Source organism: Nicotiana sylvestris, chromosome 2 (assembly GCF_000393655.2).
Source record: "Nicotiana sylvestris chromosome 2, ASM39365v2, whole genome shotgun sequence".
Classification (NCBI taxonomy): Eukaryota; Viridiplantae; Streptophyta; class Magnoliopsida; order Solanales; family Solanaceae; genus Nicotiana; species Nicotiana sylvestris.
In genome coordinates, this window is record NC_091058.1 from 101981411 (window position 1) to 102053499 (window position 72089).

Here is a 72089-nt window from a genome sequence, read left to right on the forward strand (position 1 = left end):
TGTGGACCATACGACAATTGTGCTGCCGTAGTAGCTCATTGTGTGGACTGCGCCAGAATTATACGGGCGCACAACCTTCGCAGGGGTAATTTTGTCAGATATTTTCAACTTAGTACAAATAGAACTTTTTATCATTTTTAGGTTAAGTTTAGTTTGCAGAGGTGCACCTAAGCAGTGTTCTTTACTTCTTTGATTAATTTTGTACTAGATTGACTTCTTAACATTAGATTTTCTTTGTTTAATCAATGATTATGCATTCTATCTTAATTTTTTCTTCTATTTCTTTCTTTTTCATGAGTAGCTAAATCTTTAGCTAGGATTGTGGCTCAACCCAAGTGTGGGTACTTAATGGGTATTTACTTTTAGGGCTTGTTTGTGATTGGGTTAGTGATATTTAGCCTTGTTTATGCTTAAATTCTAGAATTAATGGCTGCAAACATTGATTCATGCCTATTTGACCTAGTCTTTGCTTGAGAAAGAGATACTGGGTTCAGGAAAACTTGGCTAACAAGGAATTAGGGTGAACTCAAGAAATTTATAGCCCCATATAAAGGGTCAAATCTAGAGATAGCAAGACCCAAATTGAGCATAAATCACTTGATTGTGCAATACCAATTTGGGCATGAGAAAGCCAAATTGGGCAAAATTACTTAAACTACTGAGAGGTACAAAGTGAGAAATTGCGTGTGATTGCTATACCACGATCCTGATTAATCAAACTAGTACTATAGTTTACAACCCGTTAGGTAGCCACCTAGGTGGAAGTCACAACCCTAGATTCCTTTATCATTTGAAAAACAACCAAAACCAAAAACATTGTCTTCTAGTTTATTATTTGCAATTATTAGCTAAAAGTAGAAATAGAAACAACCAATCAATAAGTGGAATTCCAAATTGAGTCACATCATACAACTACTCTAGTTATATACCTAATCCAAATTCTAACTCCCTATGGATTCGACCTCGACTTGTGTTGGGTTTATTATTGCTTCGACCGCCTCACTACCTAATTGTGGTGTGAATTTGGGCGAGATCACATGTAAGCAACAATATTCAAGTCAGTGCAAGGTCGGGTCTCACGGTTGCTATCATTGCGGAGACATTGGTCATATAAAGGCCAACTGCCCAAAGTTGAGGCGTAATTTCAATGGGGGATCAACTCGTCCTTCTAGTTCCTCAGCTACTACAGTTGTACCACCTCAGGCTCGTAGTTCTCGTAATTAGACCGGGCATAGGGTAGGTAGAGGTGCATATTGCGTTACTCAAGGAGGGGGACAAACTTGTTTGTTTGCTACACTTGATCGCAAGAGTGCAGAGGCATCCGCAGAAGTTATTATAGGTATACTTCTAGTCTGCTCACATAATGCTTATTCCATAATTGATCCAGGTTCAACGTTTTCGTACGTGACTCCATAATTTGCAATTAACCTCGGGCTAGAACCTGAACAACTTAGTAAGCCATTCCTAGTATCTACTCTAGTTGGCGAGTCAATGGAAGCCACAAGAGTCTGTAGAGGTTGTATAGTTTCAGTCTAAGGTCGCAGCACCGAGGCCGATCTCATAGAGTTAGAAATGGTGGATTTCGATGTGATCATGGGTATGGATTGGTTGTTTTCTTGCTATGCCATGTTATATTGTCGTGCCATGATAGTCATGTTCAATTTCCAAATGAAAAAGTCTTAGAGTGGAAGGGTAGTTCAGCATCACTTGTAGGTAAGTTTATTCTTACCTTAAGGCACAACAAATGATCAGTATAGGGTGTCTCGCCTATTTGGCTCACATTATTAATCCAGAATTGGAACCACCAGATCTTCAGTCTGTGCCGGTTGTTAGATAATTTCCAGAAGTTTTCCCAGATGGCCTTCCCGAACTTCCTCCTGAAAGAATCATAGACTTTGGCATTGATCTCATGCCAGGCGCTCAGCCCATATCTATACCTCCTTAGAGAATGGCTCCAATATAAGTTAATGAGTTGAGGGAACAATTGAAAGACCTTATTAACAAGGGCTTCAACAGGCTGAGTGTTTCACCGTGGGGTGCCCCGGTCCTGTTTGTCAAGAAGAAAGATGGGTCTCTCAGAATGTGCATCGACTATCGGTAGTTGAATAAAGTTATCATTAACAACAAGTGCCCACTGCCAAGAATTGATGATTTATTTGATCAACTTCAGGGTGCAAAGTACTTTTCAAAGATAGACTTGAGGCCAGGGTACCATCAGTTGAGAATCAGAGAAGAGGATACATCTAAAACAACCTTTAGAACTCACTACGGGCATTATGAATTTCTAATAATGTCCTTCGGGTTGACAAATGCTCCACCTGCATTCATGAACCTCATGAACAGAGTTTTAAAGCCATCCCTTGATACCTTTATTGTCATGTTTATAGACGATATTTTGATATACTCTAAGAGCAAGGATGAGCATGCAGAACACCTCAGGATAACCTTGCAGACCTTGAAGGAGAATGAGCTTTATGCTAAGTTTTCAAAATGTGAGCTCTGGTTGCAGTCAGTGGCATTCTTATGCCACATAGTATCTAGTGAAAGCATAAAAGTAGACCCTCAGAAGACAGAAGCAGTCAAGAATTGGCTAAGGCCAACAACGCCAACCGAAATCAGAAGTTTCTTGGGATTAGTTGGCTACTATAGAAGGTTTGTAGATGGATTTTCCTCACTTGCAGCTCCATTAACTAAGTTGACTCAGAAAGCAGTTAAATTCCAGTGGTCAGATGCTTGTGAGTAGAGTTTTCAACAGTTAAAGAAGAGGTTGACCACTGCACCTGTGTTAACCTTGCCGACAGGTTCGGGTGGGTTCACATTATATTGTAATGCCTCCAGAGTGGGTCTTGGTTGTGTTTATATGGAAGATGGAAAAGTTATTGCTTATGCTTCCAGGCAGTTAAAGAATCATGAGAAGAACTACCGCTCACACGACTTGGAGCTTGTTGCAGTGGTGTTTGCGTTAAAGATATGGCGACAGTACCTTTAAGGCGAGCATTTTGAAGTGTTTACAGATCACAAAAGCCTCCAATACATTTTCAAGCAGAAAGAATTAAATTTGAGACAGAGAAGGTGGCTCAAGCTATTCAAGAATTATGTCATCAATATCCTTTACCACCCAGGCAAAGCTAATGTGGTAGCAGCTGCACTTAGTAGGAAGTCAATGGGTGTCCTGGCCCATCTTGCAGTACAAAGGCGAACTTTGGGTCGAGAAATTTAAAAACTGGAAAATGATGGAATTAGATTGGATTAGACCTAAGAAAAAGGTATAACTACTTATGCCTTAGCGAAATCCTCTCTTGTTGCGCATGTTAAGGCTAAGCAAGATGAAGATCCAGACTTAGTGAAGTTAAAAGAATGAGTCATAAGTAAAGAAATCACTACTTTTACTCTAGGAAGTGATGGAGTTTTCAAGTTGAATGATTGGTTATGTGTACCTGATGTAGATGGTCTTAGGAAGGCCATAATGGATGAAGCTCACAGCTCGAGGTACTCTATCCACCCAGGTGCTACCAAAACGTATCTGGACTTGAAAGAGTTGTACTGGTGAAAAGGCATAAAGAAGTAAGTAGCATATCATGTAGCCAAATATTTGAATTGCAGCAAGTCAATGCCGGGCATCAGAGGCCTGGTGGCCTAGCTCAAGAAATAAAGATACCATAGTGGAAATGGGAGATGATTATTGTCACGACCCCAGTTCGCCCTCCGTGAACTATCGTGACGGCACCTAGTCTCTACGACTAGGTAAGCCTAACAATTTGCTGAAAATGGAAAACAACAAATAAAAACTAGTAAAAACTGCGGATAAACATAATGAAAACGTTTAAGATGCTGCTTGGCATATACAAATACACACTCTCAACTAAAAAGAACTCCCAAAACCTGGAATCTCAAGAAATCACAAGCTATGGATACTACATAGTGCTCTAACTCTAGAATGTCTAAATCAAAAAAAATATAGAAGGGCTATAACTATAAGAGAGAAGGGAGAGGGACTCCTCGGTCTGCGGACGCGGCAGATATACCTCAAAGTCTCTAATGAATTGCCCCTGCCTCAAGGATAGTAGGGCTGAGTCGAAGAACCTGGATCTACACACAAAAAACATGTGCAGGAAAGGACATGAGTATACCACAACGGTACCCAGTAAGTTCCAAGCCTATCCTCGGTCGAGTAGTGACGAGGAAGGTCATGGCCCTACTGATCATATATATATATATATATATATATATATATATAAGGAAATGAAACAGTAAGAAGTAACACAGGATCATAAGAATAACAATGACTACAACAGAGAGAGAAATCACAGAAAGAATATAACTCCACATAGACATAGCAACCGGGGATCTCCCAGGATACCGTCCTGTAGTCCCCAAATGTAAATATCCAGTGGATCTCCCAGGTGTTGTCCCGTAGTCCAACTCATAGTGTGCGAGGATCTACCGGAATCCCAATCTGTAGTCCCAAATGTAAATACCCAGTACTGGGGGAATCTACCGGGTGCAATCCCGTAGTTCCAATATAAATGTGCAGGGGGATCTACTGGTATACAAATCCGTAGTCCCAAAGTAAACATGTAGGGGGGTCTCTTGGGATATCGTCCCGTAGTCCCAAAGTAAACACGCAGCAGCAACACGAAGAATATTCAATTCAATCCAAATTTCCTACCAAGGTAAAACAGGTATTTCTAACCTAGCATGTTGCACTTAATTCAAATAAAGCAGTTTGAGCAAGTAAAGCAATTAAGTAAATTAGACATGCTTCCCTAAGCTAACAGTAGGCTTAAATTGCAAGTAGTATAAACAAGGAAGAAAACACAATTATAGTTACTTAATGAAAACAGGATTCTCAACAATTACACATGTATGCACTCGTCACCTCACGTACAAGGCATTTCATATATCAACAATACCACATCCAAAGGGGAGTTTTCCCATACAAGGTTAGGCAAGCAACTTATCTCGAACCAGCTCAATCAACTTGATATCACGTTCTTTCCACGAGTATCCAACTCCAGGTGGCCCAAATCTAATCAAATTAATACCAATGCGTAAATACAACTACAAACAACTAATTTAGCTAAAGGAAACGAAGCTAAGACAAGAAAATAGGAACAAGCCCAAAAATCCTCTTCGGGCCCATGTCTCAATATCGGGTAAAGATCATAAATTATGAACACGCATTCACTCACGAGTCTAACCATAACAAAATCCCTCAAATCTGATACCAAAACCTCGATCAAAACCCCAAAATTAGGCCTAAGAACTTTTCTCAACTTTCCCCCAAATTTTCATCCCAAATTCAAATTTAAAGGATGAATTTAAGCATAGATTCATGGAAACTAATCAAAACCGAGTAAGAATTACTTGCCCAAAACACCCAGGTGAAAATCTATCCAAAATTGCCAATCTCCGAGCTCCCATGTCAATTTCCAAAGTTTGAGTTCAAACCCTCGATTCTGCCCTTTTTCTTACTAGTGAATCTGCTTCTGCGGCCATGGGACCGCACATGCGACTTTTCATTAAAGTCCAGCTTCCGCATCTGCGACCTCTTGTCCGCAGATGCGATGCCGCTTCTACGGTAAATGGGTCGCATCTGCGACCAAACCCCAAATCGCCTCAGACCGCACCTGCGGTCCTCCAACCGCTTCTGCGGTGCCGCACATGCGGTCCCACACACGCAGGTGCAGTTATGACAAGTTCAGCACTTAGATTTTTGCCTAAGACCAAAATCAACTTCTGCTAAGCTCCTGAAACTTACCCGAGGCCCCCGGGACCTCAACCAAACATGCAAGCCAATCCTAAAACATCATACAAACTTATTCCAACCCTCGAATCACATCAAACAACGCTAAAACCACAAATCACTATCCAATACAAGCCTAAGGATTTCCAAAACTTCCTATTTCTGCTTTCGATCAAAAAGTCTATCAAACCTCTTCCGAATTACCTGAAATTTTGCACACACGTCCCAAATGACACAACAAACCTACTCCAATTTTCAGAATTCCATTCTGACCCCAATTTCAAAATCTCACTATCGATCCAGAAACTTCAAAAATTCAACTTTCAGCATTTAAAGCCTAAATAAGCTACGGAACTCCAAAACACAATCCGAAAAAGCCCCTAAGCCCGAAATCACCCAACAGAGCTAAGGAAACCAACGGAATTCCATTCTTAGGCCGTCTTCACATTGCTCTGACTACAGTCCAAATTCTAAAGCTTAAACTCTCATTTAGGAACTAAGTGTCCCAAAACACTCTAAAACTCAAAACGAATCCTCCCGGCAACTCATAATAGGAGAAATAAGCATGGGGAACGCAGTTATTAGGGGATCGGGGCATTAATTCTAAAAATGACCGGCTGGGTCGTTACATCCTCCCCCTCTTAAAACATTCGTTCATCCTTAAATGAGCATAGAGACATACCTGAAGTAGTGAAAAGAGGAGGGTAACGGTTGCGCATATCCTGCTCGGTCTTACAAGTCACCTCCTCGACCGGCTGACCCCGCTACTAAACCTTCACGGATGCAATGTTCTTTGACCTCAGCTTCTGAAACTGCATGTCTAATATCGCCACCGACTCCTCAACATAAGATACATCCTTGTCCAACTGGACTGAACTGAAATCCAACACATGCAACGGATCACCGTGATACCTCCGGAGTATCGAAACATGAAATACCGGATGAACTCCTGCCAAGCTGGAGGTAAGGCAAGCTCATAAGTAATATCCCCAACATACCTCAATATCTCAAAAGGACCAATAAACCTCAGACTCAATTTCCCTTTCTTCTCAAATCTCATAACGCCCTTCATAGGCAAAACCCGAAGCAAGACCCGCTCTCCAACCATATAGGAAACATCACAAACCTTCCGGTCCGCGTAACTCTTCTGTCTGGACTGGGCTGTACGGAGTCTATCCTGAATTACCTTAACCTTCTCCAAAGCATCCTAAACCAAGTCTGTGCCCAATGATCTAGCCTCACCCGGCTCAAACTAACCCACTTGGGATCTACACCGCCTACCATATAAAGCCTCATACGATGCCATCTGAATGCAGGACTGATAACTATTATTGTAGGCAAACTCCGCTAATGGCAACAGTTGATCCCAAGAACCTCCAAACTCCATTACACACGCACGGAGCATATCCTGAAGAATCTGAATAGTGCACTTGGACTGTCCGTCCATCTAGGAGTGAAATGTTATGCTCAATTCCACCCGAGTACCCAACTCATGTTGTATGGCCCTCTAGATCCGTGATGTAAACTGAGTACCTCTATCTGAAATGATGGAAACTGGAATACCATGCAGACGAACAATCTCCCGGATATATCCGCCAACCGCTTTGAAGAATAGGCAGTACACACAGAAATGAAGTGTGCAGACTTGGTCAGCCGATCCACAATCACCCAAATGGCATCGAACTTCCTTAAAGTTCGTGGGAGTCCAACTACGAAGTCCATTATGATTCTCTCCCACTTCCACTCTGGAATCTCTATCTGCTGAAGCAACCCACCCGATCTCTGGTTCTCATACTTCACCTGCTGACAATTGAGGCACCGAGCTACAAACCCAACTATATCTTTCTTCATCTGCCTCCACCAAGAGTGCTTTCTCAAATCTTGGTACATCTTCACGGCACTCGGATGAATGGAATACCGCGAACTATGGGCCTCCTCTAGAATCAACTCCCGAAGCCCATCAATATTGGGTACACAAATTTGACCCTACATCCTCAATACCCCGTCATTACCAATAGTCACATCTCTGGATGGCCTCTGCCCTGCTGGGCAAGCTAGGCAAGTTGAATGAGCATGACTGAATGGACAGCCTCTGCCTTACAGGAACTGACCCCTCGAAGAAGCACTACTAAAGCTACCAGATCCCTGAGGCATCTTGGCCTCCCTCTCTTCTCGCTCTTGGGTGGTAAACCGACTCAATCTCATGGGCAATGTCAACAACCTCCTCAAAAGTAGCACCTGTCACCCTCTCCCTAGTCATGAGAACCCGAAGCTGATATGTGATACCATCAACAAACCTCATAATCCTCTCTCTATATGTCGGAACCAACCAGGCCGCATGACGAGCTAACTCAGAGAATCGTATCTCATACTGTCATGGTCATCTCTCCCTGACGCAACTGCTCGAAATGCCTGTGCAGCTCCTCTTGTCGAGACTGTGGCACATACTTCTCTAGAAAGAGAACAGAGAACGGTTGCCATGTAAGGGGCACTGCACCAACAGGCCTACGCCTCTCATACGCCTCCCACCAAGTGAAGGTAGCCCTAGAAAACTGAAAGGTGGTAAAAGCCACACCACTGGTCTCTAGAATACCCGTTGTACGAAGCATCCTCTAACACTTATCCAAGAACCCCTAGGCATCCTCGCCCTCTACACCGCTAAAAGTTGTAGTCTTGAGTCTACCAAACTTCTCTGGTCGACGTTGCTCGTCGTCCGACATAACCAGAGCTGTTGCAACCGGCTGGGCTGGAGGTGCCCCCGGTGTCTGGAGTCCCTACACAGCCTGCTCAGGTGTGCGAGCAATGGGAGTCTGGGTGCCTCAGCCTGAGAAGTAGCTGCGGCCGTAGTAACTGAAACCGCCTGAGCCAAACCGGTACACACTGATAAGATCTAAGCTAAAGCCTCCTGAAAGCTTGGAATCACAATGGGCACAGCTGGTGCCTGAGCCGGTACTGCTGTAGCGTCTACAATTAGGACTTGATCCTGAACTAGGGCAGTTGGTGGATCTGCAGGTGCTACCCTAGCTGCTCTTCCCCTACCACGGCCTCGACCGCGTCCTCGACCTCTGGTGGCCCCAGCTGGTGGTATTGGTAGTCGTCCATCCTGCCCGGTAGCACGTGTCCTCACCATCTATGAGAGAATGGAATAATAGAAGTTTAGTATTCGGATTAACAAATTTGCACGACAAGAATTTCAAGAATATGAAGTTTTTCCTAAAGGTTCTGCAACCTCTCGAGGATAAATACACACGTCTCCGTACCGATATGTGAGACTCTACTAAACCGGCTCATGACTCGTGAGACCTATGTAACCTAGGCTCTGATACCAACTTGTCATGACCCCTAATACTGGTCATGATGGCGCCTATCACATTACTAGGCAAGCCAACTCAATAATCTAATCATAACCATGTTTCCTTAAAGAAAACAATTTTCTAACATAGGTTTAAATACCAAATTTTCATAATAAGCGTTTAAAACACAATTACATATGCGGAAGTCAAATAAACATGAAAACTACACAACCCCCAAATATTTGGTGTCACTGGGTCTAGAGCCTCTACTACATAACTGACTGTCTGATATAACATAAGTCTAGAAAATGCGGAAAAGAAAAACATAAAAAGGAGAAAATAGGGCTTCGGACGCCATACAGCTACCTTGAAATCTCCGGCAACCTCTGGATCTGCTGAGGACCCTCACTCTGCCACTCGGGCACCTGGATCTGCACACAAGATGCAGGGAGTAACGTGAGTACGCCAACTCAATAAGTAACTAAAGAAAATAAGGTCTGAAAGCAGTGACGAGCAATTAAAAATCATATAACTGAATAAACAACAGGATAACAATTCCATTTCACAATTTAAAACCAGTTTCGTCGTAAAATTATCAACTTCAGTTTAAACACTCGAAATCATATACTTAGCAATTTTTTCCAGTAGAGGCTATATTTAAAAAGAAGAGTGAAATCAGTGAAAATATCATAACTGGGCCCATCGGGCAAGATATCACTCAGAATATGGCCTCTCGGGCAGCCTCTCAGTCACTCGTGACTCACTCTCATCACTCAGTACTCACTCTCAGCACTTAGGCTCATTAATATCTCATAATAAAAGAAATCAAAGTAACCGCTGCGGCGTGCAGCCCGATCCGTAATTTATAGTCGACTACGCTCACTAGGGGTGTACAGACTCCGAAGGGGCTCCTACAACCCAAACGCCATATCGCTGCGGCGCGCAGCCTGATCCAACATATATATCACTGCGGCATGCAGCCCGATCCAATATATATATCGTTGCGGCATGCATCCTGGTCCATATAAGTATCGCTGCGGCGTGCAGCCCGTTCCATAATATATACATATAATATTCTCACTATTAGGTTCTCAACCTCTCTCAGTTATTAATCTCATAGCCTCTCAGGCACAACAATAAAAAATTACGGAACTCAGCACAAACAGTCTTCACAATTAGAGTGGAGTGATAAAACAGTTTTAAACTTTTAAACAGGTAAAACATGACTAAGGATATGATTTCAACAAATAAAGTGAGGAAAAACAGTAAAAATGCCCCCAAGGGTATCAACAGGTCGGCACAAGGCCCCAAACATGGTATACAACCAATAATACAGTATAAATGACTAAAGTACGGAATTTCATAAGGTTTCAAATCAAATACGGGGCTCAATAGTCGCTACGGGACGGACCAAGTCACAATCCCTATCGGTTCACGCCCCCATGCTCGTCACCGCATCTATCAAAACAAGTCAAATACCAGGATTTGTACCATCAGTTCCAAATTTACAATGGTTACTTACCTCAAACCGGTGAAAATACTACTCTACGACACCTTTGCCCCTCGAATCATCCTCCACTCGCATTGAATCTATCCAAAATCAGAATCACGGCGTCAAAATATGCTAAGGGGACGAAGCCCAAATGAAAATAATCAAATTATACCAAAAATCCCGAAATTGGCCAAACCCGACCCCCCGGCCCACATCTCGGAACTCGGTAAAAATCATATCAACGGAATCCTTATCCTCCCACGAGTCCATACATACAAGAACACTGAAATTGGAGTCCAAGTGTCCCCTCAAATTCTTATTTTAAAGTCTCTTAATCTCAAGCCCTAATTCCTCAATTTTAGACTTAGATTCTATGATTTATTAGGTAGATTTCACAATAGAATTGAGTTTTAAGTCCAAAATACTTACCTGCAAGTGATTCCCCTTGAATCCCTCTTCAATCTCCTTCAAATAGCTCCAAAAACGACCAACAATGGAAGAAATAAACCCCACATTCGCGGACAAGATGACCTTTTAAACCTTCTGCCCATGCCTGAAATCCTTCTTCGCGAACGCGGTCAAAGCCTCGCGTTCGCAAAGCAAAAATTAACTTTGACCAATTTTCCTCTTCGCAATCGCGACATCCCCATCACGAACGCGATGCTTTGCTCAGACCAACTTTCGCAATTGTGTTCTACCTCTCGCGAATAAAATCCACAGAAGCTCAGCTGCCCTTTTTGCTCTATGCGAACGCGACAACTCCCCCGCGAACGCGATGAACAAACTCTTAGCCATTTGCAAATGCGGAGCCTCTCTCGCGAACGCGAAGGCTAAATTTCCAGCTTCCTCAACTGACTCTTCGCGAACGCGAGGGTCCACTTGCGAACGCGAAGGGTAAAATACCTGCAACAGCTAAAACAAAAATATGCAATTTTCTTCAACTTAAAATGATCTGTTCAACCCTCCGAAACTCACCCGAGGCCCCAAAACCTTATTCAAACCTGTACCAATCTTCAAAACACCTCAAACAACATCAAATCAACCTAAACACATAGGATTCAAGCCTAAGTTTCCAAAATCTTCCGAGTTCCACTTTTTATCAAAAACCCAACCAAACCACGTCCGAATGACCTGAAATTTTGCACACTCGTCCCAAATGTCACAAGGGAACTATTGCAACTCTCGGAATTCCATTCCGACCCCTATATCAAAATATCACCTATCAACCGGAAATCGCCAAAAAAACAATTTTGCCAATTTAAGCCTAAATCTACTCCGGACCTCTAAAACTCATTTCGATCATGCTCCTAAGTCCCAAATCACCTCCCGAAGCTAACCGAACCATCAGAACTCACATCCGAGCCCTCTAACACACAAGTCAATATCCAATTGACTTTTCCAACTTACAGTCACTCTAAAGAGACTGAGTGTCTCAAACCTTACCAAAGCATAAAGAAGTAGAAATAGGGGAAACAGAGCGGTAACTCATGAGACAAGGGTCGGGCCATCACATATCATGTCTACATTATGTACCTTATTTTACTGCTGATATTTTGGTTTTAAATCTTTTACTGATTTTCCGATACTTTTTCCTTCCTCATATGTGACTAATACTTTCCTTATTTACCCTGAGACTTCTTGTAAATTGATATTTTCCTTATTTCTGTTACTCGATTGATTACATGCTATTATGCCGTGTTTATTTACTGAACCCTGCATTATTTATTCTGTGATTGATTTCTTTCCTTATCCATATGTGTTTGATTACCTCCCTTATTTTTTCACTTAATTGAACACTATTTAAACCATTCTCCCCTTTCCCCTTAAACAAGACTCGAACTCTCTGATTCTCACTAAAAAAGCTTAAGCTCTTATTCTCTCTTGTTCTGATTTCAGTGCTAAGTATCTTTTGATTTTGGCCAGCTGAAAGCCAATGCCAAAATTATTTTGGAACCTCATTGATGTGGTATACTTACTTGCTTTCTCACTTAATTAGTATGCCCCAACCTTTGCAATTTCATTCTCTATGCCTTGCTTGAATAGCCTGTTTCAATTCTCAACATGATTCTGCCCTTCACATGATTATATGGTCTCATTTAGTAACATTGTTAACTTAAGACTAAGTTATTTTAAATAATATGAATCACTTTCATGATTTAGCCTGAGGTTTAACTTGTTTCATGTATTACTTGTTAATCCTCTATCTATTCTAAACTTTGCACAATAGACATGTAATCAGTTAGTTTGTTGCTTAACTCATATGTCATGTTTATTCAACGCAAATGTTTCTGCTTAATTGTTGTTGTGATTAAACAATAACTATTCTGGCTACTAGCATGAATATTTAGCTTATCTAGATTTCAACCTATTTGAACTATGTGTTTAAGCATGAATTTGTATGTTTCCTTGATGCAGTTCTGCATGTAATTCCATGTTCTAAATCCTATTTCTTCTAAAATCCAACTGTCCTTTTAAAACCTGCCCTTTATTCCTTTTTATGTACTGATTTCTAAAACCTCTACTCTTAGTCCCTTAGGTTCTCAACCACCCTAGTGTGAGCACTGTCTAGGGTCCTTGAGACTCCTTTGAACTCTAACACACTGGGGAGCTGGTTTTTTAATCTTTTATGAACTCTTTGCTGAAGGTGTGGTTCTTGTATGAGCATTGCTCGGGGTCCCTAAGGCTCTTTGAGAACTTTGACACACTGGAAGCCTGGTTTTAATGTGTTGTGGATGAATCACTACTATGTTCCAAAGCTGTCATGCGGGAAGGCCTGGTTCCCAAGTTCGTTTGGGCCGATGAAGGCTCCTTATAGTGTACTGATACCATTATGTAATTCATTCGGCTATTCTGGTATGTAATAACTGTGTCTAACAAATTTGGGGATATCTAGTAAAGCTGGGGGGCAATGGGTTCATATATCTTTTGTTAAAATTGGGTAGAAACCCTACCTATAGGATTTTGTGAGTACTATGTTGTGTTTATAAATCCTGCCTATAGGACTCTCATGATCATCTTGATTCTATATTTTATATTTGCATACTAGAGATCCTGCCTGTAGGACTTTCGCTCAATTGTATATATTAGAAATCCTGCTCATCGGGTCTATACATGTTTTCAACAAATGTGCATTAGCAATCATGCCTATAGGATCTTGTTGTTTGAATTAACTATCCTTCCTGGCAATTTGATTCATTTATGCCCGTACACAATTAATAGACATCATGCCTATAGGATTCAAATCAATGTCATACCTAGAAATCATGTCTATAGGGTTTAAAGCAATAAATATCATGCCTATAGGACTTAAGTCAATTCAGTAATTAGAAAGCATGCCTATAGGAAATAAAATCTATCTTTACGAGTTAAAATTAGTATTACACACAGAAACCAAAATCTATAGGTCTGTAATTAATAAGCTCGTAAAAATCCTGCCTATAGGATTCTGTTAATCGATTCTGAATTAAATCGCTATTGTCAATCACTTAGGCAATATATCTATAGGCCTTAACAATGATTCTAGGTCTAAGTTGTAACATATTACTGCCTAAAGTGCCCAGATTCATGCTGAATAAAATCAGTAGGCAAACAAATAGGTCTCAATGCCATCTTTAATAAACTGCCATTTATACTCTATTTTATCACGTAGATATCCTGCCTATAGGATTCCAAAGTTAACGGAGTTTGCTGATTCAATTGCGTGCTTTTGTTGCCTATGTGTGGAGATCAATATGAGCCCAAACTTGTTTTTTATCTGAAAGTCTTATTTGTTTTGTTTGTCGCCTAGATTTCATATTTTATGTAACATAGGTTGGTCTAGAACCATCCCAAATAGTGGTTCTAATACCTCCAGGGCCATAGGAAAGGGACGGGTAGTGCACGCATAGGGTACAGTTTAGAATCAACTAGTGCTTTTTCGGTAACAACTTAAAGATAGTAATTGGGTAGTAAGGAGATGATACGTGCGCTAATGCTATTAGTAACACCCCGACTTGAATGATTCTATAGGCTAAAAAACTTAGGACCACCCGCTATCCTCCTCTTTAAAATAAATTGAATATTGTATTTGTCCAAATTATTTTCTTCCCCTTTTAGACTAATTCGCTTAATTTAAGTCCGGCCGGGACCCACCGTTATGGACCTTGAGGGGTGCCTAACACCTTCCTCTCAAGGTAATTTCGAGCCCTTACCCGATATCTGGTGATGTAAACTGGTTATATGAGTTATCTACTCTAGGTGCTCTAACACACCGTAATCCGTTAGGTGGCGACTCTTTAAAATCCAATTCCATACCCTCTTAGAAAAGAGTTGTCCCAGAAATGTCGAAACCCGATTTTGCGAGAAAAAAAGGACGCGACAGCATGGCGTCTCAGCTGGGGATATCTTTAGGCTCTTACCCTAATGAACTTGTTTGTGAATTAGTCTTGAAGCATGTCTTTATCATTCAGTTAATACTTGCACACCCCTTCCCTTCTCACTCTATGTGAATTTATTTTCCTATCTTCATATATTTATGATTTCTCTTCCCTGTTTATCACTTTTTACTGTGAAAACTGAATTGTCTCCTTGTTTTTCTTTCTTAAATGTCTTTACAATTATTAAATACCGCATCTTATCATTATTCATCGTGCAAATTCTTGGAAACTTGTTATTTTCTTTTGCATAACTTCATGCTCAACATCATATTCCACTCGTGCGTACTGATACTATAGCGGCGCGTGATGAGTGTCCGCGATCTTCCTAAAATCACCCTTTAAATTTGGAAAGGCTTATTTGCGGTAAAACTAGTCGATCAGTGGTGCAGTCGACGGTTCTGTGTCTTTCCCTCTCAAGTTGTCCGCTTGGGGATACTAGTCTAGACTTCTATAGAAATCTTACTCTGATAATGACTGTACATACATCATGATCAAACCTAGCCCGGTTAATAAGTTGTCCGTATAATAACCTTCTAAGAAAGCCTTGTCCAAAGTCCATCGAGATTTCCATAATCCCAACGGGCGCAACCATGATATGTGGATTATTTGGAGAGATAAATGCCGATATGCTAATCATTAATGTGTAAGTAGTCGAACCCGGAGGAGGCAAGGGTCTAACTCTGTTTATTTTTGTAGAAAATGAGGCACGAAGTTTCCAGGTTCGGCACGGTCCGAAGTATACCACCGTTGTTGTTAGATTGGTGGGAAAACCTTTTTGCCGAACGAAAAAAATCACGTGAAAAGGGTTCTTGGAAATTTACCTTCCATATTGGACATCCAACCAAACAACATGTTGATCGAGGCTACTACTATATTCAGGGACGGAGAAAGAGCTATATTCCATTTTGGCAACATAGAAATGACTCCTCTCTTGGAGGAAATAGGAGGATTCGCTGGATTACCATGGGATAGTCCCGGAAAACCGCACTACCAGGGGGTTTCTGAAGTTGATGGGTTTGAGAAAGAATGATGACTTGGTGTACCTGAAGAAGTCCTACAAACCCTTTGACTTCCTCTATAAACGATATGGACACAACAAATCTTACCGTATCTTTCATGATGAATTCTCCATCACTTCTCTAGGCCACTCATCGTAGGGTCTTTGTATTCATCGTCTGTTTTCTAGGTATGATGGTGTTTCCAAGCCAAGGGGACAGAATTCACACCAGGTTAGCCAGGGTAACCAAAGCTTTAATGGAGGGAATCGAGGGACAAACCTATACTATTGTTCCGATGATTGTAGCAGACATATACCAGGCTCTAGATGTTGCAAGAAAGGGTTCAAACATTTTGAGGGTTGCAACTTTCTATTGCAGATTTGGTTGTTAGAACATCTTCAAAGGGGCCAATACCGCCAAGAGTTTCCACAAAGACCATGAAATGATCACATAGCTTTCCACCATCCTAAAAGAATGACCTTTATCCCAGATAGATTTGCACAACCAGAGAATGCTACATAATAGGCACAGTTTTTCAGCAATTTAACCAAGGACTAGGTTTACTGGATGTTTGAGTGGTTCCCTACTAATGAATTCATCATCAGATCCAGGGATGTTCCGCACTTGGTGTTGATTGGGTTAAGGGGAATACATCCCTATGTTCCTATCATAGTCATGAGACAAGCTGGTAGAAAGCAAGTCATACATGGAGTCTCCAAAAGGAGTCATTATAGAGCAAATTTTCAGGATGACGCCATTCCATACAAATGTAAGGCCCAGCACATGTAGCATTTGAAGATTATCGTGGAAAAGGATACCATCGAGCCAGATCGATATCAAGCCGGTCATGGTTAGAAGATAACATAGCAAGAATAGTCGAGCCAGGGATTGGTCGAGGAAATAGAGTCATAGATTAGGTTGCTGAAGCACAAGTGAAGTATGAGAGGCTGCGCAAAAGAGTCCTTTAGTCCAAAGACAGGCATTTGGAACAACACAAGTTAGACATGTAGGCAAATAACGAGTGGAAGGAAATGGCTACAAGGTCAACAGAAAGGTTGGAATATTTGGAGCAAGATCTAATGGAATTGGAAGAGGAAAAGGGTCGTAGACTGTCAGAATAGAGAGGGAAACTAAGGAGGACACCTAGCAAGGGCATACCTGCTACTGGACATGCATGACCTGGGAATCTGATTGATGGAGCCAAGAGGGCCAAATATGGGAAAGGTCCTTCCAGGACCAAGTAGATTAGGTTTATCTGTTTTGAGTCATTTTGGAATTCGAATGTAATAAAGCAAATGCCATTAGTAACTCATCTATTTATCATCATTTTTAGGTTTGTCTTATTTATTACATTAATGAAATGAGGCATTTATCAGCATTAAATCTCTCCAAATCTACCTGTCGCTAGGCCTACCTCGGGTACAACGAGGTCCCCCAAATTAGGATACGAATTTACATTCCCGCAATACGTGTTTAAATACTGCAAATACTTCTTAGAATCCTCATTGACTTGTTTATCTTTTGTTTTTTCTTTATTTTGATTATTCCCATCCCCTAGGGTTGGTTCGCACATACTGACATCGTCAGCATATCACACCAGATCCAGAGGCCCTCCACTAACTCCTCCTCCAAGTGATCCGAAAAGCAAGGGAAAGGCTAAGATGGATGATATGAGTGGTATCTGGAAAGAAAATGTTGCGCACGTGGAAAATGTTGAAACTTCAGACGGTCGGAGCACTCCGGCCCAGAATGATTTGGTCCTACGGTTGGAACAGAAAATACTGGAATTGCAGGGGGAACTTGAGCAGGTCCACAACTTGGCAAACCCTTCCCTCACCTTAAACGTCCCAGATGTTAACTAACAAAATGCTCAAAACCTAGTACCTCCTCAGAACACACCAAACCAACGTCTACAAAATCCTCCCTCACCCTATCAATACACAACTCCTCCCCAAAATCCTAATCCTCTACCAATACCCACTCCTCCTCAACACCAACATCCTCATACCCAATACCCACAAACCACTTACCATACTCCTCATAATATCCCGCAACCTATCCCTGATCTGCAAAATTCAACTAATGATCACCACTACACTCCAACCCCTGGCACCCACCAAAATAATCCCATATACGTGGAAACCTTACCTCACTCTACTTAACCAATCTCATACACTCCAGAATCCGCCGAGAAGGACCTGCTCATTAAGAATATGGCAAAGGAGCTCAAGAAGCTCACAAGCCACATATAGGGTGTTGAAGGAGGCAAAGGAATTGAGGGTCTAAACTATGTGGATCTATGCATTCAGCCAGATGTGGAACTGTCGGACGGTTACAAACCTCCTAAGTTCGAGATGTTTGACAGAATGGGTGGCCCGAAGGTACATTTGAGAACATACTGTGATAAGCTCGTAGGAGTTGGGAAAGATGAAAGGATTCGCATGAAGTTGTTCATGAGGAGTCCCACTGGAGACGCCCACATAAGACAAAATCCCAAGAAATGGGTCAATTAGGTAAGCATGGCATCGGACTTCATGCACCGATTCAGGTTTAACACAGAGAATGCGTCGGATATCTTCTACATAGAGAATCTCAAGAATAAACCAACGAAGACTTACCACGAGTATGCTACTTGATGGAGGTCAAAAGCTGAAAAAGTCAGGCTGGCACTAGAGGAAGAGCAGATGTACAAATTTTTCATCAGGGCCCAGGATCCACAATACTATAAAAGGTTAATGGTCATCGAAAAGCACAAGTTCTCTGACATCATCAAACTCAGGGAAAGGATTGAAGAAGGGATCAAGAGTGGGATGGTAACCAATTTTGAGGCATTGCAGGCCACTCACATACCAAACACCTCTACCCACATACCAACCTTTACCTCCTAGATATTCTCAACCCGCTACCACCTATCACGCTTATAACACCCAGCCAACCTATTACCATTCATCTCCAACCTGTCAAAACTATTCAAAACCCAGACCCAATTTTGGCCGCAGGATGCCCATACAATACACCCCTATTTCTGAACCCATTGACCAGCTATATGAAAGGCTGAAGTCTGCTGGATATGTCACCCTCATTCCTGTTGTAGCCATGGAAAACTCCTCCTAGTGGGTCAACCCAAACAAAACATGTGTGTACCATTCCGGCATGAAAGGGCATACCATTGATGAATGTCGCACTCTGAAAGACAAGATCCAACTCCTGATTGATACCAAAGTTATACAAGCAAAAGAAGCCGCACCAAATGTTCGCAACAATTCCCTCCCAAATCATAGGGGTGAAGGAGTAAATGTGATCGAAATTGATGAAGAATGGGATCCTGAGGGGTCGATTGGGCTTATTCAGGAAGGTGATGACCCTAAACCTACAGTCACACTCACTCCTATTGTAGTACAGATATAACCACCAGTCAAAGTTAAACTAGCCGCATCAATCCCGTTTGAAATTGAAGTAACAACACCTGCAACTACACCAGTTCCATGTGAAGTAGAAGTATCCACGCCCTTCACTGTGACGGTAGCACCCACACCTCCTTTCAAGTCCAACCCCATACCCTGGGATTATGTTGCCGAAGCTAGGAGAAAGGGAAAAGCAAATATGAAAGAATCTGGTGCCGCACAGGGGATGACCAAAACTGGAAGGATCTATACACCCAAAAATTTGGGAGGAACAAGCAAGGAAGGTTCTACCAAACAACCCGTCATTGAAACTAGTCCAGATGATCTCTAGAGGAAAGTACATGCAAGAGAATACTCTGTCGTTGATCATTTGAACAAGATTCCTACCCAGATATTCATCCTGTCGTTGCTGCAAATTTCTGAGACGCATAGGAATGCTTTGATGAAGGTGTTGAATGAAGCTTTATATGCCCAACAACATCACCAGTGGAGAGATGGCCAATATGGTAGGGCAAGTACTGGAAAGCTACAAGATCACCTTCTACAAAGATGAGCTACCACCTGAAGGATTAAGTCAAAACAGGGCACTACATATCACAATATAGTTTTGAGGACAAATTCATCACCAGAGTCTTAATAGATGGGGGTTCAAGTCTCAACATTTGTCCACTGACTACTTTGAAAAGTTTGGGCAAAGATTTCTATGAGATATGAGTAGGGAGTATGAATGTGAAGGCATTTGACGGGTCTCAAAGGGCCACAATTGGGGAGTTAACCTTTGTTTGCAGATGGGCCCAACTTGGTTTGATGTTGAGTTTCAAGAATTAGATATATCTGCTACGTACAATCTTTTACTAGGACGACCTTGGATACATGTTGCTGGAGTTGTGGCTTCTGCGCTACACCAGGCCGTGAAGTTCGAATGGAACCATTAGGAGGTAATCATTCACGAAGATGGAAGCAATCCCATTTACACCAGTCAAACTATCCCGATTGTCAAGAATAGAAGAAAGTTGGGTGAAGAAACTTATCACCGCATTGAGCGTGTCAATGTAATTGAGAAAGATAAGTGGTGGAGTAGCAAAATAGAAAGCATATTGGCATAGTTAGGGTATGAACCCGACAAAGGGTTTGGGAAGAAACTCCAGGGCGTTACCAAATCGGTACAGTTGAAACGTCATAGCACAACTTTCGGGCTTGGATATCAGTATACGTGGCAAGAATATGATGATTGATTGCCACCATGGTGTGGTACCTATTACCCTGTCAAGCAGCTGGTGCAGCATCTGAGCTAGACCTTTCACCAGGCCGACACAATATGGGGATTTGCAGAGGAAGAAGCTTTGGCTGGGCTAAGGAACTTGTTTCTAGAAGACGAGGATATGGATTGCAATGTGATAGTTGAGGAGGAAGAGGAAGAAGGCCTTACCATTCAGACCGTGGAGAAGGGACTTGTTCTCATAAATTGGACTACCGCACCATCCCGGGCACGTCAAGTTCCTGGGTAGCTTGGCAATTAGCCTGGCCTATTTTTAATAGCTATTTTAGGCATTTAATATATTTCCAGTATTTTGTTTTAAAGACGCATTTTGTTTTGAAATAATTGCTCGAGTCATCGAGTCGTACCTATTTTGGATGTTTTCAAAATTTAATTAATGCATTGTTATTTAGTATTATTATTATATTTTAAATTTTCCCTCTACAACATTACTATTTCTTACCTTGATGAACCAATGACTATGACATGTAATGAGACAACGCAACATAAGGATAGTAATATTTGAAGAAAGGGATGAAATACCCGAGGAAGTTATCAGAGAAGTTGAGAATTTTGAAAACTAACCTAAGTCCAACCTGGACGAAACCGAGACAATCAATTTGGGAGATTCTGAAACCAGCAAAGAGACTCGCATTAGCATTCACCTATCACCGTCAGAAAAGGAAGAATATACTCGTTTCCTGAGAGAATATGAGGATATTTTTGCATGGTCATATGCTGACATGACTTGCCTGAGCACATCCATAGTGGATCATAAGTTGCCCACCAACCCAATGTGTCCGCCAGTGAAGCAGAAACTCAGAAAGTCCAAACCAGACATGGGCCTAAAAATCAAGGAAGAAGTCACTAAGCATATCAAAGCCAAAGTCCTCAGGGTAGTTGAGTACCCAACCTGGTTAGCCAACATCATACAGGTTCCGAAGAAAGATAGGAAAGTAAGGGTGTGTGTTGACTATCAGAATTAAAATAGAGAAAGTCCCAAGGACGATTTTCCACTGCCAAATATACACATTCTGATCGACAAATGCGCCAAGCATGAACTCCAGTCCTTTGTAGATTGTTTCGCGGGTTATCATCAGATTTGGATGGACGAAGAAGACGTAGAGAAAACAGCCTTCATTACACCGTGGGGAGTGTACTGCTACAAAATGATGCCATTCGGTCTAAAGAATGTTGGGGCCACCTATATGAGAGCCATGACGACCATATTCCATGATATGATACACAAGGAAATAGAGGTATATGTTGACGAGGTCATCATCAAATCCAAGAGGGTCACAGATCACATGGCAGACTTGAGGAAGTTCTTTGACAGGCTACGGAGGTAAAATTTAAAACTGAATCCCGCAAAATGTGCATTCGGGGTTCGTACAAGAAATTTGTTGGGATTCATCGTCAACCGCCAAGGAATCGAGTTGGACCCATCAAAAGTTAAAGTTATCTAAGAGTTACCACCACCAAGGAGCAAAAAGGACGTAATGAGCTTCCTGGGACGCCTAAACTACATCAGCTGCTTCATAGCATAGTCCACAGTAATATGTGAACCCATCTTCAAAATGTTGAGGAATGATGCCGAAACCAGTTGGACTGAAGATTGTCAAAGGACTTTTGACAAAATTAAGGAATACCTATCCACGCCACCAGTCCTAGTCCCGCCAGAACCTGGGAAACCTTTGCTACTCTATTTGTTCGTACTAGATAGGGCTTTTGGCTATGTTTCGGGACAACATGACGAGACAGGAAGAAGGGATCAAGCCATATATTACTTGAGTAAGAAGTTCACACCTTACGAAGCATGGTGCTCTCTGCTAGAACGCACTTGTTGTACTTTGACATGGACAACTCAGAAATTGAGGCATTACTTCTGTGCCTATACCACATACCTCATATCAAAAATGGACACTCTGAAGTACATCTTTCAGAAGCCTATGCCTACCGAGAAGTTAGCTAAATGGCAGATATTGTTAAGTGAGTTCGATATCATCTATGTAACTCAGAAGGTAGTCAAAGGACAAGCGTTGGCAGACCATCTTGCTGAATATCCTTTAGGAGGAGAATATAAACCGCTAAAAATGTATTTTCCTGACGAAGAAGTGCCATTCGTGGGAGAGGACATTGCTGAAGCCTATGACAGTTGGAGAATGTTCTTCGATGGAGCTATAAACTTCAAAGGAGTGGGTGTTGGAGCGGTTTTGGTGTCGGAGACAGGTCAACATTATCTAGTATCCGCAAAGCTTAGGTTTCTGTGCACTAACAATATGGCAGAATATAAGGCTTGAATCATGGGGCTCTATTTGGCCATCGATATGAATATACAAGAGTTACTGGTAATTGGTGATTTGGATCTTCTGGTATATCAGGTTCAAGGAGAATGGGCTACAAAAAACACCAAGATCCTACCATACTTGTATCATGTACAAGAATTGATGAAGAGGTTCACGAAGATAGAATTTAAACATGTTCCAAAAGTCCAGAACGAGTTCGCAGATGCACTGGCCACCTTGTCATCAATGACAAAACATCCAGACAAGAAGTTCATCGATCCCATCCCGGTGAGGATCCATAATCAGCTGGCATACTGTGCTCATGTTAAAGAAGAAACGGACAGAAAACCTTGGTTCCATGACATCAAAGAGTACTTGGTAAAAGGAGAGTACCCAGAACGGGCAAACCATACTCAGAAATGCACACTGCGGAGGCTATCCAATCACTTATTCCAAAGAAGAGGAACCCTGTATAGAAGAACTCCTGATCTGGGACTGTTAAGGTGTGTTGACGCAAAAGAGACTTCCAAATTTCTCGAGGAGATACATGCTGGAACCTGTGGCCCACATATAAATGGCTTTATCTTGGCTAAGAAGATACTCAGGGCCGAATACTTGTGGATAACCATGGAGACAGACTGTATACAGTATGTTCAGAAATGCTAACAATGCCAGATATATGCAGACATGATACGAGTGCCACCAAACGAGCTTAACGCAACAAGCTCACCTTGGCCTCTTGCTGCTTGGGGAATGGGTGTCATCAGCCCAATCGAGCCCATCGCTTCTAACGGGCACCGGTTCATTTTAGTGGCCATTGACTATTTCACGAAATGGGTTGAAGCTGCATCTTACAAAGCTGTTACCAAGAAAGTCATCGCAGATTTTGTTAGAGATCGTATTGTTTGTCGATTCGGGGTTTCCGAGTCCATCCTAACTAATAATGTTGCCAATCTCAATAGTGATCTGATGAAAGCTATTTGTGAAACTTTCAGGATCAAGCATAAGAACTCTATAGCATACAAACCTCAAATGAACGGAGTTGTGGAAGCTGCCAACAAAATCATCAAGAAGATAGTAAGGAAAATGGTAAAAAATCCCAAGCAATGGCATGAGAAGTTACCATTCGCCTTATTGGGATATCATACCACAGTACGCACATTAATCGGAGCAACTCCCTATCTGCTAGTTTATGGTACCGAAGCTGTCATTCCCGCCGAGGTAGAAATTCCTTCTTTAAGGATCATACAAGAAGCCGAACTCAGTGATGCAGAATATATAAGAAGACACTATAAGTAGTTAGCCCTCATAGATGGAAAAATGATGAATGCAGTATGTCACGGTCAGCTTTATCAGAACAGAATGTCCAGAGCTTTCAACAAAAGGGTCAAACCCAGACAATTCACACTGGGGCAGTTGGTGCTGAAGTAAATCTTCCCACACCAAGATGAAGCCAAAGGGAAATTTTCACCTAACTAGAAAAGTCTATACATGGTTCATAGAGTATTAACAGGAGGAGCACTTATACTCGTAGAGATGGATGGAGAAATCTGGCCAAAACCTATCAATTCAGATGTAGTCAAAAGATGCTATGTGTAAACCATTTCATGTTTCTTCATATGATATAAACTGAACTAAGCTTGACCGGATTCCCGTTTAAGAAGGGATACGTAGGCAGCCCTGTGGGTTTGGTCACATCTTAATAAAATCTTCATCTTTCCCAGAACCAGAAACTAGGGCAGAATTTTGAGGAGGACCCTCAAAATTCTGGAACAAGTCCAGCCGACATCATCATATGCAAGACAGTCAGAAGTCGATATAGTAACTGGGGCAGAATTTTGAGAAGGATTCTCAAAATTCTAGAATAGATCCAACAAACTTCATTACATGCAGAATGGCAGAAGGATCATTTATTAAACTAGGGCAGAATTTTGAGGACCCTCAAAATTCTGATGCAAAGAAGCCGCAATGTCTCTAAAAGTGTCACAGTCATTAGTTCACTTAATTTACTTGATATTATACACCATTATGTTTTCCAAAATGATTCTATTTCATCAATAAGTTCATATTTTTCGAAAACTTTATTTCTAGGGAAGCCAGATGTTACCTAGAACAACTCAAACAGGATCTCCAGAGCAAAGCAAAGCAAGCAGACAAAGGCATGAACCAACCTCCATGCAAAACTCGCGATTTTTCTTTGAATGCAGGGACAAGGAATAACCACAAGTACGTGCACCTTAAATCATTACCTTCATAACAACCAGACTGCCAAGCACAAATATATCTCCAGCTAAGAAATATTCTACTCCTATTTACTATTTGTCCACTACATAAGGCTAAGCATTGCCTTTCATTGCATGAGACTAAGCCCCGTCTCAAATCTTGCATGAGGCTAAGCCTTGCCTCCTTATTTGCATAAGGCTAAGCATTGCCTTCCCTTTGCATGAGACTAAGCCCTGTCTCAAATCTTGCATGAGGCTAAGCCATGCCTTCCTGTTTGCATAAGGCTAAGCATTTCCTTCTATTTGAATGAGACTAAGCCCTGTCTCAAACTTGCATGAGGCTGAGCCCTGCCTCCATATTTGTATAAGGCTAAGCATTGCCTTCCCTTTGCATGAAACTAAGCCATGTCTCAAATCTTGCATGAGGCTAAGCTCTGCTACCCTATTCCCATAAGGCTAAGTATTGCCTTCTCTTTGCATGAGACTAAGCCATGTCTCAAATCTTGCATGAGGCTAAGCCCTGCCTTTTTATTTGCATAAGGCTAAGCATTGCCTTCTCTTTGCACGAGACTAATCCCTGTCTCAAACCTTGTATGAGGCTAAGCCCTACCTCCATATTTGCATAAGGCTAAGCATTGCCTTCTCTTTGCATGAGACTAAGCCATGTCTCAAATATTTCATGAGGCTAAGCCCTGCCTCCCTATTTGCATAAGGCTAAGGATTGCCTTCTCTTTGCATGAGACTAAGCCATGTCTCAAATCTTGCATGAGGCTAAGATCTCTCTTCTTATTTGCATAAGGCTAAGCATTGCCTTCTCTTTGCATGAGACTAGTCCTGTCTCAAATCTTGCATGAGGCTAAGCCATGCCTCCCTATTTGCATAAGGCTAAGCATTGCCTTCTCTTTGAATGAGACTAAGCCCTGTCTCAAATTTTACATGAGGCTAAGCATTGCCTCCCTATTTGCATAAGGCTAAGCATTGCCTTCTCTTTGCATGAGACTAAGCCCTGTCACAAATCTCGCATGAGGCTAAGCCCTGCCTCCCTATTTGCATAAGGCTAAGAACTGCATTCTCATAAGACTAAGCATTGTCTCCCTCTGCATAAGTATTGCTCTATTCTGAACTTTTCATTATCTTCTTCTCTCGGGGCTAAGCTATGCCCCCAAACTCTGCCCAAGGCTAAGCTTTGCCTTGTTATTACCTTTGGTATCATGTCTCTGCACTTCATAGGCTGATGTATAGCCAACTTGTCCAAAGGCGTCATAGTCTTAAGGCATCACCCTCAGAGCCTGAAGGCACCAAGTCATGGCCTGAGGATCTCTCAATATTTCACATCATTATTCAAAAGTGTCATGGTTTGGAGGAAACATTCTCATGGCCCGAGAACATCATTTCATGGCCTGTAAATCCCTTATATCATGATTCATGTCTCGGGACGTCATGGTCTAAGGACGTCATCTTCACTATCCAAAGACAACCCTCATGGTCCAAAGGAAATTTGCATCATGTTTAAATTCTCACAATAATCTATATACTTGCATACGTTGTGTGTTTAAGTTTTGCAGGTGATCCATAAAGTAATTGTTCTTCAAACGGGAGCAACCTTCGCTCCGGTTTCCGTTCATACCATTTATACCCTGCCATTATTTCAAACGTAACTGATTCTCATCAATTACTCGCCTTTACTCTACGACCGTTCGGATACCTGCCCTTTGATACATTTGTTACGCTTCAGATTGATATTCATAACTCCGCATAAACCCATCACATACTATCCTTCCCAAAAGGAACCCTTTCTGAAACATACACTTCCATCGGTTTCGCTCACCGTTGGATCCAGAGCTACACACGGCCTGATTCCTGTAAAACCAGGGATATGTAGGCAGCTCAGAGACTAGGGTGCGGCCTATATTTTTCAGAACACCCCATTCGGGCAAAATCGATCATCATTTCTTTACCCGACAACTCTTTCATCCTACCGGGTAAAGAGGGGCAGCTGTTGATACCCAATTTTTTCCTCATATATTTTAAATATGCACATATATCTTCAAAATAGTGCACATGAATTATGATTAGATTTACAAATATGCACAAGTATTTTTATAATTTTCTATAATTTTAAAAGGCTTTAAATCAATTTATTTCTGTATTTTTTATTATACAAATATCCAATAATTATTTTTATGATTATTTAATCATTTAAATTCATCATTTATGCCCACATAGTGTTTAAATATTTTAATTATATTTTTTATAATTATATTTGTATTTTTAAGGCTAGAAGTGCACATTTTGCAATAATAGCCCATATATATGCATAATTATATTATCTGTACAGATAATAACTTTTTATATTTTTATAGTGTTAAGTAATTATTTTAAATCATTTTCATGCACAAATGACATTATTTATTATTTATTATTTATATTTTTACAAGTTATTTTATTGATTTAATTGAGTATTTAAAATCTAGTCCCTTCTAAATTAATTTCGGACCTAGCCCAATTATATACACTAGCCCAATACCCAATTACCTCTATCCAATTAAATCACCCGACCCAGAAACCCCTTAAATCAGGACCGTTGATGTCTAAGATCAATTGTCCACATTACATCCGCCCATTTTAAGCTAACCAAACCCAACCCTAATCCCCATTATTCCGCCTCTGCCGCCCCTAAACGCTCTCATCTCCCTCTATGTCAAACCCTAAAGTCGTCGTCTCACCCAAACACCCAAAAAATCCCCGTCCTAATTGGATTCTCCCATTACTCCCTTACCATTTTAGGGTTCTTCCCTTATTTGGCACCTGATTCTAGAATAACTTAGTTATTTGCCTAAATATGGCAAGTACCCAAATTTGGTTCCGTCTAAACCCGTGCTTGCCCTTTGAATCTGGACAATCTCAAGTCCAAGCACGTTTTTTGTAATGACTTTCTCATATCTCTCTTGATTCGCTAAGCCCTAAAGGTTAGGGTTCAGATCCTCCCTAATTTGAACCAAATCTGGTTCAAACTTTGTCTTTTATGCATTTTTCTTCGTCTATATTTGCTATGTTATTCATAGATCTGTTGATTTTTTACCGATTCTGTGATTTACTTAAATCTAGGTTTCAAACCCTTTCTTTTGCTTGAATTAAAACTGATTCGATTATGAGTTTCCTTTAATAAACTCTTATATATGTTTATTTGGTATGAATCTGTGTTATTCTCTTTTCTTATGGGTGATTTGGTGTTCTACCCAAAAATAGGATTTCAGATCTTTCTAGATCTAATTTGGTTTTCAATTTCTTAATTACTTTTCTTTAATACTACCGTTTATGTGTCTCTATGCATTTTATTACAACTCTTTGTTACTGCTGCTTCTTTCTTGCCCTAAATTTGGGGTTTTGATTCTTCAGAATCAAACCAAGTCTATTCGATTCTAATTTTCCTTTTGAATTCTCCTGTCTACATTATGTACCTTATTTTACTACTGATTTTTTCGTTTGAAATCTTTTACTGATTTTCTGATATTTTTTCCTTCCTCATATGTGACTAATACTTTCCTTATTTACCATGAGACTACTTGTAAATTGATATTTTCCTTGTTTCTATTACGTGCTTGATTACATGTTGTTATACCCTGTTAATTTACTGAACCCTGCATTATTTATTCTGTGATTGATTTCTTTCCTTATTCATATGTGTTTGATTACTTCCCTTATTTGTTCACTTAATTGAACACTATTTAAACCGTTCTCCCCTTTCCCCTTAAAGAAGACTCGAACTCTCTGATTCTCACTAAAAAAAACTTAAGCTCTTGCTCTCTCTTGTTCGGATTTATGTGCTAAGTATCTCTTGATTTTGGCTGGCTGAAAGCCAAGGCCAAAATTATTCAGGAACCCCATTGCTGTGGTATACTTACTTGCTTTCTCACTTAACTGGTATGCCCCAACCTTTGCAATTTCATTCTCTATGCCTTGCTTGACTAGCCTGTTTCAATTCTCAGCATGATTCTGCCATTCACATGATTATATGGTCTCATTTAGTAACATTGTTAACTTAAGACTAAGTTATTTTAAATAATATGATTCACTTTCATGATTTAGCCTAAGGTTTAACTTGTTTCATGTATTACTTGTTAATCCTCTGCCTGTTCTGAACTTTGCACTACAGATATGTAATCAGTTAGTTTGTTGCTTAACTCATATATCATGTTTGTTCAACTCAAATGTTTCTGCCTAATTGTTGTTGTGATTAAACCATAACTGTTTTGGCTACTAGCATGAGTATTTAGCTTATCTAGATTTCAACCTATTTGAACTATGTGTTTAAGCATGAATTTGTATGTTTCCTTGAAGCAGTTTTGCCTGTAATTCCATGTTCTGAATCCTGTTTCTTCTAAAATCCAATTGTCCTTTTAAAACCCGTCCTTTATTACTTTTTATGTACTGATTTTCAAAATCCCTACTCTTAGTCCCTTAGGTTCTCAACCACCCCAGTGTGGGCACTTCTTAGGGTCCTTGAGACTCCTTTGAACTCTGACACACTGGGGGCTGATTTTCCAATCTTTTATGAACTCTTTGCTGAAAGTGTGGTTCTGGTATGAGCATTTCCTGGGGTCCCTAAGGCTCTTTGGGAACTTTGACACACTGGAAGCCTGGTTTTAATGTGTTGTGGATGAATAACTGCTATGTTCCAAAGCTGTCATGCAGGAAGGCCTGGTTCCCAGGTTCATTTGGGCCTATAAAGGCTCCTATAGTGTACTGATACCATTATGTAATTCATTCGGCTAGTCTGGTCTATAATAACTATGTAATAACAAATTTGGGGATATTTAGTAAAACTGGGGAGGGGGGTTCATATATATCCTTTGTTAAAACTGGATAGAAACCCTGCCTATAGGATTTTGTGAGTACTATGCTGTGTTTAGAAATCCTGCCTATAGGACTCTCATGATCATCTTGATTTTGTATTTTATATTTGCATACTAGAGATCCTGCCTATAAAACTTTTGCTCAATTCTGTGCATCAGAAATCCTGCTCATAGGGTCTATAAATGTTTTCAACAAATGTGCATTAGCAGTCATGCCTATAGGATCTTGTTGTTTGAATTAGCTGTCCTTCCTGGCATTTTGTTTCATTTGTGCCCGTACACAATTAATAGACATCATGCCTATAGGATTTAAATCAATGTCATGCCTAAAAATCATGCCTATAGGGTTTAAAGCAATAAATATCATGCCTATAGCACTTAAGTCAATTCAGCAATTAGAAAGCATGCATATAGAAAATAAAATCTATCTTTATGAGTTAAAATCAGTACTACACCCAGAAACCATGTCTATAGGTTTGTAATTAATAAGCTCGTAAAAATCATGCCTATAGGATTCTATTAATCGATTCTGAATTCAATCGCTATTGTCAATCACTTAGGCAATGTATCTGTAGGCTTTAACAATGATTCTGGGTCTATGTTGTGACATATTACTGCCTGAAGTGCCCAGATTCATGCTGAATAAAATCAGTAGGCAAACAAATAGGTCATAATGCTGGCCTTAATAAATTGCCCTTTATACTCTGTTTTATCACGTAGATATCCTTCCTATAGGATTCCAAAGTTAACGAAGTTTGCTAATTCAATTGCGTACTTTTGTTGCCTATGTGTGGAGGTCAATATGAGCCCATACTTGTTCTTTGTCTGAAAGTCCTATTTGTTTTGTTTGTCACCTAGATTTCACATTTTAAGTAACATAGGTTGGTCTAGAACCATCCCAAATAGAGGTCATAATACCTCTGGGGCCATAGGAAAGGGACGGGTAGTGCACGCATAGGGTACGGTTTAGAATCAACTAGTACGCTTTAGGTAACAACTTAAAGATAATAATTGGGTAGTAAGGAGATGATAGCCCGTGCGCTAATGCTATGTGTAACACCCCTACTTGAGGGAGTTACAAAGTATTACATGGAATGATCCTATAGGCTAAAAAACTTAGGACCACCTTTATCCTCCTGTTTAAAATAAATTGAATATTGTGTTTGTCCAAATTATTTTCTTCCCCTTTTAGACTAATTCGCTTAATTTAAGTTCGATCGGGACCCACCGTTGTGGACCTTGAGGGGTGTCTATCACCTTCCTCTTAAGGTAATTTCGAGCTCTTACCCGATCTCTGGTGATGTAAACTGGTTATATGAGTTATCTACTCTAGGTGCTCTAACTCACCTTAATCTGTTAGGTGGCGATTCTTTCAAATACAATTCCCTACCCTCTTAGAAAAGAGTTGTCCCAGAAATGTCGAAACCCGATTTTGCAAGAAAAAGGGGCGCGACAAAGAATGATGAGGTTTTTAGAGCCAATGGGCACGGGTTAAACATTATCTTGGCAAGGTTGATGATGGCCACAATGTGGCGGTTCTTCATTTCAAGTGATTGATAATCTGCGTCGTGTCGCGACGTTAAATCAAGCGCTTCTTGGGAGACAACCCATGTCTTTTTCTTTCTTTTATTTTCCTTCTTTTAGATAGGCTTGGTTTTGCGCTAACCAGTTTTGAAGTATATGCAAGAAGGGGTGTGAATTGCAGGGAATATGTACGAAAATTTTGGCTAAGTGTCAAAGTGCATAGTCTCTGAAGTTGGCCTGTCAAAATTGCTTAAGGAATTGCGGCCACACACATTTTTGTGCGGTCTGAAGCCAGTCATCTAAAGGGAAGGTAAGGATTGCGGTCCACATCAAAATTATACGGCCGCACATAGGTCAAAATTTGGGCCCCATGGGTATTAGTATAAATAGGGCTTTCCTTCTCTTTTTACACTTTTCGATCATCTCGGCCTTGAAGACTAAGCTTGCATTGTAAAATTTCCCAATTGCTCTCAAATTGTTCCCTCATTTCATCACCTGCATCTTCATAATTGGTATATTAATTTCTTCATTAGATTCTTCATATTTTGTTTGCTTTTGTTCTTAGATTTAGGGTTACTTGCATGCCTAAAAATGTCAATGTTTAGTTGTTTTTGCTTAGAATTATGTGGGTATGGGGTCTGGGTAAGTAGCTAATGTTGTTTGATTGCTAAAACCATGCCTAAATTATGTAAAGATCGCATGAACCCTAGTTATAGTGCCCGTAGATTTTGAATTATGCAGTCGTAACCATTTTTGTGCGGTCCGCAATGGACACTCTGCGGCCGCAATCATTTTTGTGCGGTCCGTACTACCCTTATGCGAATGATTTTTCTACAACTCCCAATCATGTTTATGCATACATTATGATCTTCAATTGTAACTATTTTGTAGTTCTTGTATGTTGCAGACAATGGTTCGTTCACATGGTAGAGGAGATACACCGCAAGGGAGGGCAGAACCCTCCTAAGGCCGGGGTCGAGGCAAAAGCAATCTACCTCTAGCAATCCAAAAGGCTATCAGCAAGAAAGCAATAGCCAATAGAGCCCTTGACACTTGGAGACCAGTGAATACGCCTCATCCGGGGAAGCTTCTGAGAGTAACTCCGTGCAAGCACAGCCAGAAGCCCAATCACAACAAGAAGCCCAATCACAACAATTCCCTCAGAGATTTCATTTAGTTGATGAGTCTTCTTCAACTGCCAGTTCGTCTAAAGGGTCAAAAGAGGGAAACCAAGACCCTGAGCCCTCTTCCTCACCTGCTCCCCCTACTCCAATAAATTTAGATGAAAATAATGTTCCAAATGATGGGAGAGGGGGCGATACTGCAGTGCCAGGGTTGGAAAGATCACGGAGGCCAGAGATATGGGAGGACAGATTTGTTAATGCCAATGGCTTCGCCAAGTTTAGGGAATGGTGGCCACAAAGGTCGCTCACTCTTGAGCAACAGTTCTTAATGAAAGACCTGAACAAGCACAACCCCAATGTCCTTAGGTAATTCCAAGAGCGGAAAGGATTGAAATGGTTCAACACCAGTGTCCTAGATGCAAATGAATACCTGGTCAAGGAATTCTACGCAAATGTTGCTCACATCAAGCAGGGAACTAAGGTGATAAAAGTGCGGAATCTAAAAATCTTCTTTGACTCTTGTGCACTGAACACATATGTGGGGTTTGAAGAAGTGAAGGCAGTGCAGTATTTGGAGAAGCTAGCCATAGGTGATGCAGCTCGTCCCTAGTTGGCTGAGATTCTGGCAATCCCAGGGTCAATACCTCTGTGGCTCACAGTAGGGGTTCTAATTATTCGGGCCACCCTAAACTTTGAAGCAAAAGGGTGGAAAACGTTTGTGTGTAGCCGCATTGACCCATGCCTCAATGAAAACATGCTCCCACTTCCCTGTGCAGTCTTGGTGGCTTTAATTATGGCAGGGTATCCGATAAATGTTGGTGCCATCATGTCCACCAACATCACTTTAGCTGTCCAGAAGGGTGAGATATCCTATTCATACCCCAACTTCCTCCCGAATACTTCAAGGATCAGAGGGTGGAGCCGACGCATTATGACACCAACGTGAAGTCCAAGAAGCCTTTCTCCTGGTACAACCTTCAGGGAGCTGACAACCCTAAATTCAAGGGAAAAGCTACTACCTCAACTGGCCAGTCTGAACAGCCAGCGGTAGTGGTTACTAATTCAGCTGCCGAGCCTTCCACAACAATTTGTACTTCCACCAGGACAGTAGCCATGCCACCATCTTCATCCTCCAGTCCACCAGCTTTTGCTAGATTAGCAGTTCCATTACCAGTGCCAGCTTCCTCTTTCTATTCTCAGACTGCGTTGCGAGTCTTCCAAACATTGGCAAGTCTCAACAACTGGATGCAGGCAGCTACTAAAAAGCTGGATGATATATCCAGTGCTGTTGTAGCACAATCCTCAGCCCCAGCAGAGCCACAGGTACCTCCATTAGTGGAGGAAGACTTGAAGAAGATTATGGTTGACAAGAAGACTATCATGGATAAAGTGGAGGCAAAGGGGAAAGCTATTGAGGATTTGGGAAAACAGGTCAAGAAGATGCGGAGATCTCAGGCATCAAAGAAGTCTTTGGATAAGCTGAGAAAAGAGATTGAGAAGATTAAATCTGCCGGTGATCTACCATTAGACTTGCTCATGGAGAGAGCACCCTCAGCAGCATAGGCAGTCCCAGCAGCACAAACAACACCAGAGGCAGCAACCGGCCAGTCTGAGGAGCCGGTTGCCACTTCCCACACTGCTGAGGAGATGGTGCAGATGCTCAGCAACCCAGTTGCCTTAGCCAGGTGATGATCAAATATAGCTTGAGGTTGAGGTTGTTGATGATCCTATGCAGACTAAGACCACATAGGGAGTTCTCTTAACTCTCTACCCTTTCCATGTTCTTATTTTTGTTAAGCATTGGGGACAATACTTATTTTTCATTGGGGGTGGTCTATTCTGAGTATTTGACATTTGGGATGTAATAACTCTAATACTATTTTCCTTTCATCTTTATTTTCCTTTTGGTATGTATATATTCTTCCCATTTTATATAGATATTCATTTTCCTTATGTATATATTCATTTGACTTCGGTTTGTATATTCATTTATCTCGCTTTCTGTAGTTTATTTCATAGCTTCTTTAGTTTACTTTTCCTTAGTAGTATAACTGCTTATTTACTTTAATAGCTTCTTTTTTATGTTTTGAGTGAGCAATAACCCTTAGGTTTTCTTAATGCTACGGTTCTTTCCAAAGGTGGATTATGTGTAAATCGGGTGGCTCTTCCCAACGATGGATAGCGTGACAACCTTCTTAAGGGATTGAGTCTATTTTCTTTTATGTTTTGGTAAATATAGTAGTAATGAATAAAAGGGGTCTCAAGCATGCTTCGCTTGGTGCCAGCACATTTACCTATGAGAGTACGGTTAAAAACACGTTGTTGGCAGATAATAGCTCTAGTTGTGACTCTTTTGACTCTTGTGTTGACTTAAGCAGTCATCGAGTGGTTCAAATCGAGCCATTTGTGATTCTCAATCTTAGCTAGGGTTGTTGTGAGTCCTTGACTCTATTCTTTTTAGAAATCCAGAAGCGTGAGAGGTGAGATGTTTAGTTGCATACCCATGCTAATGGTCTAGAACTTGCCCCTAATGTTTGTCTAGGCAAAATTCTAAGTGTAGCTTGGCTTGAGAAATGATCATAGGCTCTCCTTGATCCAATTTGAAATTTTAAATCTTCCATGACCTACCAATGTGATATCCCTAGTTAACCCCTTTGATCCGAAGCCCTTTTTCTTTCAATAACCACCATGTTACAAGTCTTTATCCATTTTGTAATGACCCGCTCTTGGCACCCGATCTTTCCTTAGCATTCTTGAGAAATAAATGGCAAAAAAGCGTAAGTTTGGGGGAGAGGCAAGGAGTTTGAAAGTGATAAAAGGCACAAAGAAGAGAAAGAAATGAAGAAAAGGGAAGGCAAAGAAAAGAAAGAAAGAAAGAAATAACAAAAAGAAAAATGCCAAAAAGGAAAGTGAATAAAGTGAATAGTTGAAGGGATCCAAAAGAAAATAAGGAGGAAAGGCTAAAGTAATTAGAAAAGAAGAAAAATGAATGTCATGCTCAAGAAAGAGTGATGTTACGTCTCCCAAGTTCCCCCGAGGAAGAAGAAAATGACTCAAAGAGTCGAGAAAGTATGAGCCGAAAAGAGAAAATGGAGTGCTTAAGAAAGATGAAACCATTCTATTCCAACAAGTCCTACCTTGATCCAAAAGCCTTTATTACAACCCGCAAAACCCCTATATGATTTTAAGTTGAGTGAGCTTACATTAGTGGTGATTTACATGAGGGGCAAGCTTATGGTACTTAAAGCTGGACTTCTGACGTTCTTTTAAAAGAGATGAGCGAACTTTTCACAATCCTTGCTTTGAGTGTCACATTCTAAAGTGAGATTTGCTAATGGAGAGAAGAGGAGGAGGATTTTGGGATCCACAATGACCTAAATAAAAGAGCGAGCTTCCTTGATGAGTAGAGTCAACTCTTGATGCTCAAGAGTCACACTAGAACTATAGTACTCAAAAAGCCAAATAATTACATTGTTGATAATTCATATGTGTTGTGGGTAATTGTTGGTCCCAATTGATATGTAATTGATTCACCTTAGGCTAGTTGAAATATCCCTTTTTCTAGTGAAGGTGGGAATTTTCTTATTTGCTTGAGGACAAGAAAAAGCTTAAGTTTGGGAGAGTTGATAAGTAGAGATTTTGACCGCTTATTTGCTCTCTTTTACTTGCGTTTTAGCTCGAAAATGCTTAAAGGTATTCCCGAAAACTAACGAAATGTGCTTACTTGCAGGATTATTGGGAAACAAGCCAAAGAAGTCAAAATCAACTCATCAAGGAGTCAAAAGTGAACAAGAACCAAAATAGGGCAAAAAGGGCTAGCAGTGCGGACCGCACAATTCTAGTAAAGCTGCAGAAGAAGATTCAGAGAATATGTTTTGGCCAGCTCAGGGAGTGCAGATCGCACTGAAATTGTGTGGTCGCAGGAGGCCAAGTGGGCCGCATCCATTATTATGCGGACCGCAGGATTGAGATTCAGAGAGCTAGAAAGTAAAGGAGTGTGGATTGCATCACTTTTTTGCGGCCGCACCCATTTTTATGCGGACCGCAGAAGAACCCAAGTTCCAAGCCCAAGTTCCTAAGAATGTGGACCATACGACAATTGTGCGGCCGCAGTAGCTCATTGTGTGGACTGCACCAGAATTATGCGGGCGCACAACCTTCGCAGGGGTAATTTTGTCAGATATTTTCAACTTAGTACAAATAGAACTTTTTATCATTTTTAGATTAAGTTTAGTTTGCAGAGGTACACCTAAGCGGTTTTCTTTACTTCTTTGATTAATTTTGTACTAGATTGACTTCTTAACATTAGATTTTCTTTGTTTAATAAATGATTATGCATTCTATCTTAATTTCTTCTTCTATTTCTTTCTTTTTCATGAGTAGCTAAATCTTTAGCTAGAATTGTGGCTCAACCCAAGTGTGGGTACTTAATGGGTATTGAATTTTAGGGCTTGTTTGTAATTGGGTTAGTGATATTTAGCCTTGTTTATGCTTAAATTCTAGAATTAATGGTTGCAAACATTGATTCATGCCTATTTGACCTAGTCTTTGCTTGAGAAAGAGATACCGGGTTCAGGAAAACTTGGCTAACAAGGAATTGGGGTGAACTCAAAAAATTTATAGCCCCATATAAAGGGTCAAATCTAGAGATAGCAAGACCCGAATTGAGCATAAATCACTTGATTGTGCAATACCAATTTAGGCTTGAGAAAGCCAAATTGGGCAAAATTACTTAAACTACTGAGAGGTACAGAGTGAGAAATTGCGTGTGATTGCTATACCACGATCCTGATTAATCAAACTAGTACTATAGTTTACAACCCATTAGGTAGCCACCTAGGTGGAAGTCACAACCCTAGATTCCTTTATCATTTGAAAAACAACCAAAACCAAAAACATTGTCTTCTAGTTTATTATTTGCAATTATTAGCTAAAAGTAGAAATAGAAACAACCAATCAATAAGTGGAATTCCAAATTGAGTCACATCATACAAATACTCTAGTTATATACCTAATCCAAATTCTAACTCCCTATGGATTCGACCCCGACTTGTGTTGGGTTTATTATTGCTTCGACCGCCTCACTACCTAATTGTGGTGTGAATTTGGGCGAGATCACATGTAAGCAGCAATATTCAAGTCAGTGCAAGGTCGGGTCTCATGGTTGCTATCATTGTGGAGACATTGGTCATATAAAGGCCAACTGCCCAAAGTTGAGGCGTAATTTCAGTGGGGGATCAACTCGTCCTTCTAGTTCATCAGCTACTACAGTTGCACCACCTCAGGCTCGTGGTTCACATAATTAGACCAGGCATGGGGTAGGTAGAGGTGCAGATTGCGTTACTCAATGAGGGGGACAAACCTGTTTGTTTGCTACACTTGATCGCAAGAGTGCAGAGGCATCCGCAGAAGTTATTACAGGTATACTTCTAGTCTGCTCACATAATGCTTATTCCATAATTGATCCAGGTTCAACGTTTTCGTACGTGACTCCATAATTTGCAATTAACCTCGGGCTAGAACCTGAACAACTTAGTAAGCCATTCTTATTATCTACTCTAGTTGGCGAGTCAATGGATGCCACAAGAGACTGTAGAGGTTGTATAGTTTCAGTCTAAGGTCGCAGCACCGAGGCCGATCTCATAGAGTTAGAAATGGTGGATCTCGATGTGATCATGGGTATGGATTGGTTGTTTTCTTGCTATGCCATGTTATATTGTCGTGCCATGATAGTCATGTTCCAATTGCCAAATGAAAAAGTCTTGGAGTGGAAGGGTAGTTCAGCATCACTTGTAGGTAAGTTTATTCTTACCTTAAGGCACAACAAATTATTAGTATAGGGTGTCTCGCCTATTTGGCTCACATCATTAATCCAGAATTGGAACCACCAGATCTTCAGTCTGTGCCGGTTGTTAGAGAATTTCTAGAAGTTTTTCCAGATGACCTTCCCGAACTTCCTCCTGAAAGAATCATAGACTTTGGCATTGATCTCATGCCAGGCGCTCAGCCCATATCTATACCTCCTTAGAGAATGGCTCCAATAGAAGTTAATGAGTTGAGGGAACAATTGAAAGACCTTCTTAACAAGGGCTTCATCAGGCTGAGTGTTTCACCGTGGGGTGCCCCGGTCCTGTTTGTCAAGAAGAAAGATGGGTCTCTCAGAATGTGCATCGACTATCGGTAGTTGAATAAAGTTATCATTAACAACAAGTGCTCACTGCCAAGAATAGATGATTTATTTGATCAACTTCAGGGTGCAAAGTACTTTTCAAAGATAGACTTGAGGTCAGGGTACCATCAGTTGAGAATCAGAGAAGAGGATACATCTAAAACAACCTTTAGAACTCGCTACGGGCATTATGAATTTCTAATAATGTCCTTCGGTTTGACAAATGCTCCACCTGCATTCATGAACCTCATAAACAGAGTTTTAAAGCTATCCCTTGATACCTTTATTGTCATGTTTATAGACGATATTTTGATATACTCTAAGAGCAAGGATGAGCATGTAGAACACCTCAGGATAGCCTTGCAGACCTTGAAGGAGAATGAGCTTTATGCTAAGTTTTCAAAATGTGAGCTCTGGTTGCAGTCAGTAGCATTCTTATGCCACGTAGTATCAAGTGAAGGAATAAAAGTAGACCCTCAGAAGACAGAAGCAGTCAAGAATTGGCTAAGGCCGACAACGCCAACCGAAATCAGGAGTTTCTTGGGATTAGTTGGCTACTATAGAAGGTTTGTAGATAGATTTTCCTCACTTGCAACTCCATTAACTAAGTTGACTCAGAAAGTAGTTAAATTTCAGTGGTCAGATGCTTGTGAGCAGAGTTTTCAACAGTTAAAGAAGAGGTTGACCACTGCACATGTGTTAACCTTGCCGACAGGTTCGGGTGGGTTCATATTATATTGTAATGCCTCCAGAGTGGGTCTTGGTTGTGTTTATATGGAAGATGGAAAAGTTATTCCTTATGCTTCCAGGCAGTTAAAGAATCATGAGAAGAACTACCGCTCACACGACTTGGAGCTTGTTGCAGTGGTGTTTGCATTAAAGATATGGCGACAGTACCTTTAAGACGAGCATTTTGAAGTGTTTACAGATCACAAAAGCCTCCAGTACATTTTCAAGCAGAAAGAATTAAATTTGAGACAGAGAAGGTGGCTAAAGCTATTCAAGGATTATGACATCAATATCCTTTACCACCCAGGCAAAGCTAATGTGGTAGCAGCTGCACTTAGTAGGAAGTCAATGGGTGTCCTGGCCCATCTTGCAGTACAAAGGCGAACTTTGGGTCGAGAAATTTAAAAACTGGCAAATGATGGAATTAGATTGGATAAGACCGAAGAAAAAGGTATAACTACTTATGCCTTAGCGAAATCCTCTCTTGTTGCGCATGTTAAGGCTAAGCAAGATGAAGATCCAGACTTAATGAAGTTAAAAGAATGAGTCATAAGTAAAGAAATCACTACTTTTACTCTAGGAAGTGATAGAGTTTTAAAGTTGAATGATTGGTTATGTGTACCTGATGTAGATGGTCTTAGGAAGGCCATAATGGATGAAGCTCACAGCTCGAGGTACTCTATCCACCCAGGTGCTACCAAAACGTATCTGGACTTGAAAGAGTTGTACTGGTGAAAAGGCATAAAGAAGCAAGTAGCATATCATGTAGCCAAATATTTGAATTGACAGCAAGTCAATGTCGGGCATCAGAGGCCTGGTGGCCTAGCTCAAGAAATAAAGATACCATAGTGGAAATGGGAGATGATTATTGTCATGACCCCAGTTCGCCCTCCGTGAACTATCTTGACGGCACCTAGTCTCTACGACTAGGTAAGCCTAACAATTTGCGGAAAAAGGAAAACAACAAATAAAAACTAGTAAAAACTGCGGATAAACATAATGAAAACGTTTAAGATGCTGCTTGGCATATACAAATACACACTCTCAACTGAAAAGAACTCCCAAAACCTGGAATCTCATGAAATCACAAGCTATGGATACTACATAGTGCTCTAACTCTAGAATGTCTAAAATAAAAAAAATATATATAAGGGCTATAACTATAAGAGAGAATGGAGAGGGACTCCTCAGTCTGCGGACGCGGCAGATATACCTCAAAGTCTCTAAAGAATTGCCCCCGCCTCAAGGGTAGTAGGGCTGAGTCGAAGAACCTGGATCTACACACAAAAAACCATGTGCAGGAAAGGACATGAGTACACCACAACGGTACTCAGTAAGTGTCAAGCCTAACCTCGGTCGAGTAGTGACAAGGAAGGTCTGGGCCCTACTGGTCATATATATATATATAAGGAAATGAAATAGTAAGAAGTAACACAGGATAATAAGAATAACAACAACTACAACAGAGAGAGAAATCACAGAAAGAATATAACTCCATATAGACATAGCAACCGGGGATCTCCCAGGATATCGTCCTGTAGTCCCCAAATATAAATATCCACTGGATCTCCCAGGTGTCGTCCCGTAGTCCAACTCATAGTGCACGGGGATCTACCGGAATCCCAATCTTTAGTCCCAAATGTAAATACCCAGTACTGGGGGAATCTACCGGGTGCAATCCCGTAGTTCCAATATAAATGTGCAGGGGGATCTATTGAAATAAAAATTCATAGTCCCAAAGTAAACATGTAGGGGGATCTCCTGGAATATCGTCTCGTAGTCCCAAAGTAATCACGCAGCAGCAACACGAAGAATATTCAATTCAATCCAAATTTTCTACCAAGGTAAAACATGTATTTCTAACCTAGCATACTGCACTTAATTCAAATAAAGCAGTTTGAGCAAGTAAAGCAATTAAGTCAATTAGACATGCTTCCCTAAGCTAACAGTAGGCTTAAATTGCAAGTAGTATAAACAAGGAAGAAAACACAATTATAGTTACTTAATGAAAACAGGATTCTCAACAATTACACATGTATGCACTCGTCACCTCACGTACAAGGCATTTCATATATCAACAATACCACATCCAAAGGGGAGTTTTCCCATACAAGGTTAGGCAAGCAACTTACCTCGAACCAGTTCAATCAACTTGATATCACATTCTTTCCACGAGTATCCAACTCCGGGTGGCCCAAATCTAATCAAATTAATACCAATGCGTAAATACAACTACAAACAACTAATTTAGCTAAAGGAAACGAAGCTAAGACAAGAAAATAGGAACAAGCCCAAAAATCTTCTCCGGGCCCATGTCTCAAAATCGGGTAAAGATCATAAATTATGAACACGCATTCACTCACGAGTCTAACCATAACAAAATCCCTCAAATCTGATATCAAAACCCCAAAATTAGGCCTAAGAACTTTTCTCAACTTTTCCCCAAATTTTCATCCCAAATTCAAATTTAAAAGATGAATTTAAGCATAGATTCATGGAAACTAATCAAAACCGAGTAAGAATTACTTACCCAAAACACCCAGGTGAAATTCTATCCAAAATCGCCAATCCCTGAGCTCCCAAGTCAATTTCCAAAGTTTGAGTTCAAACCCTCGATTTTAACCTTTTTCTGACTAGTGAATCCGCTTTTGTGGCCATGGGACCGCAAGTACCGCACCTACGACTTTTCATTAAAGTCCAGCTTTCGCACCTGCGACCTCTTGTCCGTAGATGCGATGTCGCTTCTGCGGTAAATGGGCCGCATCTGCGACCAAACCCCAAATTGCCTCAGACTGCACCTGTGGTCCTCGAACCGCTTCTGCGGTGCCGCACCTGCGGTCCCACACACGCAGGTGCGGTTATGACAGGTTCAACACTCAGATTTTTGCCTAAGTCATAAATCAACTTTCGTTAAGCTCTTGAAACTCACCCGAGGCCCCCCGGACCTCAACCAAACATGCCATCCAATCCTAAAACATCATACAAACTTATTCCAACCCTCGAATCACATCAAACAACGCTAAAACCACAAATCACTATCCAATACAAGTCTAAGGATTTCCAAAACTTCCTATTTCTGCTTTCGATGAAAAAGTCTATCAAACCTCTTCCGAATTACCTGGAATTTTGCACACACGTCCCAAATGACACAACGGACCTACTCCAATTTTCGGAATTCCATTCCGACCCCAATTGCAAAATCTCACTATCAATCTAGAAACTTAAAAAATTCAACTTTCAGCATTTCAAGCCTAAATAAGCTACGGAACTCCAAAACACAATCCGAAAAAGCCCTTAAGCCCGAAATCACCCAACGGAGCTAAGGGAACCAACGGAATTCCATTCTTAGGCCGTCTTCACATTGCTCTGACTACAGTCCAAATTCTAAAGCTTAAACTCTCATTTAGGGACTAAGTGTCCCAAAACACTCAGAAACTCAAAACGAATCCTCCCGGCAACTCATAATAGGAGAAATAAGCATGGGGAACGCAGTTATTAGGGGATCGGGGCGTTAATTCTAAAAATGACTGGTTGGGTTGTTACATCCTCCCCCTCTTAAAACATCCGTTCATCCTTAAATGAGCATAGAGACATACCTGAAGTAGTAAAAAGAGGAGGGTAACGGTTGCGCATATCCTGCTCGGTCTTACAAGTCACCTCCTCGACCGGCTGACCCCGCCACTAAACCTTCACGGATGCAATGTTCTTTGACCTCAGCTTCCGAAACTGCCTGTCTAATATCGCCACCGGCTCCTCAACATAAGATAGATCCTTGTCCAACTGGACTGAACTGAAATCCAACACGTGCAACGGATCACCGTGATACCTCCGGAGTATCGAAATATGAAATACCGGATGAACTCCTGCCAAGCTGGGAGGTAAGGCAAGCTCATAAGTAACCTCCCCAACATGCCTCAATATCTCAAAAGGACCAATAAACCTCAGACTCAATTTCCCTTTCTTCTCAAATCTCATAACGCCCTTCATAGGCAAAACCCGAAGCAAGACCCGCTCTCCAACCATATAGGAAACATCACAAACCTTTCGGTCCGCGTAACTCTTCTGTCTGGACTGGGCTGTACGGAGTCTATCCTGAATTACCTTAACCTTCTCCAAAGCATCCTAAACCAAGTCTGTGCCCAATGATCTAGCCTCACCCGGCTCAAACTAACCCACTAGGGATCTACACCGCCTAACATATAAAGCCTCATACGGTGCCATCTGAATGCAGGACTGATAACTGTTATTGTAGGCAAACTCCGCTAATGGCAACAGCTGATCCCAAGAACCTCCAAACTCCATTACACATGCACGGAGCATATCCTCAAGAATTTGAATAGTGCCATTGGACTGTCCGTCCATCTAGGGGTGAAATGTTATGCTCAACTCCACCTGAGTACCCAACTCATGTTGTACGGCCCTCTAGAACCGTGATGTGAACTGAGTACCTCTATCTGAAATGATGGAAACTGGAATACCATGCAGACGAACAATCTCCCGGATATAAATCTCCGCCAACCGCTCCGAAGAATAGGCAGTACACACAGAAATGAAGTGTGCAGACTTGGTCAGCCGATCCACAATCACCCAAATAGCATCGAACTTCCTTAAAGTTTGTGGGAGTCCAACTAAGAAGTCCATTATGATCCTCTCCCACTTCCACTCCGGAATCTCTATCTGCTAAAGCAACCCACCCGGTCTCTGGTGCTCGTACTTCACCTACTGACAATAGAGGCACAGAGCTGCAAACCCAACTATATCTTTCTTCATCTGCCTCCACCAATAGTGCTTTCTCAAATCTTGGTACATCTTCGCGGCACTCGGATGAATGGAATGCCGCGAACTATGGGCCTCCTCTAGAATCAACTCCTGAAGCCCATCAATATTGTGTACACAAATCTGACCCTGCATCCTCAATACCCCGTCATTACGAATAGTCACATCTCTGGCATCGCCATGCAAGAACTTGTCCTTGAGGACAAGCAAATAAGGGTCATCAAACTGACGCTCCTGGATACGATCAAACAAGGAAGCTCGAGAAACCACACAAGCAAGGACCCGACTAGGCTCTAAAAGATCCAATCTCACAAACTGGCTGGCTAAGGCCTGAACATCCATCGCCATGGGCCTCTCCGCTACTGGTAAATAAGTCAAACTCCCCAAACTCTAGCCTGGCAACTCAGAGCATCGGCCACCACATTAGCCTTGCCCGCGTGATACAAAATAGTGATATCATAGTCCTTCAGCAACTCTAACCACCTCCTCTGGCGCAAATTAAGGTCATTCTACTTGAACAGGTGTTGCAAACTCCGGTGATCAGTATAAATCTCACAAGGCACACCGTACAAATAATGATTCTAGATCTTCAAGGTGTGAACAATAGCAGTTAACTCGAGATCATGGATAGGATAATTCTTCTCATGTACCTTCAACTGTCTGGATGTGTAGGCAATCACCCTACCGTCCTGCATCGATACAACTCCAAGGCCAATCCTCGAGGCATCACAGTAGACAGTATAAGACCCCGAACCTGTAGGCAATATCAAAACTGGGGCTATAGTCAAAGCTGTCTTAAGCTTCTGGAAGCTCACCTCACACTCTTTCGTCCACCGGAACGGAGCACCCTTCTGGGTCAGCCTGGTCATAGGTGTTGCAATAGATGAAAACCCCTCAACAAATCGACGATAATAACCTGCCAAGCCAAGAAAACTGTGGATCTTTGTAGTTGAGGATGGTCTAGGCCAACTCTGCACTGCTTCCACTTTCTTCGGATCCACCTGTATACCCTAACTCGATACCACGTGGCCTAAGAATGCCACAGAATCCAACCAAAACTCACATTTCGAGAACTTTGCATATAACTTCTTTTCTCTCAAAGTCTAAACTACTGTCCTCAGGTGTTGCTCATGATCCTCCCAACTCTGGGAGTATACCAGAATATCATCAATAAAAACAATGATGAACGAGTCAAGATATGGCTGAAATACATTGTGCATCAAATGCATGAAGGCTGTTGGGGCATTGGTCAGCCCAAATGACATAACTAGGAACTCGCAATGACCATACCGAGTCCTAAAAGCAGTTTTTGGGATATTTGGCTCCCGAATCTTTAACTGATGGTAACCTAAACATAAATCAATCTTAGAAAACACTCGTGCACCCTGTAGCTGGTCAAACAAATCATCAATACGAGGCAAAGGATACCGGTTCTTCACTGTAACTTTGTTCAACTGGCGATAATCAATGCACATACGCATAGAACCATCCTTTTTCTTCGCAAACAAGATAGGAGCACCCCAAGGTGATACACTAGGATGAATAAAACCCTTATCAAGCAATTCCTGTAACTACTCCTTCAACTCAAGAGGGGCCAAACGATACGGAGGAATAGAAATAGGTTAGGTGCCCGGCAACAGATCAATGCCAAAATCAATATCTCTAACGGGCAGCATACCTGGAAGATCAGCTGGGAACACATTAGAGAAATCCCGTACTACTGGGATTGAATCAACTGTAGAAGTATCAATACTAATATCTCTCACATAAGCTAGATACACGTCACACCCCTTCTTAACCATACGTTGAGCCTTAAGGAATGAAATAACTCTATTGGAAGTATGATCTAAGGTACCCCACCACTCTACTCGCGGTACACCTAGCATAGCCAGCATCACAATTTTGGCATGACAATCAAGAATAGCATAATGGGGCAACAACCAGTCCATGCCCAAGATAACATCAAAATCTACCATGCTGAGCAATAATAAATCGGCTCTGGTATCAAAATCACTAAGAGCAACCAAACACGACCGATAAATGCAGTCTACAATAAGAGAATCTCCCACAGGAGTAGAAACATAAATAGGGGAACTCAAAGAATCTCGAGATACACCCAAATGGGGGGAAAATAAGAAGACACGTAAGAATTGATGGAGCCTGGATTGAATAAAACCGATGCATCTCTATGACAAACCAGGACAATACCTGTGATGATAGAATCGGAGGCGACAACCTTAGTACGGGTAGGAAGGGCATAATATCTGGCCTGGCCTCCCCCTCTAGGGAAACCTCTACCTCCCCAACCTCCACCTCTAGCTAGCTGGGCAGATGGGGTAGCAACTGGTGCTGTGATCATAGCTTGAGAACTCTGCGGAGCACGTTGTGGCTGAGAAGTCTATGGAGGTGCACCCCTCCTATGTCTGGGCAATCCCTCACCATATGGCGTGTGTCACCACACTCAAAACAAGCTCTGGGAGGATGTGGCGGTTGTGACTGGCTCGGTCCAGATCTACTGGACTGACCATTGAAAGCACCCCACGCAGAAGGCGCACTAGATACTAGAGGTGCATAATAAGGCTCCTAAGGTCTAGGAGGAGCTGGAATACCACTGGCTGCTGGAAGAGTTGAATGAACGGGGAGACTCTTATAACCCCTACCATGACGAATTGCAGCTGGAGCACGGGCACCAGAATAATGGCCCGACTCTCAAGACCTCTTGGCCTCCCTCTCCTCTCTATCCCGAGCATGCATACCCTCTACTCTCCTTGCAATGCTCACCACCTACTGATAAGAAATATCCATCTCCAACTCACGAGCCATGCTGGACCTGATACTGAGAATGAGCCCCTCAATAAATCGGCGAACCCTCTCGCGAACAGTAGAAACCAAAGATGGTGCATGTCTAGCCAAGCTAGTGAAACGGACAGCATACTTCAAGACAGTCATAGTACCCTGGCGCAAATGCTCAAACTTTGTGCGCCATGCGTCCCTGAGGCTGTGAGGAACATACTCTCTCAGGAACATATCTGAAAACTAAGTCCAAGTCAGGGAAGCTGCCTCATCCGGACTGTCAAACTCATAAGTACGCCACCACTCGTAGGCGGCTCCTCGAAGCTGGAAGGTAGTGAAGAAAACCCCGCTCGATCCTGATATACCCATGGTACGGAGGATACGGTAGCACTCCTCTAGAAATCCTAGAGCATCATCTGATGCTAGACCACTGAATGTAGGAGGCTTGTACTTCTTGAACCTTTCAAGCCTCCGCTGCTCATCCTCGAAAGTCGCTGCCCTGTCCTCGAGTTGATCTGAGGCTGCAGGATGTACAGGAATAATCTCTAGGACCTGATAAATATGCACTCGCTGCTCAAGAGTGCGGGCAACGGGCGTCTGTGCTCCTCCCTCAGCCTGAGATGTGGCTGCAGCAAGGGGAAACAACCCTGCCTGAGTCAGAGTGGTGTATATGCTCATGAACTATGCAAGAGTCTCCTGAAGAGCTGGAGTAGTAGTAGTAGTAGGTGTATCAGGCTCCTGGGCTCCGACGGGAGCTGTTGGTGGCTCCTCGGTGGTAGCTTGCACGGGTGCTCGGGCTGCACCGTGTGCGCATCCTCGGCCTCTACCCCGACCTCTAACAGCTTCAGTAGGGGGAGCGGGCCCCTGATCATCTCTGGTAGCACGTATCATCACCATCTGTGAGACAATAGAAGACAGAAGCTTAGAATTGTGATATCAAAAATCTCGCACGACAAGGAAATCAAATGAAGTAGAATTTTCCTAACAGTTACATAGCCTCTCGTAGATAAGTAGAGACGTCTCCGTACCGATCCGCGAGATTCTAATAAACCGGCTTGTGATTCATGACTCCTATGAACCTAGAGTTCTGATACCAACTTGTCACAACCCCAGTTCGCCCTCCGTGAACTATCATGACGGCACCTAGTCTCTACGACTAGGTAAGCCTAACAATTTGAAGAAAAAGAAAAATAACAAATAAAAAGTAGTATAAACTGCGTATAAACATAATGAAAACATTTAAGATATCGCTCGGCATATATAAATACATACTCTCAACTGAAAAGAACTCCCAAAACCCGAAATCTCATGAAATCACAAGCTATGGATACTTCATAGTGCTCTAACTCCAGAATGTCTAAATCAAAATAAATACAGAAGGTCTGTAACTATAAGAGAGAATGGAGAGGGACTCCTCGGTCTGCGGACGTGGCAGATATACCTCGAAGTCTCTGAAGAATCGCCCCGCCTCAAGGATAGTAGGGCTGAGTCGAAGAACCTGGATCTGCACACGAAAAACATGTGCAGGAAAGAGCATGAGTACACCACAGCAGTACCCAGTAAGCGCCAAGCCTAACCTCGGTCGAGTAGTGACGAGGAAGGTCAGGGCCTTACCGGTCATATACATATACATATACATATATATATATATATATATATATATATATATATATATATATATATATATATATATATATATATATATATATATATATATAAGGAAATAAAACAGTAAGAAGTAACACATGATAATAAGAATAACAACAACTATAACAGAGAGAGAAATCACAGAAAGAATATAACTCCACACAGAGAAAGCAACCGGAGATCTCCTAGGATGCCGTCTTGTATCCCCAAATGTAAATATGCAGTTGATCTCCCAGGTGTCATCCCGTAATCCAACTCATAGTGCATGGGGATCTACCAGAATCCCGATCCGTAGTCCCAAATGTAAATACCCAGTACTGGGGGAATCTACCGGGTGTAGTCCCGTAGTTCCAATATATTACAGGGGGATCTACTCGAATACAAATCTGTAGTCCCAAAGTGAACATGCAGGGGGATCTCCCGGGATATTGTCCTGTAGTCCCAAAGTAAACACGCAGCAGCAACAACACAAAGAATATTCAATTCAATCCAAATATCCTACCAAGGTAAAACAGGTATTTCTAACCTAGCATGCTGCACATAATTCAAATAAAGCAGTTTGAGCAAGTAAAGCAATTAAGTCAATTAGACATGCTTCTCTAAGCTAACAGTAGGCTTAAATTGCAAGTAGTATAAACAGGGAAGAAAACACAGTTTCAGTTACTTAATGAAAATAGGATTCTCAACAATTAGCACATGTACGCACTCGTCACCTCACGTACAAGACATTTCCTATATCAACAATACCAAATCCTAAGGGAAGCTTTCCCCACACAAGGTTAGGCAAACCACTTACCTCGAACCAGCTCAATCAACTCGATATTATGTTCTTGCCATGAGTATCCAACTTCGGGTGGCCCAAATCTAATCAAATTAATACCAATGCATAAATACAACTACAAACAACTAATTTAGCTAAAGGAAACGAAGTTAAGACAAGAAAATAGGAACATGTCCAAAAATCCTCTCCAGGCCAACGTCTTGGAATCGGGTAAAAATCATAAATTATGAACACTCATTCACTCACGAGTTTCCTCAAATCCGATACCAAAACCTCGATCAAAACCCCAAAATTAGCCCTAAGAACTTTTCACAACTTTTTCCTAAATTTTCATCCCAAATTCGAATTTAAAGGATGAATTTAAGCATAGATTCATGGAAACTAATCAAAACCGAGTAAGAATTACTTACCCAAAATAACCAGGTGAAAATCTCTCCAAAAATCGCCAATCCCTGAGCTCCCAAGTCAATTTCCAAAGTTTGAGTTCAAACCCTCGATTTTAACCTTTTTCTGACTAGTGAATCCGCTTTTGTGGCCATGGGACCGCAAGTACCGCACCTACGACTTTTCATTAAAGTCCAGCTTTCGCACCTGCGACCTCTTGTCCGTAGATGCGATGTCGCTTCTGCGGTAAATGGGCCGCATCTGCGACCAAACCCCAAATTGCCTCAGACTGCACCTGTGGTCCTCGAACCGCTTCTGCGGTGCCGCACCTGCGGTCCCACACACGCAGGTGAGGTTATGACAGGTTCAACACTCAGATTTTTGCCTAAGTCATAAATCAACTTTCGTTAAGCTCTTGAAACTCACCCGAGACCCTTATGACCTCAACCAAACATGCCAACCAATCCTAAAACATCATACGAACTTATTCCAATTCTCGAATCACATCAAACAACGCTAAAACCACAAACCGCTCTCCAATCCAAGCCTAAGGATTTCCAAAACTTCCTATTTCCTCTTTCGGTCAAAAAGTCTATCAAACCTCATCCGAATTACCTGAAATTTTGCACACACGTCCCAAATGACACAACGGACCTACTCCAACTTCCGGAATTGCATTCTGACCCCGATTTCAAAATCTCACTATCGATTCGGAAACTTCAAAAATTCAACTTTCGGCATTTCAAGCCTAAATAAGCTACGGACCTCCAAAACACAATCCGAACATGCCTCTAAGCCCGAAATCACCCAATGGAACCAACGGAATTCCATTCCGAGGCCGTCTTCACACTGCTCCAACTACGGTCCAAATTCTAAAGCTTAAACTCTCATTTAGGGACTAAGTGTCCCAAAACACTCTGGAACTCAAAACGAATCCTCCCGGCAACTCACAATAGTAGAAATAAGCACGGGGAATACAATTATTAGGGGATCGGGGCGTTAATTCTAAAAATGACCGGTCGGGTCGTTACATTTATTATGGATTTTGTAGTAGGTCTGCCTCGCACATACCGTAAGCATGATTCAATTTGGGTTATCGTAGACCGACTCACAAAGTCCGCGCATTTCCTATCAGTAAAGACGATAGATTCTGCAGAGCAGTATGCGTAGTTGTACATCAAAGAAATAGTCTGCTTGCATGGTACTACAGTTTCAATCATATCTGACAAAGGCCCTCAATTCACGGCGCATTTTTGGAAGGCATTTCAGAAAAGGTTATGTACCAAGGTCAATTTGAGCATCGCTTTCCATCAACAAACTGATGGTCAGGCATAAAGAACCATTCAAGCTCTTAAAGATATATTGAGTACATGTGTTATAGATTCTGGAGGTAATTGAGATGATCACTTGCCACTTATAGAATTTGCTTACAATAACAGCTATCAGGCCAGCATTGGCATGGCTCCTTATGAAGTATTGGATAGGCAAAGATGTAGGTCTCCAGTGGGTTGGTTTGAACCAGCAGAGGTGTCGTTGATTGGTCCGGAGTTTGTTTGTGAGGCCTTAGAGAAAGTCCAGCTAATCAGAGAAAGACTGAAAGTGGCTCAGAGTCGTCAAAAGTCTTATTCTGACAAGAGGCATCGTGACTTAGAGTTCATGGTTGGTGATAAAGTGTTTTTGAAAGTTCACCAATGAAAGGAGTTATGAGGTTTGGTAAGAAAGGGAAACTTAGTCCTAGGTTTATCGAGCCTTATGAAATTACAGAAAAGAAAGGAGACGTGGCTTATGAGCTAGCGTTGCCCATTGAGTTGTCCTCTGTTCATCCTGTCTTTCATGTATCTATGCTTAGAAAGTCATTCATGATGAGTCGCATATAATACCTGCCAATACCATAGAAATTAAAGAAGGCTTGAATTATGAAGAGGTACCTATAGAAATTCTCGATAGGCAAGTAAGAAAGTTGAGAACAAAAGATATAACATCGGTAAAGGTTTTGTGGAGTAATCATGATTCAAAAGAGTCTACGTGGGAGGTCGAGGGAGATATGAGGAAGAAGTATCCTTATTTATTTGAGGAACAAGGTATATGAACCTAGATTTGGCATGACATGCATATTTCATTTATTAAATACAAGTTAGCAAGTGTTTATGTCCTTACTAGATTATACTTAGTTGTTGAAGTAATTTAATTTCTGTCAGAGTATATTTAGTTATTAATAATTTAGTACCATGCCAGAGTATATTGAATTCATTAAAGTGATTTACTTTTGCTGAAGTATTGTGCTTTAGATTTTGGTTGGTTATTGTGGTACTTCCTTGTCGGAGAGTGAGTAATTAGTTTATGAGCTGTGTATGGTGCCTATGAATAGCCTATTATAGTATATTTGGTTGTTGTTGGTGTAGTTGTAGCATTGGTGACAGAGATATTTTTTTGGATAGTCCAATTTACAGGGGAGACTCTGCCGAAATTTTTGAAAATTTAGGGAGTTAGCCAAAATTTAGAGTCCCTTGGAAAAGTGAGTAGTGCTAAGAAAACTTAAGAAGTTCAAGAACTTAAGGAATGATTGTTAGCTTAAGAATAAGACCCTAGCAACATTCGAGGACAAATATTTTTAAGGAGGGAAGATTGTAACACTTTTCAAATTTATAAAAGTTTCAAGACACGCTAAATATAGAATTTTTTTTTTAATCTTGCCTTTAGTGCATAAAAAATTATATTTCTATTATGGATTTAAACCCTTGTGATTGTTTTTTGAGTTACTTCCCTATTTATAAATAATTGAATATATAATTAGGAGAATATTAATAATTTTAATATTACTAATTATTAAAAGTGAGTATCATTAATTATTAATTAAGTCAAAACAAAACAAAAAGAAAAAAACAATAAAACAAAAAAAAAAGGAGGGGGGAGGGCCATAAAATGGTGGTTGTAAGAAACGTACTTCATTTAAGAAGGGCAAAAAGCTTGAAGCCTTAATCAAAACACAAGTAAAAAGTCTGAAGGCTGAAAAGCCTTATTGGAACAAAACAGAAGGCTTAAACTCACGCAAGCCTCATACGAAAAGGAGAAACAGAACGCGAAACAGAGCAGAGGCAGCCTTGCTACTCAATACTTACGCAGGCAACGAGAAGTTTTAGGGTTCTTTACAAATCACTAATTCTTGAACTCAGGTATATAAAATTCTCTATTGTCAATTATTGTACAGTCGTAGTAGGTAAGAATCGAATAGCTAATTCCGTTCTTTCTCTATATCAACATTAAGTTCCATGTGTTAGCTGTGAAACTTTGAATTTAATTAAAATGCAATAGTTATTGTAGAATCAATTATATGACGGGTATAAATTGGACCGGGACCTATATATTGGCTCGAGGAGTTTTGAGGTGAGTTGATATAACCCTTTACTAAAGTGGCTTAACTCACAAAAGCACGCATACAAGGTGTTTGATGAATTGCTTAAAAGAATTAATATATACTCAATTGGAGCGAGCGGGTACCTATTAACTTAAATTATTCTACCTATTAACTTAAAATATATGTGCATAAATTTTCAAATTTTTGTGTTATTCTTATATGCCATTTTCATGTTGAAAATTCATGAAGAAGCAAGAATCTTTAGATATACTTTTAAATGTTTATTTCATTCTTATGCCATGCTTTACATTTAAGGATACAAGTATGAGTTTGTATGGGATGTTTTAGAAAAGATTTAGACTTGAAAAGTGATAAGAAGAAGTATTAGAAAGAAAAGATTTTGGGGAGTATCCTCTATTCTGAGAAGGGGTCATCGTCCAGGCTGAGGGTCCTGACCAAGGCGTTGACTTCCTGAAACTACTTGTGCTCGAGTAAGGAGCACACGAGCCGAGGGTCTCGTTGCTGAGAATTTACTTAGCCAGGCTAAGGTATGATACATGAGCGTTGAGAACCATGAAGCGAGTGGCACCTCGTGGATTGGGCCTATTCAATCAGGTTGGGATCAGACCTGTGCCGATCATACGGTGACTAAGATAGAAATAAGTCAGGATTGTTAGAACTCCCGAAGTATAAAGTAAATTATTTTTTTATAAGAAAGAAAAAGAAAAGGAATTTCTTTTAGAATATTCATGAACTGCTGCTATGCAATTATTTTAGAATTGTTCTTAGATGTTTATGTTTTCCACGCATTCAAAATCTTTATGTGTAATGTATATTTTATTAAAGTTTCGTCCCGTGTCGTCGAAACTCACTAAGTACAATGGATGGTACTGACGTTCTCTTTTGGGAACCTACGTTGGTCTGCGGTACAACATAAGAACCGATTTTGCAGGCAAGCAGGTTACAGGTTAGGACTTCCCTCACTTCTAGTGCTATTGGTGAGCTCCGCTTTTGTTCGTGGAGTACTCCTTTGAGTCGTCATTATTTAGCTATTTCTTTGTTTACTTAGAGAACTGGCCAGGAAATCTCATGTCCTGAGCAGTGTGATGTTTATTAGTAGAGGCTTCATAGATGCAGTCGATGGGTTAAGATTCAGATGTTTTTGGATAATAATTTAGCAATATTTTAGTGGTTACTACGATAAAGTTTTGGAGTTGGTTTATTTCAGATATTTAAATTAATTGAAAGTATTTTGTTAAAGTTTTGTCTTGTTGCATATAAAGTTTGAAGTTATAATAGATTTGATAAGCGCAAATGGTTCGCTCGGTCAAATTCAGTGATCGGGTTCCGGTCACGACTTGTTCAGAAAATGGGTCGTGACACATATTTTCTTCCCCCCCCAACAAAGTTGTGCATAATATTAACAAGTAGGCCAATTGGCCGAACAAGTCCAAAGTCACGTACGTGTACAAAGCTAAGTATGCTTCCTCTAGTTAAAGAAATATAAATAATCTACCTGGGTATTGAGTATAACCATTATAGGAGCAATTCACTTAACAGGCCGATATACTCTAACTATGCTTCTGCTGGTAAAATCAAACGACAGGCATATTACTTTTCAAGGTGCTTTTTTTTGGAACTTTTAAACTAGTTCAAGTCTTAGTGGAGGGTAAATCAAATGAGATTCTCAGATTAGTAACTAATTACATCCATAATTAACAGAGAAGTTGAAGCTGAAAAAAAATGTAAATCGGTGCATCAGTTTATTTTTTTCCCAACAAAAGTCCACTATTGATGGATGATGGGGTTTAGGCTGGACCCCGAACCTATATATTATCAAAAAGAACTAGTAAACGGTGGAGGATATAGACCATAGCCTTCGGAACAAGATGAAGAGTGACATTAATCACTCTAGTGTACAACTAACTGAAGCGAGAGAGAAAATTTTGGGAAATAATCTCAATAACAAAGGGGTTACAGGTGAAAGTACAAGAGGGGAGGTGAATTGTCGATATTTCTTTTTGTATTCTAAGTAGTTGATTAGTTTACCAATTAGTCGACTGAAGATAAGAACAAAATAAAAGTAAAGCGGAAATAAAGTGCAGGAATTAAAGACACCAGGATTTTATACTAGTTCGAATTTAATGTGAATCCTACGTCAGTCCCCTTGGGTTGCAAGGGTGCTCTCTTTCAGTATTTGAAGTTTTTCGATTACAAGAGAGTTGATATAGCTTTACACCAACAGCTTAGTCACTATGTCACTTCTCTCTTTTTGATATAATGTCTCACTAGTGTTTATCGATCTCATTTTCTTCTCTCACTAATTACACAGCAGATCTAAAAAGAACTACAATGTTTGTTTGGAGTGAAACAAAAAAAAGTGATAGTGGTTCGTTCAAAGTATGTATGCTTCAAGCCTAGTACAGATCTATATATATTTTGTGAGGAATCGTAGACTAGTACTGATTCTTTCCAAGAATAAGGTGAAGCTTCCGTTGATTTTCCTTGACTTGTGGCCTTGGCAGACTCCTTCCGCTAAGTAGATCTTTCTGTTATTTGAGTAATCAAAGTTGGATCCCTTGATTTCGGGCTTTAACGGCCTGCCTTTGACAGAGGAATCTCCGGTATAGAGCTTCGCAATCTCGTTTTCCTTTAATTTGAGACCTTCCTATAATATCCTCCGTCAATCAGCTATCAAATTGTTGACTGATTCTTCTTTCGGATTTTCGCTACTTCTTCCTTTTTAGCCTCTAATCTTTGATACCTTTCCTTTGCTTTGCTTCTGCAGTTTCCATCATTCTCCTTCCTTACTTACTTCCGTTGAGAGATCTTTTCCGTATTCTTTTACTTCTTCCATACTTGAATGATAGAGCTTCTTGAGTCCTTTGTTTTATCCCTCGTGATCCTGCACCATAGTAGTATGTTATTTTTTATCATTGGAATTTATATTTAAGAACATGGACCTTTACAACAGGATGCTAGACACAGAGTTAACATCGCTATATATTGGTCAGGATTATCTATTGTTAGCATAATTAATAACAAAATGATTTTTCCTTAGTTTTATTCTGATATCCGGGATACCCTCTCGATCAAGCCTTAAGATTGACTAGCGCCATCAATAATAATATAATTTCTCAGGCTTTCCCCGTAATTAGCTAACTGTTCAGCAGCCATATTGTCTTCTATGTGAATATAACAAAATAAAATTACCACGATTAGAGATATCGACAATCTGATCAATGATGTGCCGGATATGCCAAGGGGCCTTCATTTTATAATTAATCATGCTGATAATCAGTTGAGAGTCAGATTCCACAATCACCCTAGATAGTGTTCGGGGATCTACAATTGCATGATACTAGAAATTGTTAGGATTTGCCTGAATTTCTAATCTATTAGGACTCTCTTTTTCGAAGGAATGAAAAAAGACTCCTAAAAGGATTAAATCTCCTTAATATATCTTATCCTTTTCTTGGAAGACAAATTTTGCATATCTATAAATTAAGGATTTCTGCTTCTCACAAGAGCATAAACAAAAATATCCACAATGTAGTCATCAAAGAATTTTGTTTAAGGGGAGATTTTTCTCTCGATAGTTTTTCTCTTTTATATTAGTTTTATCATATGTAGATCAATTGACCAAATCATTATAAATTATTATGCTTAGTTTAATATATTTTTCTTTTCGTTTGATTTATCGTCCACCAAGCTTTGTGTTATTAGTTTCCGCATGCACCATGTTATTTCGATCCAATTGGGTCTTTTTTTTGACAGGACAATGCAAATTAAATGCCTCACGTATCCAGCTTTGGAAGTTTTTCCACAATCAAATCTTTCCTTTGACCTTAAAATCCTTCCTTTTACTCGTATCTCTTCTTTAGCACCAGCTGTTAAGTGGTCTTCTTTTACGATCGTTACCCTTTTTCATCGTGCTAAATATTCCATTGATAATTGGACGTAACGTGTTTTCCAAATCCCTTACTTTTGGTTATGCTTTATTTAGATAAGAAATTTTCAAAAGATTATATTTGGACTTTTAGCCAGCTTGATTTTCTGCTTAAGAGCATATTAGACCAATTAGAAAAAACACGAACAAACTAAAGTGATGAATAGAAAATAATGAAGCATTCCGCTCGACTAATAAATGCTTATTTTTCACTTTTCTGAGTTGCAAAGAGTAAAACCGAGAAAAAAAGTCGATTGTATAAAAAAAAAAATCCTCCAAGAAGTTATGCGGGATATCATGTATTGCTGAATACATCACCCACTCTGCATAGATTAGGCAAGGGACTATATGTTTACATCCATTAAATAGTTTGCAAGGGATTCAATGCCAATTTTGATGGAGATCAAATGGTTGTTCATATATCTTTATCTTTGGAGGCTCAAGTAGATGCCCATTTAGTTATGTTTTCTCAATTGAATCTTTTGTCTATCCATTTCCGTACCAAAGCAAGATATGCTTATTGCACTCTATGTATTAACAAGCAAAAATCATTGAGGTGTTTGTGTAAATAGATTAAAATTCCATATAATCACGGAAACTATCAAAATCACAAGAATTATGTGGAAGCTAAAGCTAGCTCCCAAACTAGATTAAGGTTCCTTGTTGGTAAGGCGATCTCAAAGGCAAGTGGTTACAACGTTAGAAAGTATTCTTCCAGACCTAAAATAAATAGATATATAAATTATGGTATCTCTAACAATTTAAAAATTTTAAATAATACATTTGAAACAATTCAACACGATATATAAGTGGGCTAAGTCTTTATTGTGTTTTCAAGTGCATGGTCTAAGAACAGATTAAACATTTTAATTGAAACGATTCACAATTAAAGAGAAGAAGGTGAACACAGCCGCAAATATTGTGGCTAGTCTTGTGGCTTCTTGCTCATAAAATCGATTCAATTAGTTAATATTAGTTACAATTGTAAGGGTATCCCGAAAATTCATAAGCAATATGTCCCCAAAAATCATAAGCAATATGGAATGAGATTAGGGACGAGAGGAAGAAGTAACTGAGAAAAAATGATTATGACGTAGCAAATTAATTAAAACATAATAATTTAAATAAGCCAGCAAAAGTCCTGATTGGTAATCTACTTTCCTCCTTCGTACCTTTTTGAAAAATAGGCTGGCATAGTTCATCACCTTTAGAGAAAGCTCATGAAAGAAAGAAATCTTGTAATCATGTTTTAGGAGGAAATATTGGAACTATATGGAGAAAAGACAGCGTCCCGATTACGGTCAAGGCGTCAAAAGTTAAAGCTAAAGATCATCTTTTGCATTATTGGCAACATATTGAGCTGTTTTTGTACTTGATAGGACCGCAAACAGAATAAACTCTAATTATCAATTGAACCTTTTTAAGTAGTCAACCATTGCACACAATTTCAACTCATCATTAATTTCACTAAAGTATCTCTCCATTGATTCATCCATTCAGAGCTAGAAGTTGGCAAATTGTGCTTTTTTGGAACTATTTTCTACTCCCACCAAGACTATCATCAACTTGCATTTAGAAACAAAAAAAAAGATACATTAAATTAGATTCGTTTCCTCCTACTTCCAGAAATTTGGATAATGTGAACAACTAAGCATCTGTCCATGCGGCAAAAACTGGGACGTTAGGCCTCAATTGGGCTGATGAGATCCAAGAGGTAATATTAGTTGCTGGACTAGTGATTAGCTTTGGTGCTGACTGAGGCATCGCAAAATGCATGGAATGGCTATTGTTTTTTGCAGGGCTGCCTTCTCGAGAGCTGCCCAGGCTAGTTACTAGAGAAGAAGCATTTGACAAGTGAGTATTGATTCGTGCAGATTCATCCCCCTCTTGTAGTGTAGGTCTCATTGTATTTGTATCAACTCCAACTGCGGAAGACTGATGAAGTGTCATTGTCCAATCTACTACATTTCCACTTTCCTTTTTATTCTGGATGTGGTTTTGATTTGCAACGATTTGATTGGAGATTACTTTGCTTGTTTCTGTGTCTTTTTTCCTCCTAGCCAATTCCCCAGCTAGAAGGGTGTTACTTTCCATTATACGCTCCACGTCATACCTTGATATGTCAAAGTTTGTCACAGCATTTACACCTCGAAATTTAATTGCAGCAATGTCATAGGCCTCTGCAGCTTCTTCTTGGGTACCTATCCGCAAAATTGATCCAAGAGTTTAATAATTTCTATAATCTGATAGTGTAAAAAGACTATCATACCACCTAAATGACACTCAACCGTTCTTAAAAAGTGAGATTAGTAACTTGATATATAAGGCAGATAACATTTTGCAATAGTTTAAAATACATGATAGTATAAAGATTTATGGTGTCACTGTATATAAATTAAATACTTGATCCAATGAGATTGAATCAGAGACAGCTCTGCTGAAAAGTCAGCCAAGTATATATAGGAGCAGTTCTCATACAGGGAAAGTGTATAAAAAGACAAAGATAAGGGAGGAAAAACAGCAGAAAGAGAGAGAACCATATTTAGACTTTAGATTAGGCAGTAAAAAGTGAAAGATTCCCATTAAAAAAAACAGCCTTATGAGTAAAATCCAGCCTTGCTGACAAAAAGTTCTCTACATGCTCTTGTTGCCTCGTGATCAGCCTTATTACCAAGGTTAAGACTTCAATCTAGCTTTTAAGCCATTTTTAAATGTTTGGAGTGTTTGGCAAAAAAGAAAACAGCTTAAAAAAAGTTAAAAAAGACTTAAAAAAAGCTAAAAGCCACAAGTTAGGATATCCTAACTTCTCCATTTTTGGCTTAAAAGCCATCTTATTTTGACCAACAAAATTACTTGTCCCTTATAACTTTTACTAATCCCAAAACTACCCTCATCAAATAAATCCTAAAACATTCAACTACTCCCACTTTCAGTTCATCTTCTTTCCTCTTCTTCTCCTTCATCTTCGAAGGTAAGTTTGTTCTTCTCCTTCATCTTGACACTTTCTGTTCTTCTTTCCCAAACTTTTCTTGTTCTTCATCCTAAAACATTCAACTACTCCCAAACATAGTTTTAAGGCTTTATATTTAAAAACTATATGGTAACAATCTTTTTGCAAGTTTTATGTTTGGTCATGATCAGCTTATAAAAATCGAGGTTTGGCAGATTGTTACATAATAAGCCAGAGGAAGATATAGGTTCTTGATTTGTTTTATGCGATATTTTTGTCTTTTTAACAGAAAAAAGTGATTATCAACACTTATTTATCAAACACTTCAATAATTTTTTTAAGTTTCAGCACTTTTATCCAAACAGATAAAAGCTTGTTTATAAAACAAGTTCTAGCACTTAAAAGTTGCTTTTAAGCACAAGCCATTTTTTTAAGCCAATCCAAACGGGCTCAAAGATAAAAGAAACTTTGCCTTAATAATAAGGAACACTCCTTATTAAGATGTTTAGTTGAATCTATGTGCACACTTTACAAAACAAAATACATATCTGAGATGAAAAATGGAATCACAGAGCAAGTTAATGGTAAAATTTACTCACTAAATGTCCCCAGATAAAGGTCCTTGTTCCCAGCCACTCGGCCTATACGAGCTTGCCATCTTCCGTGCTGATGGTGTCTGCTAAAGCGAAAACCAGAAAAGGGCGATTTTCAATTTTAGTAACAGTATAACTTCATTTCAATATTAAAGTTGCCTACTGAAATTGTAGTGAGTATCAAACCTTGTCACCCCTCGATACATTGAAGCTCCTCTTGAAAAACCACTACTTTTTCTGCAAATATTTGGACAAATCAAATGAATACTGATTTAAGTACAGGAAAGGAAAACGAAATCAAGAAAAGATAAAAATGGATTTTAACACATAAATTGAAACAGCAACGATACCTACCTTCTTAAGTTAGCTACATATTCTTGTCGTGTCATGTTTTTCATTTCTTCAAGCTCTTGTTGATAATTTTCCAACTGCGTTAGAGGTTTTAAAAACTTAAATGACAGCATAAACGAACAAAATACAGTTGATAAATAATCAATATACTACTGCATACCGGGAAATTTATATGTGTGGAGGGTCCCCAATACTTCAGTGCTGCCAAATCATATGATCTTGCAGCTTTTTCTTCCATGTCATACCCACCTAAATTTATTATATTTATGATCATTTGGTTAACAACAAGATAGACATATACACTCATGGCTCAATCATTTCACTGAAATATACAATGTATACAGAAACCTAAATCAAGATTTACCTAGATAGACTGAAAGAACCAACATGCATCCCCAGCGATAATCATGAAGAAGGTAAAAAATGGAGCATTTTTGTATTAGTACATAGACAACTGCTCAGAAGTTGAAAAAGGTAAATCCATTAAAAAAAAATATGTTTGAAACTAACCTTGCCTTCCTTTCCTGCTCTGCCCTTCTTTCTTACAACTGTTGTCCCATAGATGAGCTTCGTATCTACCAGTCCATCTATGCCTAATTCAAATGAAATATAACAAATAAAATCATGGTGTCTGCTCTTTTTTAGTAGAAAAAACATATAAGCACCTATTACAAATTAAATGCCATCAGAAGGAAAAAAGAAACAACAAATAGGATAAAAGTGAAGATCTAACCTAGTGACGCCTCGATACTGTGAGGTTCTTTGGCCAAATGTATCAATGGATTTCCTATGAACAATTTGCTTTTGATTTTCCACCTTCGCAGGCCCTCTTTTCTTTGTTTCCATAGCAATACAATCCGCGACAGTTGGCGAGATTTGTTGTGTTCCAGTGACACAACTGGATTGAGAGCCAGGGCTCATTGATAAGCTAAGTGACTTAAAATCTCCATATGTCATTGCACCACTTGATCCAGATTCACCACCATTATCAGCCATGCATCCTATCATATTCTGCTCCAATGCATGCGCATTTGGATTCTGATAGTTTCTTGACACCCAGTTATTCATTCCAGACATTTCATCAACTGGCATTGTCGGAACGTGAGGATTGCACTCTGTTTTCCCCTGCTCAGTAGGGTGATATAGTTCATGCCCTAGAAATGCTGAGAAATCAGGGTAATGTTGTTGTTGTTGCTGTCTAGAGTTGTCTTGAAAATGGTTTAAGAAATCTTGGCTGTTGGAGGTTTCATTTTCTTGGTGTTGGTTGTAGTAAATGTTGTTGTCTAAGCTGTGAGCCATACCTCCTCTGTTACAATCTTCATAGTGATGGGTCCCTATTGATGCATCACCAAAGAAGTCCTCCAGTTTTGGTGTTGAACTTGCCATACCTTCAAAACAAAAGGATATTCCATGAAAAAAGTAAGAATCCCAAAGTACAAAACAAAAAAAGGACCCCATTTAAAAGCAGGACAAGTATTGAGCTGAAAATAACCTTGTGGTTGTTGTGACCTGTTGAATGCTTTCATAATACATAATGAACCATCAGACTTGAGAGGCATCACAGAATATGAAGAGAGAAAGGCTGCATTGTCACCTTCAGTATTATAGAACATGCCTGGATAGGTGAGAGGGATTGGAGAAAATCTAATGGGGACTGAACTTGGAACATCACTAGAGCAAGGTTGAGTGTGATGTTGATCAGGAGAAGGACCCTCTAAGCTGTTTATGTGAGGGGAAAGTGAAAAACCAAGCCAGTGGCTGTTGCTGTTAGTGTTGGTGCTATTGTCATCATTACTCAAAGACTTCATCTTTGTTGCTATGGAATTGAAATATCCTGACACATATAAAAAGATTCGAGTTTCTCTTAGAGCAAGGCAAGTCAATCATTGGGAGACAAATAAATTAATCATACTCCACCCTTTCTTTTGTTCCCTCCATTTGAGACTCATTTTCTACTTTTGTTTTCTAGTTGCAGACTCACTAGGTAGAACAAAATCTAACCATAAACCTAAAAACAAAGTCTTAGACACAACTTAATGGTTGGGCTTTGTGTGTGTGATGTGAGTATATATACACATATATATCACACTGAAAAGATTACCAAGGAGAACAAAGGGAGTCCCTGTAAACAAAAAGAATGAGTTCCAGCAAGGAATGCCGGGCATCGTTCCTGCATTCCATTGGGATCTGTGTTTGAGAAAGACATCTTCTTTTGCTTTTCTTATGCTCCACCCCCTGCTTCCTTCTTTGCTTTTGCTTTTCTCCCTTTTGCTTTGTGTACGACTATACATTTACTGCATAAGAAGACTGTTGATTCGGATCCATCCTTGTGGATTAATGCTTCTACTGTAGATAATGACTATTATATAAAAATGTGAACCAACAAAAGTCTCTTCTTGCTAAACAAAACTGCCACTTATAAGAAAGAAAAGAAGACAGGCGTTGCTGAAGAAAACTGTACAAGTAAGTACCAGCGCACTGGTTAATTTAATTGATCAAAGAGAAGCCAAATTCCATCATCTATCTGTTGGAATTTAATGAGTAACAAGAGAAATCAATGGTCATTTTAGTAAATGTGGCAGAGGACAAAAGTGGAGTGAGTGCGGCCAAAAATCTAGAAATATTAATAAGACATGATACAACAATCAATTAGCTGTGCCTATATTACCTTTTACAGTCTTCCAACTGCATCAGGGAAGCTAAGCCTTAGATCTTCACAAGAGGCAGAATTCAGAAACATCTGGTCACTTCACAGAAATCAGAATACTAGTACTATTAATATAGCGCACTAGGCATTTACCTCTGGCTTCTCCAGTTTATGTACAAAGAGAATGGGCGCATGTACAGCTCAGTCCACTGTTGATAGGTTTAAAATGTGTTCCTAGGATCTAATCGCTTGTTAATTTATATACCCAGTATGCCTCTTGTGTTTTGTTGATGTGACATTCTGTCTAAAGTCTGGGGTGTTACATATATACACCCCCTCTTATGGACTCAGTGTCCTTGCTGAGATTTGCCCCATCGCATGGGATTCGCCTAAACTCGGAATTGAGGTTTGCCCCGCCTAATCGAGATTTACCAAAACTCAGTGAACTCTGATCCACCATCGGCAAGGCTGACGCAAGAGTGGCTCTAATATCATTTGTAACATTCCAGTCCTCTAGTGATATTGCCTACTCAAGGCCTAGGACCTCACGAGTTTAAAACACGTCACTAATATCTAACGCTTGTTAACTTATATACAAAGCATCTCTCTTGTGTTTTGCCGACTGATAATAGGCTAGATTCATGTAATTTGTCGAATGTTTATACCCTAACTTAACTATGTTTCACTGTTCTAGGATAGTTAAATGACGATAAATTGGCTCTAATTGTGAATTTCATGTTTTGCAGGAGCAAGTTACACTTATGAGTACTTAGGACAGTGTTTGGAGCTAAATTGAAGCAAGGGAAGCCCCTCTGAGCTGAGTACTGTGAAAGAAGAGAGAAAAGAAAAGCTAAAATGATGACCCAGCTTAGCACGGCCATTAGCGCACCCACTAGCGCGACCGCGCTAGCCCAGGAACTCGAGACAGAATACTATGTTATATGCGCGGCCGAGCTAGTCCAGTTCGGATTATATAATTTTCAAGGGTAAACTTGGAAGTGCAGGGGTAATTCCACTTAACCTATAAGAGGTCCAGCTCACCCAAAGGGACATTATCAAGGTTTTTACAGCTTAGTTGAAGGCAAGGAGAAGCAAGAGGCAAGGAGGATAATTCGACATCGAATTCTTCCTTTCTTCCTTTTATATTTACCATTTATAATGAATTTTGTTGTTGTTAGTATGAATACGATTATGAGTAGCTAAATATTTAGTCTAGGGTTTTGATGGAACCTGTTGAAGAATGAACTTCGCGTTATGTTAATATAGTTTGCCCGGTTTAATCTCTATTTGTTCAACTACGTTCTTGTTGTAGTTAATTGATAGGATCCTCAATTAGTTGTGCCTATTTAGTATGTATTACTCGGGAGAGAGTGCATATTTAGGTAATTGTTGAACAATACCACTCCGAAAGTATATGAGTGATCAATAACCGAGGGTTTAAAGGTGGGATTAGGGATAACGAAACCTTGGATGCGATCAAAAGTGAGCCGTAATAAAAGTCAGCTAGCGTAACTCGGGAGGGTGCGTCTAGTAAATTGTCATAATTACTCGGGAGAGATTTACGGTAGTAAGAGTGCTTATGATCGATAGAGACAATTAGGCAATTCTATGCGAAACATAACAGGAAGGGATTCCATCAATAGGGGAAATCATAACCTTAAATCTTTCTCTTATTTGCTTACAACTCAATCATAGTTAGCTGTTAGTTTATTTAACGTCATTCAGTTATAGTTAGTTAAAACATCACCACTTATTATTCAAAATAACTGGGAAGTTGATTACGAAGAATTTAGTGAGTCTAACAAAAGTAATTGGTAGGTTAATTCCCTGAGGATTCGACTCTGGGCTAAATACTCGGATTATATTTGCAGCGACCGTTTTGTCCTTTTTATAAGGCATAGTTGGGCGTGATCAAATTTTGACGCCGTTGCCGGGGAATTAACGGTGTTATCAATTACAGTTGAAAGAAATACAAAAATTCTTAGTGTTGTCAGTTTTCTTTATTTTCAATCTATACATTGAAATTTTAACATTTGTTGACTTGGTTGTACAGGTGCATGCCTAGAAACTCATCGAGAACTGGTGAAGTATTTGAAGTATTATCAGATCCCAGGAAAGTTTTCAAGGCTTTGAATCGGGCCAACCGGAAAAACAAACAACCACAATCAACTGAACAACTCGAACCAGATACGGGGGATAACGTGTTAGACCCAGTTGCGCCAGTAGCACCAGTGGCACCTCTTGTGCCAGAGGCTGCTCTATATGACTGGGCACAACCCACAGCAGAGAATTTGTCCACGGCGATATTAGTACCGTAGATACAGGCAGAATCTTTTCAAATCACGAATATCATGTTGTACTTGTTGCAAAACAAGGGACTATTTTCGGGGTCATACATTGAAGATCCTCAATAGCACTTGAAAAATTTCCTGTCGATCTACAAAACTCAAAGCTAGCCTAACGTAACTCAGGAAGGAATAAAGTTGTTGTTTCCATTCTCAGTGACAGGAGCTACCCATACTTGGCTAAATTCGATCCCCATTAACTCCATCATGACTTAGGAGGAGTTAGTCAAGCAATTCGTGAATAAGTTTCATCTACCCAACAAGACTGCTCAGCAAATTGATGAAATTTTGAGCTTCAAACAGAAATCAATGGAGACACTGCAAGAAACGTGGGAACGATTAAAAGGGATGTTGGTTATATGTCCGCACCACGGTATTCCAGATCAGATGTTGGATGGGTTTGACAGATAGCGTAAAGGCTAATGTTGATGCTTCAGCTGGTGGAGCATTCTTGAGCAAAACATGGAGAGAAAGCCAAAGCCTACTTGACAAGATGGCACAGAATTTGGGGTGGACAACCAGGAATGCACCTATCACTCCAGTAGTTCACTCAGTGCCCTTAGATCTATCCAGCACTCTTGCTGAAAATATGGCCACATTAATGACACAGATGAGTATACCAAAAAGTGGAAGAGTCAGGGCAGAAGCAGCAGGTACACATTGTTGATACTACCAATGGGGCTTATGCACATCTTGCATTAGTCAGCCAATTTGTAACCAATGGAATGCAGAAAGTGATCATCATCATTACCCTAAGGACATGAATTATGTGTCTAATTATGGGGGCCAGAGACAGGGTGATCAGAATTGGGGCCAACAGAATCAGCCATACAGGCCAGTGCAGCCACAACTCAATAATGGAAATATGGGAGGTATGCGACCTCACAATAATATGGTGCCTTACCAAAGGCCATAGGGATACAACAATCAAATTCAGCAGCAGGGTTTTCATCCTCCTCAGCAGCAATATGGTGGGAGACATGAAGATGGGTTTGCTAGACTCGAGGCAATGATGCAGCAGATTATTGGGTCAAATGTAAAAATGAGTGAAAGGGTATATGCACATGATCAGCTATAAATAATATTGAAGTGTAGATGGGCCAGATTTCGATGTCTTTGAGTAATCGTCCTCATGGGACATTGCCTGCAGACACGTAGGTAAATCCAAAAGATCAAGGCCCGAAGCAGCTAATGGAAGTAAGTCTACGAAATGGCAGAGACTTAGACTTGGAGCAAGAGAGGGCTCGAGAAAGCAGACATGCTAAGACACTTGTATCAGTGCCCATTGAGCTAGATGATTCAACGAAATTGACAAAGGTGACAGTACAACCTGCCCAAGAAGAACCCAACACACAGATTGAGGCTGAGAAAGAAGTTGAGACAGCCCAAAAACCGGTAGTTGAGGTGGTGTCTGACAAAGAGAAAACCCAAATCATTGGAAAGAAGAGACCTCCAACACCATTCCCATAGAGACTGGCTAAATACCAGAACGAGGAACAATACAAGAAATTTTTAAATATGCTGAAACAAATCCAGGTAAATATTCCATTGATTGATGCTTTGAAGGAGATGCCTGGTTATGCAAAAATGATGAAGGACTTGATGTCCCGAAAATTTGATTTCCAAGACTTGGCCACAGTGACTCTAACTAGACCAGTTGCTGAGAAGTTGTCTGACCCAGGGAGTTTCACAATTCCTTGCACCATTGGAAACTTTGCTTTTGCCAAGGCACTTTGTGATTTGGGGGCTAGCATAAATCTTATGCCCCGGGCAATCTATAAGAGGTTGGGGATAGGAAGAGCTAGATCCACATCTATGTTGTTGCAGCTAGCTGACAGGACCGTGAAAAGACCTTCTGGTATCTTGGATGACGTGTTGATTCAGGTAGGGAAATTTGTGTTCCTTGCAGATTTTGAGATTCTGGATTATAAGGTGGATGAAGAAATTCCCATAATTTTGGGAAGGTCGTTCTTGGCCACAGGGAGAGCTCTCATTGATTATGAAACTGGGAGCTCAAGATGAGATTGAACGATGAGGAGATAACATTCAATGTGCAGAAATCTATGAGGCGACCAAGTGAATTAGCCAATTGCTCTCTTATTGATGTCGTGGATGTAATCGTAGAAGCAGATGATGAGACGTTGACTATTGAGGACCCTCTTATTGCTTGTCTTGTAAATTTAGATGAGGTGAATGGGGAAGAATTGGCAGAATGGGTGCTGGCTTTAAAGGGCAGAGGGTTTTGGGATAGAACACTTGAATTCGAGTCCCTGCATTTAGAAAACAGAGAAACTCCTCCAGCCAAACCATCCATAGAAGAACCACCAAAGCTGGAGTTGAAACCACTGCCCGCCCATCTTAGGTATAAGTTCCTAGGACCTAACTCCACATTACTTGTTATTATCTTATCTAGTTTGTTAGATGTGCAGGCATAACAACTTTTGCAGGTACTCAAGGAGTGCAAGACTGCCATTGGGTGGACCATGGCAAATATTAAGGGGATCAGCCCGACATATTGTATGCATAAAATTCTGAGGGGCACAAACCTTCCAGGGAGTACCAAAGAAGGCTGAACCCCAACATGAAGGAAGTGGTGAAGAAAGAGGTGATTAAGTGGTTGGATGCGGTAATCATTTTCCCCATCTCTGATAGTAACTGGGTTAGCCCGGTGCAATGTGTTCCTAGGAAGGGTGGTATGACGGTGGTCAAAAATAATAACAATGAGCGGATCTCTACAAGAACCGTCACGGGCTGGAGAATTTGTATGGACTACATGAAATTAAATTTGGCCACCCGGAAAGACCACTTCCCACTTCCCTTCATTGATCAGATGATTGACAGATTGGTAGGGAGGTCCCACTTCTGTTTTCTGGATTGGTACTCAGGGTACAATCAAATTTCTATTGCACCAGAGGACAGAGAGAAGACCTCTTTCACATGACCATATGGAATTTATGCTTTTCGGAGGATGCCCTTTGGCCTATGCAATGCACCCGTCACTTTCCAAAAGTGCATGATAGCCATATTCAATGACATTGTCGAAGACATAATGAAGGTGTTCATGGATGATTTCTCAGTGGTGGGAAACTCATTCGACGAGTGCCTTATAAATCTGACCTGAGTGTTGAAAAGATGTGTTGAGACTAACCTAGTACTTAATTGGGAAAAGTGTCATTTCACGATACAAGAGGGCATAGTCTTGGGACACCGGGTATCAAGCAAGGGAATTGAGGTGGATCGCGCTAAAGTTGGCGTGATAGCAAAGCTGCGACCCCCCACTTCAGTCAAGGCAATCAGGAGCTTCCTCGGGCATGTCGGTTTCTACCGAAGATTATTAAAAGACTTCACAAAAATTGCCAAACCTCTCTGTAAGTTGTTAGAAAAATTCACCTTTTTCTTATTCTTTGATGATTGCAGGGTAGCATTCGAGGAGTTGAAAAAGAGGCTAGTCACATCACCCATCATTGTTGCCCCCGACTGGGAGCAACCATTTGAACTCATGTGTGACACCAGTAACTATGCAGTGGGGGCAGTGCTGGGACAGCAGAAAGACAAGCTAATGCACCCAATTTACTATGCCAGTAGAATGTTGAGTGGAGCCCAGCTGAACTACACTGTGACTAAAAAGGAGATGCTGGCTGTGGTGTTTGCATTCAACAAGTTCAGATCATACCTTATTGGTTCTAAGGTAATTGTCTATACTGACCATGCAGCTCTCAGGTACTTGATTGAGAAGAAGGAGTCCAAACCGCTCCTGATTCGTTGGGTGCTGTTACTGCAAGAGTTCGACCTTGAGATTCGCGACCGTAAGGGCACAGAAAACCAAGTCGTTGATCATCTATCATGACTTGAAGGAGCTAAAAACTCAGTTAAGGTTGAGGATATTCTAGAAACATTTCCAGACGAGCAGCTACTCGCTACAGGTCTTGAGGAAGTGCCATGGTATGCAGACTTTGTAAATTACCTAGCAAGTGGTATAGTTCCCTATGACCTTTTCTCGATGCAAAAGAAAAAGTTTTATCGTGACTACCGCATGTATTACTGGGATGAACCTTATCTGTTTAGAATATGTGTTGACAATATGATCTGGAGGTATGTCCCCAGGATAGAATAATCTTCTGTTTTGCAGGCATGTCACGCATCGGCATTTGGCGGGCATTTTGGAGGAGTCAGGACGGCAACGGAAGTGCTAGAAGCCGGGTTCTACTGGCCAACAATGTTTAAGGATGCACATTAATGGGTAATGAATGACAGCAAACCGGAAATATTTCCTGTCGCCATGAGATGCCCATGAACCTAATTCAGGAGGTTGAAGTGTTCGATGTCTGGGGGATAGACTTCATGGGCCCCTTCGTCAGCTCCTTTGGCAATAAGTACATACTTGTTCCTGTACATTACATGTCCAAATGGGTGGAAGCTGCACCACTTTCCACCAATGATGCAAGAGTGGTGGTGGGGTTTTTGAAGAAGAATATACTCACCCATTTTGGGACCCCGAGAGCTATTATCAGTGACGGAGACACTCACTTCTGCAATCGAGCCTTTGAGAAATTGCTAGCAAAGTACGATGTGCGCTACAAGGTGGCAACACCATATCATCCTTAGACTAGTGGACAGGTCGAAATATCTAATAGAGAAACAAAGAGTTTACTGACCAAGACTATGAATGCCACAAGAACTGATTGGGCGAAAAAGCTAGATGATGCACTCTGAGCCTACAGAACTGCTTTCAAAACACCAATTGGTATGTCATCATACAAGTTGGTGTTCGGGAAGGCCTGTCACTTGCTAGTGGAATTAGAACATAGAGCTTGGTGGACAATAAAACAGCAGAATCTGGACATTGAGGCTGCGGGCACAACTAGAGTCACAAAATTGCATGAGCTCGACGAGTTCTGATATTTTGCTTTCGAGAGCACGAGGATGTATAAGGAGAGAATGAAGCGGTTGCATGACAAGAACATTGTTGAGCGAAATTTCAATCCCAGAGACATGGTGTTGCTTTATTACTCAAGATTAAGGCTATTTCTAGGTAAACTCAAGTCACAATGGTCTGGACCATTTCGAGTGGTCAAAGTATTCCCTTCAGGTGCCCTAGAGATTGCCTCAGAGAAAGACTCTCATACATTTAGAGTCAATGGGCAAAGATTGAAACCATATGTGGGCATGGATGAACCAAAGGAAGTGTTAGTGATCCATCTGACTGAACCTCAGAGGTCGAGCAAGCCTTAAATGCGCTTATATGCGTCGTGTTACGACGTTAAATCAGGCGCTGCATGGGAGGCAACCCATTGATTTGTTGAAACTATCATGCCACGATATTAACTAAGGCGCTGGTTGGGAGGCAACCCAATGATAGTTCGTAGTTGTTAATTTTGAATTTGGTAAGTACTAACCAATACAGGTGAGCTTGGACAGGTGATAAGTGCATCGGACGTGGAAAGAACAGGTGAAAAAATGGAAAGTTTTTGTGCCTAGGAGCGCGCCCGCGTTACCACCGCGCTACAGGCCGTGCATATGGGTAAACATTCTGCCTCAGCATCTCAACCACTAGCGCGACTGCGCTTTGACCGCGCTAGTGACCACGGTAGAAGCGCGACCGCACTAGTGGCTGTGCATATGGCCAAGTACACTGTCTGCACTTGCGCGGCCGCGCTCGTACCGCGCTAGTCCCGCCAACTGATGCTTTATTTAACTTACTATTTTTTTAGTCTTTATTTTGTATGTTAAATCTGTAAGTGTTATTTCCCCTAACTACCCCCCCCCCCATTCTAATTACTCCCCTCTTCTTTACTCCCAAAATCCCCAACGCTCAAATTCCCCAACCCTAACCCCTTTCTTCTTCACATTCCATCTTCTTCAAATTCCCTCTTCTCCAAATTCCCAACCCAAATTCCCCAAGGTTCAAGCGACGCTCCACTCTACTCTTCTTCACTTCTCACCATCTTTTCTCACTACAGGTAAGGTTTTCTTTTTACCATTGTTTTTGTAATTGTTTAGAGA

The 72089-nt window shown here is 40.6% G+C and overlaps 2 protein-coding genes and 1 long non-coding RNA gene across 6 annotated transcripts; 2 read left to right on the forward strand and 1 right to left on the reverse strand.

The window, feature by feature from the left end:
• The first annotated feature begins 22522 nt into the window (after positions 1–22522).
• Positions 22523–23557, forward strand: LOC138885332 (uncharacterized). Its single transcript, XM_070166273.1, has 2 exons — positions 22523–22849; positions 22988–23557. Exons 1-2 carry the CDS (start codon positions 22523–22525, stop codon positions 23555–23557), a joined length of 897 nt encoding a protein of 298 aa, XP_070022374.1.
• Positions 23558–52863: 29306 nt separating this feature from the next.
• LOC138886366 (uncharacterized) lies at positions 52864–54515 on the forward strand. The gene is made up of 2 exons (XR_011405067.1): positions 52864–53069; positions 54190–54515. It is a non-coding gene; the product is annotated as an uncharacterized lncRNA (long non-coding RNA).
• Positions 54516–58652: 4137 nt separating this feature from the next.
• Positions 58653–63868, reverse strand: LOC104220762 (AP2-like ethylene-responsive transcription factor ANT). 4 transcript variants are annotated; one of them, XM_070168111.1, is made up of 11 exons: positions 63763–63868; positions 63196–63388; positions 62587–62928; positions 61828–62482; positions 61605–61687; positions 61459–61467; positions 61255–61343; positions 61098–61171; positions 60930–60980; positions 60750–60826; positions 58653–59401 (listed from the first exon to the last, which is right to left on the reverse strand). In XM_070168111.1, the coding sequence occupies exons 2-11, from the start codon at positions 63383–63385 to the stop codon at positions 58848–58850; spliced, it is 2124 nt and encodes a 707-aa protein (XP_070024212.1). In that variant the 5' UTR covers positions 63386–63388; positions 63763–63868; the 3' UTR covers positions 58653–58847. The 4 variants fall into 4 exon arrangements, with proteins under 4 accessions (XP_070024212.1, XP_070024213.1, XP_009769995.1 ...); XM_070168112.1 differs by having other exon boundaries at positions 63196–63401; XM_009771693.2 differs by having other exon boundaries at positions 63196–63440.
• Positions 63869–72089: the final 8221 nt, after the last annotated feature.

Coding starts and splice junctions, on each gene's coding strand:
- LOC138885332 (XM_070166273.1), top strand. CDS start 22,523: ATGGACACTCTGAAGTACATCTTTCAGAAGCCTATGCCTACCGAGAAG. Junction 22,850..22,987: donor AGACAGGTCAACATTATCTA/GTATCCGCAAAG, acceptor CTGGTATATCAG/GTTCAAGGAGAATGGGCTAC.
- LOC104220762 (XM_070168111.1), bottom strand. CDS start 63,385: ATGTATAGTCGTACACAAAGCAAAAGGGAGAAAAGCAAAAGCAAAGAA. Junction 60,981..61,097: donor TATGTAGCTAACTTAAGAAG/GTAGGTATCGTT, acceptor AAATATTTGCAG/AAAAAGTAGTGGTTTTTCAA. Junction 59,402..60,749: donor CCTTTATCTGGGGACATTTA/GTGAGTAAATTT, acceptor TTTTGCGGATAG/GTACCCAAGAAGAAGCTGCA.